The sequence below is a fragment of the Nematolebias whitei genome, chromosome 10 (genome assembly GCF_014905685.2).
Source record: "Nematolebias whitei isolate Nwh7 chromosome 10, NemWhi1, whole genome shotgun sequence".
In the NCBI taxonomy this organism is placed as follows: Eukaryota; Metazoa; Chordata; class Actinopteri; order Cyprinodontiformes; family Rivulidae; genus Nematolebias; species Nematolebias whitei.
In genome coordinates this window covers 13,880,563-13,936,255 of record NC_056507.1, presented here as the reverse complement: position 1 = coordinate 13,936,255, position 55,693 = coordinate 13,880,563, and the positions used below count along the sequence as shown (strand labels likewise).

The following is a 55,693-nucleotide window of genomic DNA, read 5'->3' as shown; positions in this document are numbered from 1 at the left end:
ATGGCGTTAAATTCAAAGCAGTCTGCTCCTCAGATAAATAATGTTAATTACTTATATATATATATATGACTTCTGTTGTGACTTGGCACTGTATAAATAAACTGAATTGAACTGATATCTGGACATGGACATCAGTGACCCTGACCCCGCGACCCGGAAAGGAAGAAGTAGGTAAAGAAAATGAATGGATGGATGAACGTTCCATAGTATTTGACATGAACTAGTAAAACAAGTTAAAAAATTGTATAAATTAAAACCTCAGAGTCATGTATTTGTAATGGACGCAGGGTTTCTCTCTAACATTTCAAACATGAAGAGACGCTGTGAGCTGCAGGTTAAACAAAAATGTAGTAACAAACCAGAACTTTGACTCCGATACAGTTCTCGTCTGAATGACCAGATGTTTTAGGAGCACAATGAAACCAAGCAAAAGACCTGAAATTTTAAAAGAAACATTTAGAGATGGTATCCATGTGTTTTTATTATTAAAACTGTATAAATCAAGACTTGATGTAGTCTCAGTGTTGAAAACTTAAAACAGCCATTGTCTTGCTGAAATAAGCAAAACTTGTCTTGAAAAACACATTTAAAGAGTCACGTTGCTCCAGAATCTTTATAAATTATTCCAGATGTGAAAGTTGCATATAAAACGTGCACTAAAGCCCCATTTACAGTCACAGGTGGAGCCTTTTAACTCACGGATGCATCAACAAACTGATGTCAACATCTGTTTTTATGATATTTATGGTAGTTTTTTGCGTTTGTTGTTGGGTTTATAACGTGTCGGTGTATTTTCTGTTCAGTCATTTTCTCTGTCCTGCTCCCCGTTTCATTTAGCTCAGCTGTCTCTCATCTCCTGATCAGTCCAGTTATTCCCTCTGTCTCCATCCACACATCACTCTGGCCTTGTTATGCCTCCTGGTTATTTATTCATGTAAAAAAAAAAAATTGTTGCCATGTCAGCTTTTCATTTTTGTTCAAATATAAGTTAGGTTGTATTTTGAGGTTCTTAGTGTCTGTTTGCACTCCTGGGTTTGAAAGCTCCTAAAACTGTGACAACTGACCCGTTTTAGAAGAGATACGGAGCTCCAGCAACGACTTCCGTAGAATTATATTTTTAATTTAGTCATTTTTAAAAAGCCTTGAAGAGACATTCATCCATTGTTGGTTTAAATCAGTTTTTATTTGTTTTAGAATAAATTATGAAAATTTGCCCCCAATATGCTAAGAAATTACTATTATTTTATTCTGTAATTGTTAAAATATTTACTCACACAGTAAAAAAAAAAAAAAAAGTTTTTATTTTGCATCTATACGCTCAGCCTTAAAGGAAGACATGTTTTATTACACAACTTTTCTATCCTTAAATAAAGATTTTAGTCAAATATTATTTATTTTACATGCTGTTTTGCACCATTTTAATTCAGATATGCAGTTTAAATAATTGGCAAATCATTTAATCACATTATTTTTATTTTATTTTTGCACCCCTGGTTTTCTACCATTCCTGTAAGGCTGTTTGTACTCACACTTGGACGAGATGTGCCCTTTAAATCCAGGATCTGTTCGTAAGCAGCTGCAGAGGATTAGTGTCCCTCGCTCAGACAGACACAGACGATGCGAACAGGAAGTCAAACGGGCTGTTTTATGGAACCGACCAACATCTGAGCATCATGCATGAGGACATGTATGAACTTCATCACAGCTGACCGGAGCTCGATGGGGTCTGGAGCGAGTCAGAGAGAAGCTTCAGGTAAACCCACTGATGTCTAATCAGCAACTAGAAACTGACAGGAGGCTCTAATTAAAGTGTTCGTGAGATACAACTTGTTGTCATTTCTAACATCACAGTCTTTACATCAAATCTTTAAAATCTTAATGCTCCTGACAAATGAAGACACTGGTTAATTTTTTTTAATTGGCACCAAACAGTTAAACTTAGGTTAAAAATAAAACAAATCAGCCTTTTTTTTTTTTTTTTAATAAATAGCATCCAACAGGAAACAGTTGAAATGTGAATTTACACACAGGATTGGATCATTTAGGACACTTTGTTTATTTTTTCTTCCAGGGCTGTGGGATAAGTTACACTCAGAGCTACTCCTCCGAGGAGTCTAATTATAATTCATTATCAGTCAGTTTAATCATTGCTCTTCCAGGAAGTCCTCATAAGATATAGCTCCAACAGCCTGAACAGCTTTAGGAAACAAGTATAATCCAATTTAACTGGGCACACACACACACACACACACACACACACACTGGTACGTCCAAGTCAGCAGGTACAGTTTAGATCACCTTCAGGTCAAAGCTGACGTTTATGTTTTTTTTTAACAAGCAGCAGGAGGTGAAGAGGAGGCTGATGATGGTCATTTCAACGAGACTATTTAATAAAACAGCCCAAATACTTCCAATCCTGGTCCACAAACTTCTGAACAGCTTCCACCTTGAAGCTTTACCACTGTAATGCCACTTTAACTGGATATTTGACACGTTGTGCTGCTGATTATCCATGCTGCTGATTTCTTACCCATAAGCTGCTGTATTCATACCCATCTGCTCACAACTGACTCATGTTCAGGCTGCTGCTTAATACACCTTATTTATATTATTATTGTTAGTGTATATCTTAGCTCATTGTACAGTATAACGCTTATTTTTATTTATACTTTATATATATAGCTTTTTTGGGTGTAACTGGGACCTTGAGGACACAATTTCATTCCACCTCATGTACCACATGTGATGCGGATGACAATAAAGAACCTTTTGAAAAAAGTCTTCATCTTAGAGTTTATTGTTTAGAATATGTGCAGAAGTATATGTTTAAACAAAAGTTTGAAACAAGACATATCAAAATAAAAATGTGTCAGAGAATTTTTAGTTCAACTGAACTGGATCATCAAACCTAAACGAAAAAGTTCTGCATTTTTATGGCCAAGTATTTGCAAAAACAACAATTTTAATGGGTTATAAAATTAAAAAGAGGTTTTATGGCTTTAATGATGTTTCCAGTGAGCTTGTGGAAGAATTTGGACACTTAAGAGTCAAGGTTTGAATTTCCATCAGGTGTAAAACTTATTGTAGCTCTTATTTAGGTTGTTAAATGGAAATACCCTGCTGCTCCAGAACACCAGTAACCATTTTGATGGTTGAGGGGGTCTTAAAACCATCATGGTTGGTGAAATTTTCTAGATTTGTTTAGTCACTTAACTCTGACCTGTGAATCAAGAGGCTCCTAATCCCACGAGAAGCCTTGTGTCAATATGCAACAGAAAACTTACAAAGAACCCATTTTAAATCAGATATTGAGGCTATTTGTTACAAGCAGTCTGTCACAAAGTTGCAGTCTGTTTCCATTTATTTAGTTAAACGTGAAAAATATGCTAACTGGTCATAAAATGACATTTTAGCTCCAACGAAATGAGTCTTGAATCTGAACACTTGATGAATTGAATGATGCATTTACTGCGTTACTGTTGGATTTATTTCTATTTTCTTAAAAGCATGCCTTTCAGCCACTTTTCAACTGTTGTAGATTGTTGTTTATCAAAGTTAAACATGTTATATTTCCCTATTTTGTCAACCTCTGGGTATTTTTATGTTAAATGGTGCCATTATTTTCTTTCATGTTCTGGTCAAATGTGATTTTATTTGAGAAAATGTCATTTTAATCGCTCAAATATCCAATGTTTAACCCCAATTAATTTTCTACTTCATATAGACCTCAGGAAGGATGAATTGTTTTAATTTTCTTTATTATTACTCTCTCTCAGTTTCAGTGATGCCCCTCTCGCCTCAGCCCAGCACTGAGACAGATTCATCCAGCTCTTCTGATAGTCATCCTGTCATCATCGTCACAGCTCCATCACGAGAGGACATCTACGCCTCGCCGTCCAACATCACCATAGCTGATGCCATAAAGGAGCGGAGGCCTGGTTCTGCTCCATTTATAGTTGGGAAGAAAATAACCGGACAGTAACTGCACCTGCTGCATTATGAGGTAATGTGCATGTTTTAATTAATGATGTGATCATTCCTTAAAACTGCAAAAAGCAGGTGCTTGTTGACTTACACTCAACTTTTCTTCCAGTATTTTACATGTAGATAATAACAGAAGCAAATATAAATTACTGTCAGAATATAAAATCTGTGATATTTTAATTTAGGAGTTGCAGACTAGCCAAAGATGAGTTTACTTACAAAGTGATGAAGTCAGTTTTATTTTTGTCTGTGACTTTCACACTGAGCTGATCTGTTTGCTGTTAAAGAGTTTAGTCGTGCCAAGATCTAAAGAGTAAAGGCTTTAAAGTTCAGAGAAAGCAGGTTGAGATTTCAGTCTCAAGGAAGGCAGGAGTTGCTGATAAAGCTAAAATTTGATTATTGCTATTTTCTAATTCGTGACCAGAATTACATACAGTTTGTTTTATTCTTTTTAATTGCAGGTTTTCAATTCATTATGGACTTTAGCTGCAGAAGCGTGACTGCGGGAAACGGCGTCAAACTCCGGAAAAGCTATTTGTTGTCCACAAGGCGGCTTCAAAACAAACATTAATGGCGGCTAGCTGAAGGCTAGCTGAAGTCTAACAGAAGACCACTTCAACGTTTATTTTCTCTTGTGAACTATTAAACTAGCCGTAAATATACAAAACATGGACAATGTCGGAGAGGACGAACCGGACACCATAAGGCTGAAATCAATTAAAGACAATAAAACTTTCACAGTTCCTCAAAACGACAGGGTAAGTTAAAAAAAAAAAAAAAAGCTCAGGAGATGCTCGCCAAATTCTATTATTAATTTTGGTAGTTTAAGGATTTCGTGTATCTGCCACAATACAGCGCATTCAAAATACAAATTAACTGTATATTAACAAAAACCTATGTAACCAATACAACCCGGCATATGTTTAAAATAGTCAAAATGTAAACTGTAAGGGAAATCATAAAAATGCATGCTAAAGCTGTAACATTTGTTGTGAAGTTAATCTGATGCTTTTTAATAAAATAAAATAAACATACTAAAAAAATGTATGTTTCAAGATAAAGAGGAGGTCATAATGATTTACTTCACATGATGTTCAGCCCAAATAAATCAGAAACATTTTCTATAGTCACTGATTTAGATATATTTTTCTAACCATCCATCCATTATTTACCTGCTTCTTCCTTTTGAGGTCTCCAACATGTGTAATTATCAAATACAGAATATATTAAACAGGAATATGGATCTGAAAGCAAGAATTTCTGACATATTAAAAAAAAAAGTTTAGGTTTTGTTGGACGATTACTTGACTCAAACATAAATGTATACATATGCAATAATGTTTTATACATCTTCCTTTGGACATTTTGATGCTATGATGTTAGACAGATAATAAAAAAATATATATATATTTTTGAACTCCTATCATCCTTAAGACAAGAATGAAGCAAAACTTTAATCTTGCCTGTTTTTCCAGTTTGGAAGCTGCAGAAGCGTCAGAGAGTTTGAGAAACTCAACCGAATAGGGGAAGGAACGTACGGCATTGTGTGTAAGTGTAATTTTGTTGTGCATCAGTTTGATTGTAAAGATGTCCAAGAACTAAACACGTTCTTCTCTTCATTTAGACAGAGCCCGCGACACCAAGTCAGATGAAATTGTAGCACTGAAGAAAGTCCGAATGGACAAAGAGAAAGATGGTGAGACTCCCAGTTTAAGTTTAAAAACAAAAAGATCTTTGTCAAAGTTTGTAATATCAAAGACAAAATAATGTTAAATCAGACACTTTTTAATGTGTTCATTTGGTTAAAAAGTTTCCATTTGTACACTCCTGGCTATTTATCTCATAAAATATTCTTAAAATAGTTTTGTATTTGTATATATATATATATATATAAAAACAAGACAAATTTTATAAACTCTCACCAGACTTTAAAACAGGTTAACATCTTTGTCCATCTCCGGTATGTAAGATGTATGATTAGTTTTGTGTACCCTTCTAGAGGGATGCTTTTAAACCTTTTGTGTCGCTGAGGCGTTAACGTGTCAGATCTTCTCCCTTCCTGTCAGGGATCCCCATCAGCAGCCTCAGAGAGATCACGTTGCTGCTGAGGCTGAGACATCCCAACATCGTGGAGCTGAAAGAGGTTGTTGTTGGCAGCCATTTGGAAAGGTATCACACAGACACTCAGAAACCCAAAGAAAATTAGCAGGATTTGTGATGGAGTGGGAGTTTTTACATTTAGATGAACTACTGTCCACATCTGTAATTGTGTGTAAAGTTGTTAACAAGATTATCACAAAGGTCACGTGGCTCTAAATTTTCCCGACAAAGTCCTTGAGCAGCTTCACAGTTATTTCAATTTGTTTTGATTTTGTTTTTGCAAGATATTCTGCTTTTTTCTAAATAATATACTTTTTTTTTGTTCTTAAACATGTAAATAATCCTATTTACTCCTGCAGTTCACCACATCTGAACATTTTTGTTCCATATTAATAGAAAAATGTGAAAAACCTCTTTATTTGTTGCAGCAAACTTGATGTCCACCACTGTATGCGAGCTGTGTTTCGTGTTTTAGTTCTCTTTTTTTTTTTTTCTGTTTCCTGTTCAGTTTGTTTCTGGTGATGAGTTACTGTGAGCAGGATCTCGCCAGTTTGCTTGAAAACATGCAGACGCCGTTTTCAGAAGCTCAGGTAAGCTCGAGCAGATCTCCTGAAATCTTTTTGACTCGCAGCTTTAACACATGTAAACGTACTGTTTAATACGTTCTTTAGTTCATGTTATTTTTTTCAGGCTCACATCCAACCCCACACACTTATGTTTAACAAAAGTTTTAAAATTTTTTTCAATTTTTTATTAAAAAGGCATCTTTTTATTTTTAATACATGTTTTATGGTAGCTAAAACTGCAATTTAAAAAAGAAAAAAAGCTAAGTTTGGTTGGCTTTCCTCAAAATCCCTAAATAAATAAAACAAATGATAAAGTTAAATATAAAGTATATATGGTTGTCTGTGGTTTGCAACACTTTTACATTATAGACTTTGAATTATTTTGTATTTATTTATGTATTTATTTCCAGGTCAAATGTATTGTCCTTCAGCTGCTCAGAGGCTTGGAGTATCTGCACCACAACTTTATTATCCACAGGTCAGTCCCACATCCTCACAGCTAATAACCAACTTACAATGACTGTTTCATTTAAACTTACAGAAAATGTTCTAAAACTTAACAAGATTCACAGTTTTTATTAAATAAAACTTGTTTATGGAACATAAAATCTCAAAACAACTAGACAAGGTTTGAGATGTGACAGTAGCTAGCTGGTTTAATTGAAATACAAATGAAATTACCAATTCTTTTTCATTTTTATGGCTTTACGTCAAGTTATTTTATAACCAGCAGTATGTTGATTTGGCATCTGATTAAATGCCTGTTTATATATGTGTATACGTGAATACATGCAGTATAAAACAAATAACCAAATCTGAAAACATGGATGTGTGTGTCTGAGTTACTGAGGAGATGCTGAAGAACTTTGTGCACAGGTCAAACTAACGTTGGAGTGAATGAAGTTTGTAGTCGTAGCTTCAGAAATGAGCCTTCGGGTTGGAACGTTTCCCACAAACAACAGTTTGCAAACGCCGCACTTTAACGGGACAGAAGATGTGCAGCTGCTTCATCCTCCTCCTTCTCAATCTCGTTATCAGGGACCTGAAGGTGTCTAATCTGCTGATGACGGACAAAGGCTGCGTGAAGATCGGTGAGTTTGTTCTCCGAAAGCAACCGCCCGCCGCCATCACGGCTTTCATTGTAATCACATTACATCTGCACTGACACGCCCTGAACCCTGCCACCACCCTGACCTCCATCAGCGTTAAAATAACTTCCTTGTTATAAAAGTGACTGTTTTAGTTTTAAAAGTGACTGTTTTAGTTTTAAAACTGCGATCTCTGACGTGTTCGTTATACAGAAGGTGGGACTGATTCAAATCGTAACTGATTTAGTACTTTTTGACACAAGTTACCGTATTTTCCAGCGTACAAGTCACAGTTCTTTTTTGCATAGATTTGTCAGTCCTGCGACTTCTACGCCGAAGTGACATATACCCCCCCCCCCCCCATTCATAATGCAATTTTTGACTGATGCTTTAAATTTCTAAGAACTGCAACAGTGAGTCCTCTCGTGCGCGCTCGCTTCACTCAGCTGGTGCAGGCGGAGGAACACTGGAGAGCTAGAGGCTCTGGCCGCGATGGATAGATGGATGGATGGCGCTGCATTGCCCAGGCGAAATGAAGCTGTTTTGACCATTAAGTAAATGTGACGAGTCAGTGGTGATTCATAATAAATGCGACTTATACGCCGAATGACTTCTATATGTTTTTTCCCTCTTCATGATGCTTTTTTTGACTGATGCGTGACTTATACTCTGGAGCAACTTATACACCGGAAAATATGGCAGTTTGATTTCTCAAACGGCTGCATCAGGTTCTACAGGAGCAGCTTCTGATGTTTTTAGCCTGTTCATACCACTGATAAAATGAAAATAACAGGCATTAGTTTTTATAAAATAGTGTTTACTTTGTGCATGAAGACTGCTGAGCAAGTGCTGGAAGCTAGAAGCAACTTTTTTATTGTTACAAACCATGAAAACTGTCCTTCGAACGTAAAACGAAAGTTTACTTTCATAGTTCAGCTTCCTGTTTGCTGTGTTGGGTTTATGTTTTACAGCAATAAAAAAAGAAAAGTCTTTAATTCACTGACAAATTAAAGATCTAATGTTCCTTGAAGAGGTTCCCAGCGACTCTGGAAATCAGGGAGAACCTTGAAAGTGACGTTCACATTTTCCAGACAGGGAAAACTGAGAATCTGAACACTTATCTACTGATTAAAATTTTTTTTCATTTTCATTTAGCCTTTATTTATCCAGGTTAGTCTCATTGAGCCACGAGAACTCATTTGCAAGAGAGACCTGTTTTTTTTTTTGTTTTTTTTTTAGGGAGCACATGGTGGGGGTTAAGGGCCTTGCTCATGGGCCCAGGGTGGGGCGAATGAGGGTGGGGGGAAGTGTGGGTGTTTCACCTACCCCACCCACAATTTTGATGTTGTCGGGGCCGGGGCGTGAACCGGCGATCTTCGGATCACAAGCCCACCTCTCTAACCTCTGCGCCACCACTCCCCCAAAATATGAAGTTTCTGAGATTTTAACGTGTTCATGTTAGTATTCTGGTATCTGGAGTCCACGTTCTGCTTCTTTAGTCTATGTAGTCCATATATCCTTACTGATTGGGTTTGATGGTGTTTTAGATTACTGGTACTCATTACTGGTAGGAATGATTGCTGTAAGCTACAGTCTACTTCCTGTCATGTCTGAATGCGCGTTTCGTTTGACTGAATAATCTTCTGGAATTTCAGGATTTACTCAGGAAAAGTTCAGGGAAAACTCTGGGAATTATCTTTTTCATGGAACGCTGGGATCCCTGGTTGAAAGAGTGCATATCACCCAGAGTTTCAATCTAAGATCATTTTATAATCCAGAACGGCTCTCAGCAAACACAAAATATTTACTGAGTGTCTGTAAAGCTAAAGACACTTTTGTTTGTTAATGTAAATTAACTGTGTCGGCCCTTTTGAAATGGTTTGACTCTAAATAACTGATCAGTTGAAGATGAGGACTTTCTGGTAATTTCATTAAACTCCCTTGTTCATGAGATATTTTGCTAACAAACAGGTTTGTCTCCCAACAGCTAATGCTGAAGTTGTAAATGATTCAGCTATGACCACATAGTTTAATTAAGTTTAACTTTAATTATTGTGCTTTCTAAGGTCAGCTGGCTGTGGCGGCCATCTTGAATTGGTATAGCACCAAAAGTTAATCAGTCGTCCGACACGCAGGCTGCTGGCCTTTTTCACGTACCGCTGCGATGAGTCGTTTGTTTTTGTTTGTCTTCATGCAGCCGACTTTGGGTTGGCCCGGATGTACGGCATCCCTCAGCCCCCCATGACCCCCCGAGTGGTCACACTGTGGTGAGTGTCTCCTCACACTCACACGCCTCACGAAGTGCAGAGCAGCTGACGTGTTTTAGACGAGACTGGATACAGATTAATTTGGTCAAACGCAACAGTAACAATCCTCAGTTCTCTCCGTTTAATAATAAATAATCTCATCATGTCAAGATAAAGAACGTGTTTTATTAAGGATCAGTTTGATTTACACTTTCTGTGTTTTGTTACTCGTTTGTTTTAGGTCCATCTGTAATCAAAGAAAAATGATGTTTCAGCTCGACTTCAGCTGTTTCTGTATTTGCTTCGTGCACTTTCAGCTCGCTTCGCTGTGCTTGTGCTGCCTCAGTGGAAACTTAATCTCCTGCTGTAATCCACCCTCACTGTCTTTGTTGGCTCTGTCCCTCCTTCGTGCAGGTACCGAGCTCCAGAGCTCCTCCTGGGGACGAAGACTCAAACGACAGCTCTGGACATGTGGTGAGGAGTCGCACATTTACAGTTTACTGGATGTGGTTCGGAGGCTGACGCACATCTGGAACAGTGAGTGACGCAGGATGGGCTGGTTTCTGTCGCAGGGCTGTCGGCTGCATCCTGGCCGAGCTGCTGGCCCATAAACCTCTGCTTCCTGGAACCTCTGAGATCCAGCAGGTGGACCTGATCGTGCAGCTGCTGGGAACGCCCAGCGAGAACATCTGGCCGGTGAGACTCCAGCTGTTGGTCTTTAAAGCTAAACCTCATTGAGACAAACGAAGGGATACAGATAACGTGAAGTTACAAATCCCATCTTCTGACGGGAGCAGACGTTTAAAGTTTATGGGCGTTTATTGTAAAATGAGGAACTCAACAGATTTTCCTGCTTCGTGTTGCTGATTTCATGTTAAACATTAAAGAGAAAGTTACTGCTGCAAGATCTGGAGATGCTCCAGCTGTTTTACTGTTGGATGATGTGATTTACCAATGTAGGATTAAGAAATTGAGCAGTTAATGCAGAATTGATGTGTTCTGATATTATCAGTACTGTGTGTTGTATAATATATGGTAAATGGACTGTTCTTATATCTTTCTATCTGATCAAGATACTCAAAGCTCTTTACAACACAATCTGTGCCCTCATTTACCCGTTCACACAGCACTCTTCTAGAGCTATATAAAGATTAATCAGTGCTTGATCACATTCATACGATGGGACACGCATCAGGGTCATGAGAGGTTCAGTGTCTTGCCCAGGGACACTGTGGCATGTGACTGGTGGTGGAATCAAACCCCCAAATCTTGCGTTGGAGAACGACCGCTCTTAACCACTCAGCCACAGCTGCCCCATAATATATGTTGAGGTATCCTGTGATTCTCAGCGGTAGTGTGGATTTTTCATAATAAACCAAAATTAGACTCGGGGTTTCAAACTTTTCAGTTTCAACCAAGTACCTCTGGAGGGGATTTGACCCCCAAACTTTCACTGAAAACCAGATTAAACAGTCAGCACAAACAAAATAAACGGCTATTACTTCTGTTCTAATCTTGTTACTATTCTGAGGAAAACACAGTATTTCAATTTAATTTTATTTCTCTAAATCATCTCCAGACCTCATCCCCTCTTGCAGTCCCAGGATTCACAGTGGGATCCCCACAAATCTTTCTATTTATTCCAAATTAATCTGCTCTCACACATTTTCTTTTGCGCTGTACAACAAGAACCCAATGACGGTGCTCTTTTGTTTTTCGTTGAACCTGAGAAGCTGTTGTTTGTGTGCGCTGCAGGGTTTCTCTCAGCTCCCCCTCATCGGTCAGTACAGCCTGAGGAAGCAGCCGTACAACAACCTGAAGACTAAGTTCATCTGGCTGTCTGATGCAGGGCACAGACTGCTCAACCTGCTCTTCATGTACAACCCACAGCGCAGGTAGCCCCGTCTCATTTGACTAGTCTCATTTGTTTTAGAGTCTTCTTGACGTTTATCTGCGTTCCTGAACCAGAGCGACTGCCAAGGATTGTTTGGAGAGCTCGTACTTCAAAGAAAAACCTCTGCGTGAGTTTAAAGTTTGAAGACACATTTAAGACCGATCTCTGCTTTCCTGGCGCGTCGTTAAATCTAAACAGTTCTGCTCCTTCCAGCGTGCGAACCGGAGCTGATGCCGACGTTCCCCCACCATCGAAACAAGCGAGCCGCTCCTCCGGCCGAGAGCCACTCCAAGAGGAGCAAAGTCTGACGACGGGGAGCGACACAGACAGCCCTCTGGAGGCGACAGCTCCTGCTCCTCAGGTTTCGGAGCAGAACTTTTGGGAGCAAAACCAAAACCGTCAGATGAGAGTCAACATCTGTGCAGCTGGAGTCAAAAACCGAAGCAACATGTTGGACTTTTTACACAGAAGTAACGTATCATTTAAAAACATTTTAATTATAAATCCTACAGATCTGATTGTGCATATCAAACCATTCCATATTATTAAAAACAAACATAATTTTTAGAAAATCAAACCTCATTTATTAAAGATATAGAAATGTTTTACTGTTCTTATGAACTGAAGTTTTTAGTTATTTAAAGCTGACAGACACTGGAGAGATGGTGCAGTGGGAATTATGACCAGAAGAGGTGAAGATTTTACAACTTTCCTTCAAAAAGATAATTTTTCTCTGATCTTGTTTTGAGAAAGGAAGAAGGATCAGATTTCTCTGCTGGAAATCAAAATAAAGACCGAACAAACTTGGATTATTTTTTTTTTTTACATTTTCTTTAGCATCCAAACTTATTGATATATTACGTTAGCCCACGGTGTTGATATTCATCTGAATTTAATTATTATAACTCTTAAAGTCTTTTTGTTAAATTGAGTTTTTTGGTTTTGCTGCTGAGGTCGTTTTGGGATGTTACACATTTTGGTTCGTTTCTCTGAGAACAGGAATGTTGCGATCTCTTCCATGGATCTGCCCACAGCTGCCCTGGATCCACGTTTTATTAGTTTAGATTATCTGCCTTCAATAATCAGTATTAGATTAAAATCTGACCTGTCAGATTTGATCCTCAGCTCGGCATACGATCAAATCTCAGTTTTTAGTGCTCAGAGTCCTCGTGGCTAAAAGCTGAACTGATTAAAGACTTCCATGAGTGGGGTTATTATTTTTTATAAACATTAAAAAAGTTAAATTAGACAAGTAGATGTAAAACAAATAGAAAACCAGTCGTTTACCCCTAATTAAAAGATTTTAAATTCTTCTAGAGCTTCTAAAACTACCATGTTTGAACTGAAGGCAAAAAGAACAAAAACACTTGGAAATCTTTTTAAACGCATTTCATCTGTTTTTATGTTATAACTTTAGCTTGATGCTAAAACAATCACAACATAAATACTGTGAAGGTTTTAATCTGTTGCTATATTTGTTGTGTCAAAAAGGTTTAATTAGTTTTGTTCTCGTTTTATTATTTCATTTGAACACAAGCATCTGGCGTTTAGGAAATGTTTTAACACACAATAATAAGTTTATGTTTAGACTAAAAGATCAAATAACTCGTTTTTGAGCACAGTATGACAATTAGCAGAATTGTAGCTACAGCTCCACTCAAACTTAAATTGATTTGACTTATACTTTGAAATTGAGCTGATTCTAGTGACGGAATCACAAAGTGCTTCCAGTTTCACAACAAACTTATCATTCTATAAATAACAACCTTTTAGGTTTTAATCTCCCCTTTTAACTGATTAAAATGCAAGAAAAATAAAGTACACACCAAAAATATTAAGCAAAACCTGTTTACTTTTCCATTATTTGAACGATTTGTCTTAAAGAAAATGTTTCTGATGCGTAAATAAAGCTCAGTCTTTGCAAACAAATCTTCAGGCACTAAAAGATCTTACAAACTGCAATTGTCAGTCTTGTTCCAAAATGTTTTAACTTTAATTTTCAAATCAACTTGCATTAAGGGTCTTGGTCTGGTTTTGTTTTCAGGTGCTTCCTTCTGCAGGAGTCGCCACAGCGAGCGAACACTTTACGCCAGATGTTTCTGACAAACTGTGTTCAAACTCACAGCATCAGGATAAGAAAAAAGCCTCAAACATTAAACCCCCACTGGTTTCATTTGAAATGTGAGTTTTTATTACGTCAGGTTAAATTAGTAGTGATAGTTACATGACCAGCAGCAGGTTGGATCCAACACGGACATGAACTAATCTCCAGCTGAACCAACAGCACCTCCACAAACGCACATCTGTACTACTGCAGCACGAAGTCACCACGAGTCTGATCGCTGGTTCAGCCTGTGGTCCAGATGTCAGGGAGTCAGAACAGTTAACATCTGCTTACAATCAGCTGATCAGGAATAAAACTAAACTGTAGCGTCTGAGGGGACGTCCGAGTGAAGACTTGTCTCCCAAAAACAAAAAATCAGGCCTCCTTCAACAGGAAAGGTCAAAGTTCAAGTGTCAAGCTCGACTGGTTGCACGTAAAATGTGACTAAAAGTTATAAATAAAACACTGGAGTCAAGGTGCAAAGAGAAAGAGATGTGCCTGATTGAGTTATAAATAATAAACATCTATTTTCATTCAACATTTGAGAAAATGGAGCAAAGAGCTTTAAAAAAAAAAAAAAAAAAGCAACAAGATTTTTTCCTTTTCAACTTTTGATTAGCCAAATGATTTACTTTGTGGTTTTACAAATAGCAACAGATAAGTTGGTTTTTGTGGCGCTTTCATCCACAAATCGACTTTACTCATAAACGTGGACATCTTGTCTCGTACCTGGAAGCCAAAACAGCCGCTGAACAGTTCCTAGAGTTTGTCAATCAAAAGGAACGATCGAAGTTTCACCTCCAGTTTAGGCGTTTCTTTCACACTCAAACATAATAAACTGGACGTTTTAAAGTTTCCGGACAAAATTAAAAACTTACAAATTGTTTTTCCGATCTGATTTCTGTAAAACAAACTACTAGATGAGAAAACTGGCATATTGTGCCAAACCACCTGAAAAACATTTAAATGCTTGATGAAAAGGCAGTGGTGTGAATTAAAACCGTTTTGTTCCACTGTGAATTATTTTGTATTATTTTCCTTAAAAATATTTAACTTTTATTATTACAAAAAAGCTGGTGATAGTTTCTTGTGACAAAAAAAATCCAACTTCTAATAGTATCAAAGTGTTGCCTTGTTCTTTATTTATTACTGAAATCTGAGCTCTAAATATTTGAAATTTCTTTAGACTGGGTTATTTATTCCTCGGTCAGGCACAACTCTTACATTGAAAATACTTCGGTCAAGAATGTTTCTAACAATCTTGTTGTTCGGAGGTTCAGGCCCGATCCAGACATACTTAATTTACCTCAACATTAAATAACAAAATATCAGGCTTTTACCATTAAACATGAACAATAAGACACACAAGTTGAATAAAAACACTTGGATGCATTCGCACACCTGTGTGCCTGGCGGGGAACTGACTTCCGTCTCTTCATCAAACGTCTCGGTCCTTCGGAGGGATCGAAGCAAAGTGTGCAACAACATGTAGGATCCTTCAGTCAAACGTAATGGGGGGGGGGGGGGGGGAGAACTTTAAAGTATTTCCTCACGTAAAACGCAGCAGAGGTCATATATGAAGATTCTGCGGGCGGTGAAAGACATGAGATCTACTGTCCAACTATAAAAGTCACGCAGATTTTCTAAACAGGCTTTCAGTAAGCATCCCTCGTGATCGAGCGGGTAGAAGTCCGAAACTGAAGACGTTTATTTTTCACATCCATGAGAGGAAGGAGAGTCCAGCTGAGAGATGAGAGCCTACACAGCGATGAATCGGGTGAGGAGGCGGGGGTGTCGTTATTGGAGCCTTAAGGTGGACGACACACAAGGTGGGAGTCGGTGTCTCAGCCCTCCATCCCAAAGTCCTCTGTGAACTTCTTGACCTTCAGCAGGTCTTCTGTGTTGACTGTTGGACGGGTGGTGGACAGAGAGCGCAGCATGTCCGACTGCAGAGGGGGGGGGACAGATCCAAATCATTTATTAAAATTAAAACTTTTACATCCAACATTTCAGTTTCCTCCGTGACGCATCTCCAGGCTTTAAATTCTGCTGATTCAACACTCACATTAGCCATTCGTGTATCGAATCGTTCAGCTCCTTCAGGAGATGGGTGCAGCGATTTTTGTAGCTTTTACACATATAATAAAACTTTATTTACAACATTTTACCTCTCCAAAAAAATGCATTGAGATCTCAAATTCCTTCAAACATCATCTTTAAAAACCTGCTTACTGGCTCTATTTTTGTCTTCTTTTACTTGTTTCATGTTGTCCTGCTACTTTTAGCTAGCCTTTGACATCCCAACACTTGAATGAGTCGTTTACTTTAATACCATAAACGAAGTTCCTTTATCAGTCCCCTGTATTCAAATTGAAGTCTAGCATCACCAGTTGTGGTACTATAGCATCTGACTGTGTTGTCATTGTTGGAGGATAGTTTGTGACTCAAAATTATGAGAAAATGGGCAATGTTTCAGTTGACGTCTGTTTTCAACAGTTACTGAGTGAGTCGTGCAGCCATGTCCTGTGTGGGGAGTTTTTCAAAATGGTAAATGGTTCACAACTTATATAATATACAAGTATTGCTTATATTAAATATTACATATTGCTACATTATAGCAAATCTTTAAACTTCTCCAGGTTCTTCAAAGCTCTTCACAAAGTTTCACCATACACGCACTAATGCCGCGCCTTCCATTTATATATTTTTACGCACTATGTACAACACTTTTTATTTAAATTCTCACTCATGCTGTCCTGGTTGGGATACGGTCTTGCCCAAGGATACTTTGGTACACTACTGGGCCAAGCTGCCCCCACAAATCACAGCTCATTTTAGGTGTCCGGCTTGAAAAACATTCTGCCCACACAATGAAACAAATGACCTAAGAGTTATGATTTATTCTACTGAAGTGCACTTCTGAAATGAAGAAAGGCAGATCTGGACCTGTTTTTCAAAGGTTATAATTTATCATCAGTGTGTTTTTTTAAGACCTGGACATTCAAAGCTGTAGCCTCAGGTGCTTTCTGTCAGAGGGGAGCTCTCGTTCAGGAGTCAAAACACTTCAAGTGCTCCTGAGACGAGTTGTAGACGCCTGCGGAAAAGGCTTCTGTTGCACTAGTTTTCGAACATGTTCAAAATACAAGCACAAGATCGCACAAGAAACACACGCCTCTGTGACTCGCATGAGAAAATTAAGGATCCCCTCCAACGTTTTGGAGTCTCTCACAAACTACTCAGCGACAGTCACAACCTGATGAGATCTGACTTGATCACTCTGAAACTCAGCTCGTGTTGAAAAGGGGAACTCCTGTTCAGTTTTCTTGTTGAAGATTTTACATTAAACTGGAGCATGAAACCTCTGATCTGTTCTTAGTAAAACTCAGTATTTGTACACAGCAGCTGTCGCTGTTTTTCTTTTAGAAGATTAGTTTTACCTTGCAGCTCTTATAAGTACAAACTTGCTAAAAAAAAGAAAGAAAAGAAAAGAAAATGATAAATATTTACTTTTTCTGCATCTCACCATGCAAACTATGGGCTCCAGCAGCTTATCACTTGGCACATCCATCCAGGTCATCTCGATGGCTGCGGGGTCGCCAGGGGAACAGGGAGTCAGGAGGTCATCCACCATCAGCTGGTTGTTGCTTCTGGATGGACCGCAAACCTGCAGGAAAATGCTCCTTTTTAAGCACAGAAAGCCACGAGGAGAATTTGAACTTGAAAGAGAAAAATGTTTATAGCTGCATAAGCGGTTTTGTTTTCCCTCACCTTTTTAAAGTGAGTAGCTGACTGGACCTTCCTAACTGGCTGCATGAGAGCGTCTCGGACGATAATGCTGATGTCAGCACCTGAGTAGCCGTCTGTTTTGCGAGCGAGCTCCCGCAGGTCGGCGTCGCTCAGGCTGTGAGGCGTGTTGCCCAGATGAAGTCGAAACATCTGAGCCCGGGCCGGCTCCTCCGGCAGAGGGATGTAAATCCGTTTCTCAAATCTGACCCAGTGGAGAACAAATCTAATTTTATTTACATTTATTATTAACCTTTATCAGGCAAATCCCATTGTGATCAGATCTCTTTTGCAAGGGAGGCCTGGGCCTGAAGGAAGACTAACATGCATGTTTTTGGTCTGTGGGAGGAAACCGGGGTAAACACACGCAAGCACGAGAAGAGCATGCAAACTCCACACAGAAAGACCTCAGGTCCAACCGGGGATTGAACCAAGGACCTTCTTGCTGTGAGGTAACAGTGCTAACCACTGATCCATCATGCTGCCAACATTTGGTTTCAGCATGAAGACGTGACTGGTTTTTAAAAATCTTAAGACTTTTCCTTGTAATTAGGACCCTGTGGTGACCATATATGCAACTTGGACCATTAGTTTGATTGAAATCACTCATATACCCCGTGAAGGTTTTTTTTTCCTCCTGATTTTACTTAAACTTTTGAATTTTACACCCCCCCCCCCCCCCCCAAAAAAAAAAAAAAAAAAAATAATTGTCATTCCAACAATGCGCACCAGTAAATGAGTCACTCCTCCTGTAATGATATTTAGCTTGTACCACAGGCTCTTAAAGTTGTTTTTATGTTTTGGTTTAGATTTGATAGAGACAAAAATTATAACAATCCATTTCCATTCTGATCTGTCCCATATTCACACAAACCTCATAAAAACAAGTGAATTCAGTGTCAAATAAAGGCTACATGTGCACCGATGTTGGCCAGCAGCACAAACTGGTCACAAAAATAAATTGGACATTGTTAGACCGTCATGTTTAAATGTTCACTGCTATCTGTTCTGCGTTTACATCGTCACACGTGTGTGTTGATGAAAACGCAACTACCAACTTGTGCTCTACAACTGATCTGGGCCTTTTTAAATCTATCATAATCTTAAAACTTTTTTTTATTCAGGCGGGCTGCGGCACTCTTGGCACTTTTGTATTGTTTGTTATTAACTTTTATACTGTGAAGCATTTTGTGCACCTTTTGTCAGTCATAAAGGGCTCTATAAATAAAAGTTGATTGATTGACTGACTCCATAAGGTTGCATGATACCGCCACAAAACTAACAAAAAAAAGGCTGATTACATCACATCTTTAAGGCTGGGTTAGAAAACACCATACAGAGATCAAAGCAAAAGGACAAAAACACATTTAACTTTGGAGGTAAAGTCTGACCTTCTGCGAATGGCGGCATCAAGCACCCAGGGGATGTTGGTGGCTCCAAGCACTAAAACACCATCATTGTTGTTGCCCACACCTTGAAGAGAAAAGATAAATAATTTAAAAAACAACGCTTCAGTCATCATATATACGACTTTTTTTTTTTTCAGATTGTAAAAAAAAAAAAGTCATCCCGTTTATACTCATTTTACTCAAGTAATATGATTTATAACATTTAATATTTACATTAATAACATTCTCTGTTTTTCAGGTTTAAAAACGTTATGGCTTTGTAACTTTGACTTATAAAAGGTACATGTTTTAAATGTAAAAATGAAACATATTTACACAATTTAAACATAACTTGGACAGCACTCGGTGTGTTGTTTTTGTTCGCCTCACCTTGCATTTGGACCAGAAACTCTGTCTTAATGCGGCGGGCCGCCTCGCTCTCGTTCTCATTCCTGGAGCCGCACAGCGAATCCACCTCGTCGATGAAGATGATCGAGGGCTTGTGCTGGCGAGACAGATCGAAGAGGTTTTTCACCAGCCTGGAAGACAAAAAACAGAGAAAATCAGTATTAAAATTACAAACCTCTAGTCATGTCTGAACTTGTTAAAACTGCATTTATGTTTTCTATTGAACGTTCTCATGAACACTGTGTCGAACAGGTACAAACTTACTTCTCACTCTCTCCCAGCCACTTGGACATGAGATCTGAGGAGGACACAGAGAAAAAGGTGGAGTTGTTGGCCTCAGTGGCCACAGCCTTGGCCAGGTATGACTTTCCAGTTCCTGGAGGACCAAACAGCAGGATTCCTCTCCAGGGAGTCCGCTTTCCTGAAGATAAAGAAATGCTCAAATAAGGGCAGTCAAACACAGGAGTTTTTTTAGCGTCGACAAAGTAATTCTGATCTACATTTGTACTTGAAAATAGCTTTAAACTCCACTGGATCTCGACAGAAAACAGTATATAAACACAGTTTGTATGATAAAAGATGTAAACAGAATTAAAGAGCAAAGATTTGAACAGTACCGGTGAATAGATGAGGGAATTTGATGGGGAGGATGACCGCTTCCTTTAAAGCCTCCTTCGCTCCCTCCAGCCCAGCCACATCGTTCCACCTAACATTAGGCTTCTCCATCACAATAGCACCTAGAAACGCACAATACAATGAAGATAAAAACGTATTACACCTTATCTGCTCCGAACAACTGAAAATGAGTGGCTTTTATGTTGAAACTACTTTGATATTTTGATTCAAAAGATAAACTTTTGCATCCTTCTTTCAGTCTTCCAGCGTGCCTTCTCTTTCCTTTTCTTTCATACAAGGAACCTACCCATGAGTTGTTCCTGCAGTTTTTTCTTTTCTGGATTTTCGCCCTCACTGTCACTGTCACTCCTTAAACAAAAAATACATAGAAAACATGAAAACACAATATGGCTGGCTTCCAATTTAACAATGAATGTGTTTGCTGTGGAGTGATGCCATACTTATCATTGCTCTGTGCCTCCTTGACGGGCTTTTTGCCTTGTTTGTCTTTATTCTTCAAGTAGTCCTTAAGTTTCTCCGCTCTGTCCAAGTACTGCATGCATTTGGCTCGTATACTCTCCTTCGCCTTGTCGCTGTGGGCCTCATCTGGAAACCAAGATTCAGTCACCACCAGCACAGAGAATCACTCAACTCCACCTTAGTCACAGTTAGGTGCTACAGTCCAACACTTACATTTGATGGCATGTAGGAAATACTCCACAGCATGCTGGTACAGGCGCAAGGCCTCTTCATAATTCTTCGCCTTGTCCTCCTCTGTGGCTTTGGTGACAAGATCAATGGCTTTCTGTAGGAGATTCACAAATATGAAAAACAGGCGTTGGGTGGAAATAAATAACAAAGAAGGACTTAGAATTGTATCTTTATATTCAGTTTTGCAACACATATTGGGCCCTGTCTTGATTAAAACCTTTTAATGCTATAAAGAATCATCCTGTTATTTGAGCAGAGTCCAGCCACGTTAAGGGTAAGATATCTACTGGATTATCATCTTGCAACAAAGATTTAGCCTTACACATTGATAACCTACAGCTCATCAGTATCACTAGTAGAAAAATCCAGTTGTACAAGGAAAGATGATAAACAAGTTTTGTTAATTTTATTTTTATTTAACCTTTATTTATGCAGGCAGTCTCACTGAGGACTCATTTTCAAGAGAGACCTGCTTGGGAGCAGATGGTGGGTGTTAAGGGCCTTGCTCAAGGGCCCAGAGTGGGGCAAATGAGGGTGGAGGCAGGTGTGGGTGTTTCACCTTTCCCACCCACATTTTGATGTTATCGGTCTCAAGTGGAGCGACTGCAGGGCATGCTAACTAGCATGCTAACATTAGCTGCCTAGGTTAGCCTCTGCTTCAATATTTTTTTTTTCATCAAAACGCAACCAGTTGATGTTATAAAATATTTTCTGTTTCCTAGAATACATAAAAACTTCACTACCGATTCATAAAACGTTTAAATATTTGTTTTCTTTCACTGAAAATGACACAAGCGTATCACTGAGTGACCAACTTACTCCTTTGCTCAAAATGTTTTAATCTAGTTTTACCAATTTTAAAGCCGTTTGCGGATTTACCCGTTTTTACCTCAAATGAGATTTTAAAATGTGCAACTAACGGAATATGCGACCTGTCAAAATCCAGAAGTCCTAAAATAAAGTATAACAAATTGTTGATTTTTCGCCAGATACGTTTTGTTTTTAGACTTTAAATGGATACTGAAGACAAAAATGCCCAAATGCTAGCTCAGCTAACAAAATAAACAAGCACGCTACTAAATGGATGTCAACATCTTATTTTGATTCTAAATCAGAGGCACAACTTCAAATCTCTCATTCGGTAATTAAGGCTAACTTTCATAAAGCTAATACAACTATGGGGACTTTAGAGTCACCTCCAAGATATAAACACATCAACTTAGCTCAAACTCAAAGGTTACCTCTAAAACCGAACAAAAACAAGCTGGTGCTAGTTATGTTAGCCAGCTAACGTTAGCACACCTACCTGTAATGTTGACGTTGTCATTTCATCTCACTTTTCGGCTCTCCGCCCAAGTTATATTTTCTGACCCTCCCCAAAAGTGGATACAGGAAAACAAATAATTAACAGCTCTATTTTTTAAGTTAACGGGTTATTCGGAACATGACAATAGAAAACAGTGGCTAAAGCGCTAGCAACGACGCTGCAGCCGCTTCCATCAAATGAGTACTTCCGGTTAAAACTTTCAAAGCGCTGTAGAAAAAGTCTGACTAAACAAAAGCATATCTGACAGAAGTCTCAGATAAATCACAGCTGAGCTTCTTGCAATTTTTGTTTTATTTTATGTAAAATATAAAACGTTTATGCTCTTAATTTTAAAATAAAAATATGCACCGTATTATCCGATTGAACGGATCCAATGTCAAGCCGAATGTAGCTACTGCCACCTAGCGGCAAAATCTGTTACTGCAACATAAACTTTAAAGCATGATTTACTGAAATTCCATTTTGTAGTTGAAAAATACACATTAGAAGTCCAGTTTTGTCGTTTTTAATTTTATTTACTTACTTACTTTTTACGGGGGGGGGGGGGTGTTAAGGGTTCTGGAAGACTGAGAATCTACACCAGCATAGTTATGATCATAACTATCTGTGAGGCAAACATTCAGTTTAAAACTGACCTAAATGTGTATATTTAATGAAACATTTAAACTGATATGTCAAAAGGTTTACATTTTTAAATAATGCATACACAGACTAATGTGTCTTAAATAAGATGTACTGAAAAAGTAAAACCGATTTGATGCTGTAAGGTACATTATTAAAAACGTGCCATTAAAAAAAAAAATATATAAAAAGACACCACAAAGCTTAATGTAATCAAGAGTTTTATTGGTAGGTATTTACATTTTAGATAACTACATAACTATTACACATTGTATACTGCATCTCGTAAGGAATCTAAAATACTTTGCATTTGACAAGTTGTTGCAGCAGCGCTTTATCCTCTTGTGGATTTTAGTTTTGTGATTGTGTAGGACGCAAGCTGCCACAAATAATACCTTTGGTTAAAACAACAAGTTCTTTGATGCATTAATTTGCATAGACAACAGAGCCATGATTGCAGAAGAGTGAAGGTCTTCATGACAAGTGTACATTCACAGGTTTAAAGGGGTTAGTGCTCTGAAATTGAAATGGGACGGCCTGAAGCTTGAGGTTAACCAGGTTAACAGAATCTGATCAGGTGACGGCAACATGACCAACATAAAATCACAAGCTTCTCAAAAAGCCTCAAATGTAATCGGAACTAAATTTATACTGAGCTGACTATCTGAAACACCACATACATGTGATGTGAAGTCTACTTCTGCTTTAATAAAATTAACCAGCTTGAAAAGGAAACAGGAAATAGGAACTATACAATGCTGTGCTTTCACTTTCATTTAAAAGTTTAAATAATTAGTAAGACATCAACTTTACAACAGAAAAAAGTAACTGAGAAAGGAATGATCTTATCCAAGTACAGAACAGATTTTGTTTGTTTTCTTATGGTGTAAAGTCAGCGGACACAATTGTATATTTTGTATATTGTCTGAGGCCCAAAAGATCAGAGAAAATGTAACTTATGAGAATCAACTTAACCCTCCTGCTGCCCTTGGGTTAACGACTCACGAGGTTTCAATTTTAAACTGAAGCCATGGATCATTTTAACCCAAGGGCACAGGAGGGTTGAATATGAAGCTATTACTAAAATACATTTGAGGCTCTGTCATGTAATGCTGGGGCAAAAATTCCATTTCATTATTGGGGGGACATTATTTAAGAGCAATCCTTGGGGATGGGGGTGGGCATAGATTAATAATACTACTAATAATGACAATAATATGAATGGTCCTGTCTGGGAACCAAACTCCCGAGACGGGGAAGTGACTCACCACTACAGTAACGAGAAGCTGTCACATGTGAGTGCTTACTGGGCATTCTTTATTCATGCTAACTCCCCCATCTGAGCAACTTTCTGCACATTTCTAATGCCTTCAGTGAAGGTGGGGTGGGGTTGGGGGGGGCAAAATACATTTTTAAAGGCATAAAAGCGCTGTTTTGTTTGTAAAATGGTAGATATGCTTTGTGTTTTATATAATGCTCATTAAAAGTATAGTTTCCTGAAATGTTTTTTTTTGGATGGAACAATCTCTGTTTTTCCAGAACTGGGTGTGGTCTGACAACACCCACCCCTGGGTTTTCAGCCTATGGCATGCTGGACAAACCTTCCTGACACGCAACACAGTTGTTGTCGTTAGGGTGGACAAAATAAAAGTAAAAACTGAAGTGAAGTGGAAAGACACACTTAGATGGAAAACGTGGAAATGTAAAGATAAGAGGAAACAAAGAATCATTACATTTCAATGTCAGGAAGTCATGCTGTCAGGAGATATACACTTAAAAAACACAGTAACATGGTTTGAGTAATACTATTGCATGTGTATGTTCGAAGCTTAAAGCCTCCTATTATATGGAATAAAATAGAAAACATTACGGAGTGGTTTTCACTCCATGAAACAAGGCACAGTTGGCAATCCTGATTACAAACAGTAGTTTGGGATAATGTGCAGACACACTATGAAGCCAACACCAAGTGTGTGGTATGGAGAGACACCGTTGCTTCCTCGTTCACATCTCTGCTCAGGAAACTGTACCGTGACTCTACAACAGCATCTTCCTCATTCTGACACAACAAACAAACGCTGTAAAAAACACCTAAAGGATGTTGGAAGGCTGTTACGGAATTATAGGCAGAGAGGAGCATTTAACTCAGTTATTTATCTAAAAACACTTTTCCTTTGTTGGACATGCTTCAACGTGTGCTTGGCGTGCACAGGTTTTTCCATAGCTTGAGCACATCACTGCATCTTACCTTTCCTTACATAAAGTTTAAAACATTATTTTGTGGAATGTTATGAGACTCCTATCATCTGTTTGTTGAAAAAGTCTTCTTACTGCCCTCCGTGTTATCTCAGCTCGCAGTACAGGTGATTGCCGAGGCTGACGGGAAGCTGGAAGGCATACTTTTAAGACAATAAGCAAAATGACCCACGCCTTACACTCCCCCCCCCCCCCCCCGCAGCGCCACCTCAGGTCTACCAGCAGCTGGGATTTAGGAAACTGGACAAAATGTAATAAATTGTAAAAGAAGTCCTTAAGTTTTTGTTGTCGCCGTTACATGCTTCACGTCAGAAGGCCCATACGAGCGAGCTTCGCCGAGAGGAAGGAGTGGAGGACGAACACAACAGGCTTCGGGCCCGAGTGGAGGTCGAACACCTGCAGGACGAAGGAAGGAAGGAAGACGTTAGATAAACACAGGAAGAAAAGATGGAATGAAAAAAACAAAACAAACAAGACACACTTAATTTTAATTATCTATTCCTGACTACATTATCTGACCCGCTGAGTAAATGAAATGTTTATAGTTTTATCTAAAGTTTGTTTATTTATAATTCCTCTAAGCACAATATATATATGTACATTTTCTAAACCTGCATTTTTATGGATATTGAGCTAAAATTTTGTGTGGGAGTGGCTGAGAGTCATCCTCAACACATACTCCGAGCACAAGGCAGTATGCATTTTTTTTGTTTGTTTTTAAGAAATGCTGCTTTCATTTTTGTTATTTAATTTAGTCTGTTGGACGAGATTAAAAAGTTATGCTTATACATCTTTTTGTTTTTTCCTCCAAAACTTACCATTTCTCCCTCAGGACCTCCGAAGTCCAGATAAAGATTCCGTATTCCATCGTCGGCGGACATTTTGAGCTTGTTGTAGGGGTACCTGAAGAGCACGGAGCCCCCGGTTTGGTCCACCAGCTCCCTCGTCACAGTGAAGCCGTTTTCATAGTGAAGCATGAGCCGAACATCCTGTCTGTTCAACGTGCAGCCTGAAAGAGAGGGCAATTAAAAAGGAAATACAAAATCAGATTATGTATTTTATATCACAAATATCTTTTTCTAACCATCCTATCTTTAAAAACAAAACAAAAACAACCGCAGCACGGTGGCGCAACTGGTAGAGCTGCTGCCTCTCAGCGAGCAGGTCCCTGGTTCAAACCCCGGTCCGGGGGCCTTTCTGGGTGGAGTTTGCATGTTCTCTCCGTGCATGCGTGGGTTTTCTCCGGGTACTCCGGTTTCCTCCCACAGACCAAAAACATGCATGTTAGGCTGATTGGTAACTCTAAATTGTCCCTAGGTGTGAGTGAGAGAGTGAATGGTTGTTTGTCTCGTTTGTCTCTATGTGGCCCTGTGATGGACTTGCGACCCGTCCAGGGTGTACCCCGCCCCTCGCACAGTGATTGCTGGACATGGGCACCAGCGACCCCCGTGACCCAAAATGGAATAAACGGGTAAAGAAAATGGATGGATGGATGGACAAAAACAACCAGTTTGCTGGTGATAGCCAAAATCATGTGAACAACTAGTTTTAGCTGTCACCAGCAAACTGGTTGATCCACTATGAGAAGGTGCTATTAATAAGACTGAGTTTATTGCAGCTCCTCAGCCTGACGAAGTCTTCTGGATAAATGACGAAACGTTTCAAGAAGAAGAATCCGTCCAGAGGACCTGACTTAACTTTTTTAGGTTTACAGGTAGAAATAAATGGCTTAAAGTATGAAATAACTTAGGGAAGTAAGAGTGATATATAAATAATAGGTAAAAAGCTAACACATATATATATATATTTTAATTATAAAAATAGCCAAAAATGAGGAATGAGTGACTTAAATATCCACCTCAGGCTTGCTAACATGATCAAATACCGACAGCTCATTTGAAAATAGTAACAAAAATATTTTTAAATATTCAATAAAGTTAAAAGGTACTTGTTGCAAAGTCATAGACTGGACAAAAAAAATTCATAAAGTAAGAAACTAAATCTGAAGACAGATTTTCTCATGTTGATGGTTAATGTGTATTTAAATTAAAAATTTGTAATAAAAATTTGAGATTGGAAGCGAACTAAAACAAGCGTTTGTTTACCCACAGAAACAGCTGCAGTGACTAAAAATGTGTCAAACGCTAAAACTTATCGGCCATATTTGTTAACGTACAATCCACAGCCAGCTGAATGTAGGTTAATCATGTGACTCAAGCCACTGTGGGGTTTTTACCGGGTTAATATGGGTGCTCTGTTTACAATGAGTGCACACCCACATTTCAGAAATGCATTCAATCTAGAAAACTACTGGAAGTAAACTCTTTCAAACGGCACAATTTCATATAGTTCAAGAGAAACTTTTTCAATTTTTATTTCATACGTTCCCATGAGAACAATTACAGTTACGTTACAACACAAAGACGAGCGTTTGTTTTTTTTTAACCATAAAGCTCTGCCAGCCCTCCGCAGAGCAACATTACATCCAAAAGTTCATTACTGTAACATGAGAGGCCCGACTGTTCTTGCACAACTGTGTTTGTGTAGCAGCAGGACAGGGAGGGAGAATTAAAAAAAGACTGAGTCTTTCTGTTTCTACAGCCAACTATTGTTCTGCTGCTGCCTCCTGCCTGTATGCTTCTGACTCAGAGCTGATCTGAGCTGCAGCAGGTTGTTGTAAAGCAGCTGCTGTCAGGAGCTTCCTGTCACCCTCAGAGCACTCTGACAACTACAGATTTGTAGAAAACATTCTTTGATGTGTGCTTGCAGAAATGGGATTAACAAGTAATTTGTTTACTGTCCGGATGCATGCTCAATAATCCAGGTAGATAAATCTAACAAGGTTAAGTCAGGTCCTCTGGACAGATTTTTATTTGTTGAAATATTTAGCATTTACCATCTCCAGAAAACTACATTTCATTCAACATTCCTCTTAAAGCCTTACGTCATACAAAAAGGTGAAGCCACATCCTCTGAGTACAGGTTTGTTTACACCACATGGCGGCTAACGCTCTGACTCTTTCACACACAGAGGGTAAAACCAGCACATGTAGCTGGATGTGAGCACATGGTTCCTGAAATAAAAGCTGTACGGTCAACTCTGTGAATTTTCTGAGGTATATCTCATTGCTGTAGATGCTCTAAAACATTAAAATTGAGAAAAAAAAAAATTACACCAAGAGTTCATAAACATTAATCGTGACACAATCTTCCATTGTCCTTGTTTCAGAACTTCACAAGCATTTGTTTGTTTCTTCTGAGGTGCAGAAAATATAAGATCAGCTTGATTTCAGCTTCAGGTATTATCTCACTGGATTATGATTACTGGCAGAACAGCATTCGCAATAATGTCGCTCGAGTTCAGAACATATGCAAAAAATATGTGAGAAAAGTTTTCTTTCTAAACTGTCACAGAGTCGTGGGTGTTTTTCTCGTCTTCAGAGTGTGCTACAGTTGTATTATGACTCCTGCTAAAGTGCTCTCTCTGACAAACAGCATGTTCAGGGTTAAAAATATGGTCCAAACATGCCTATTTTAATTTTTAAAATGTACTCCAGTAGATTATTTTAATTGTTCCCTAAGTTGGAGCTGAGAACTCTCTCAAAATTGATCTAAAAATGACACAAAATAGATTTTTTTTTTTGTTGTTGAGGAAAAAAACAAACAAAACAGCAGTCACAAATGAATACAAATTGTGTAATGGTTGTTAAAACTGTTTGTGTATCATTATGCCCTTGTTAATTTGGTTTAGACATGTTTATGCTTCGATCAGCAATAATTAGAATCACAAGTTTCCTTCACAGGTTTTTTGTGGGTTGGTAGCTGAAATGTTCAGGAACCTTTGAACAGATAATATCATAAATGTGAGGGCAGGTGTCGAGGTGGGTACAAATATGGTGCAAGGCCTAAAATACAGTCTTGCACGTTGATGAGTTGTTATTTTCAAATGCTGGCCGCTCAAAACGTGGCTGCACGGTCCGCTGGTTGCCAAAAATGTAAAACTCATAGAGACTGCAACAAAACAATTGTCAGTTTTTTCTTTAATCTTCTCAGAACTTTAAGTCAACTTGTCTCCAACAGTCCCAGTCCAGTGAGATACTATCTTATGGTTTAAATTCTGTGGTGGCTTAATTTTTTTTAAACAGAGATTCTGTTGCTTTTATAATAATTTACATAAAAATCGATTTTCTTATGGAACCAGTTAAAAAAATACAAAGTCACCAAAATTCTTCTATATATTTGTTTTTGCACCATCACTCACCAATGGAAACTTCTTTGATGAGCTCAGCAGCAGCGTGCACCCCCTGCACAAGAGCGCGAGTCCACGTGGACAGGTCCCAGTGAGTCTCCACTCTGAAGATGTGGGACTCTACGCCCCGCCCGGTGCCGGTCCGGGTGGCGAACACCAGGTCAGAACCCTGGGATGGAGAACCCTGCGCACTTCCAGAGTGGACCAGTCTGCAGCGAGACAGAGGAGGGATTTTAGGGATGTTTTTCAAGTGATGTGCTGTCAGTTCTTTGACATTATGAACTGAATGTTGTCATTTTCTCTGCTCTTCTTTTGGTTTTAAACTGATTCATAAATATTCACTGGTACCATTTCTCCTCTTCGTCTCTAAATGGGTCACTTCACCATAACCTGCCATTTCTTTTCTTCACAGCGTTTAAAGTCCGTGCTCAACTTTCCAGCAGCTGTCCGAGTTTTATGCTTATTTTATTTTTTGTGGTCATTTTGTTGAAATTATCAAATTGTCTGCAGCTGTTCAGATTCAAACTTGTATGTTTTTTGTAACTGAGAAAAGAAAATAGAGGAAAAACACAGATGTTTGTATTTTTTTGCAACATGTGGAGCTCTATGGTGCACTCAAGTCAAAACTCATTCCACAAATGGCTCACAAGTGTCCTTAGAAATAAAGATTTCATTTTATTGTTTGTACACACAACAAAACAGAACAAATATGAATGATGGTTGTGTTTGTCCTGGATGTTTAGTTTTATAGACTTATAAAAATGAATTCTGCTTTGGTTTTACAAGGTTCTGAGGAAAAATGAACCTGAACAACAGAAATTTGAAACAATATATTTAACAATAAAGATATAGCTGCTCAATGACATGTAACTGAGAAAAAAGATTTAGTTGAAGAGTAAAGTTTCTTACTCTGATTATGTGTCACAGATGAGTCAGTTCTGTTTTTATCTATGACTGTGAAGCATAAAGATTTTAGTCTAGAGGTGAAAATTATTCAGCGCCAGAGTTTTACTGTGAGGAGTTTTCTTAGAATAGCAGAAGTCTCTACTTTAACGAGAGCAGCTGAAAACTTCCAGGCAGTTACCTCACAAACTATTTATTTCAGAGGCGTTTTTGATCAAGCATAGATATCTGTACATTAAAAAAAGTTGTGCCAATAATATGAGCAGATTTAAATTCAAGATGACGATCTAACATCAGAGTCTGATCCTTTTTACCATTAGGACTTAAAAAACACTGGAGTGATGGCAAGATGGCACAAGGTTGGTTTTTTTAACAAGCTGCAATTTTTTACACTAAAGATTTTTCTCTGAGCATTAAAAAAAAGTTCTAATAAAAATAAACTCCTAAAGCTTCAGGAACTAATAGAGGTCTTTAGTTTGTTTCCGAGACAAATTGAAATAAATGAGGGCGGCACGGTGGCACAGTTGGTAGAGATGCCACCTCTCAGCGAGTTCGCCGGATTGATTCCCAGCCAGGGGGCCTTTCTGGGTGGAGCTTGCACGTTCTCTCTGTGCATGTGTGGGTTTCCTCCCACAGACCAAAACATGCACGTTAGACTGATTGGTGACTAAATTGTCCCTAGGTGTGTGAAAGAGAGTGAATGGTTGTTTGTCTCGTTTGTCTCCATGTGTCCCTGTGATGGACTGGAGACCTGTCCAGGGTGTCCCACGCCTCTCGCACAGTGACTGCTGGACATGGACACCAGTGACCCCCCATGACCCGAAAAGGAAAAAGCAGGTATAGATAATGGATGGATGGATGAAATAAATGAAACAAAAACTATCTATTTCTATTTTTGTCCCGTTTCATTTAACAGAAAAATACAACTAAAAAACCTGCAGATTTTATTTTTGGGGTATGAATCTTTTAAAGCGCAGTGAACTGTTTGTGGGATGCGTGTTTACCTGGTGGCGAGCACCGGGTGTGTGATGAGAGGCATGGACCAGGACTCTCTGCTCCACGGCACCGACTCAAACAGAAGGATGTCTTTTTCTGTCAGCGCCATGACAACGGGCCGGTACTGCTGCCGTCCGCCTTCCAGCTGGATCTGAACAGGAACGTCGGGAGAAAAAAAAAAAGCAGTCCTGATTAACATAAAACACGAAACACTTCTAAAGGAAAAAAGGATTTACTTTGAATATTTTCCAAATGTATGCACACAAACAACCAGATACTGATTTGTAGTGAAGATGTACAACTTTTCACACACACAGTTATGGTTGGCTTTTCCTTTAAAACACATTTATGGGACTAAATCAAACTCCTATGCCTTCATTTTACTAAATGAGCCCCTCTGTGAGCCACAGCTGCCAAACTTTAAAATGATAATGTTTGGGACCTTTTGACACATGAAAGATCTCAAATATTCCTGCTTCTCAAAAAAGGAAAAATTAAATTATGCATGAATATTGTATCTGTCGCCTGCTGCGTCAAGGCAAAAGGGTGATAATACCTGTGTTTGCCATGTTAAAGTATGTCAACAACCACTGAACTCAAAAGAATCAACGGATTGACATTTATGATTCAAGCTAATTTAAGATGGCTGCCGCAGCTAATCAACCATAGCCTAAACATAAATGACTACATCTCAGTGAATTTTAGAGATACTGAGCTGAAATTTGATGTGATAGTAGCTGAATCATTCACAACACACACTCCTAGCACTAACAGATCACTCAAGATATTGCTATATCCCATGAGATGAGAGATTTAGACCAAGATCATCTTATGACGACAATGATGTTGTTTTGTTCAAAATGTAAAAATTATGAACAAAACAGCAACAATATCATTGTCGTCGTAAGATGATCTTGATCTAAATCTCTGTCATGAAAGGCAGCAGGTGATAAACATTTTTCAAGGAATGGTGGCTTTTCATTCTACAAACCGGATTCCAAAAAAGTTGGGACACTAAACAAATTGTGAATAAAAACTGAATGCAATGATGTGGAGGTGCCAACATCTAATATTTTATTCAGAATAGAACACAAATCACAGATCAAAAGTTTAAACTGAGAGAATGTATCATTTTAAGGGAAAAATCTGTTGTTTCCAAATTTCATGGCGTCAACAAATCCCAAAAAAGTTGTGACAAGTCCATTTTTACCACTGTGTGACATCCCCTCTTCTTCTTACAACACTCAACAGACGTCTGGGGAAAGAGGAGGCCAGTTTCTCAAGTTTAGAAATAGGAATGCTCTCCCATTCATGTCTAATACAGACCTCTAACTGTTCAATCATCTTGGGACTTCTTTGTCGCATCTTCCTCTTTATGATGCGCCAAATGTTCTCTATAGGTGAAAGATCTGGACTGCAGGCTGGCCATTTCAGTACCCGGATCCTTCTCCATGATGTTGTGATTGCTGCAGAATGTGGTCTGGCATTATCGTGTTGAAAAATGCAGGGTCTTCCCTGAAAGAGATGACGTCTAGATGGGAGCATATGTTGTTCTAGAACCTGAACATAGTTCTCTGCATTAATGGTGCCTTTCCAGACATGCAAGCTGCCCATGCCACAAGTGCTCATGCAACCCCATACCATCAGTGATGCAGGCTTCTGAACGGAGCGTTGATAACAACTTGGGCTATCCTTGTCCTCTCTCCAGACATATGATCTCGCCAGATGATATGGCGTCCCAGTGTTCCATAAAGAACTTCAAATCGTGACTCATCTGACCACAGAACAGTCTTCCATTTTGCCACACTCCATTTTAAATGACCCCTGGCCCAGTGCAAACGTCTGAGCTTGTGGAGCTTGCTTAGAAATGGCTTCCTCTTTGCACTGTAGAGTTTCAGCTGGCAAAGGCGGATGGCAAGGTGGATTGTGTTCACTGACAATGCTTTCTGGAAGTATTCCTGAGCCCATTCTGACAGTGGCATTCCTGTTTGAGGTGCAGTGACGTTTAAGGGCCCGGAGATCACGAGCATCCAGTAGAGTTTTACGGCCTTGACCCTTACGCACAGCGATTGTTCCAGATTCTCTGAATCTTTTGATGATGTTATGCACGGTTGATGAAGATAACTTAAAAGTCTTTGCTGTTTTACGCTGGGTAACACCATTCTGGTATTGCTGCACTATCTTTCTGCGCAACAATGGTGGAATTGGTGATCCTCTTACCATCTTGGCTTCTGAGAGACACGGACACTCTGAGAAGCTCTTTTTATACCCAATCATGTTGTCAATTGACCTAATTAGTGTTAATTGGTCTTCCAGCTGTTCGTTATATACTCAATTTCCTTTTTCCAGCCACTTATTGCTAATTGTCCAAACTTTTTTGGGATTTGTTGACACTGAAATTTTGAATCAACATATTTTTCCTTTAAAATGTTACATTTACTCAGATTAAACTTTTGATCTGACATCTATGTTATATTACGAATAAAATATTGACATTTGCCATCTCCACATCATTGCATTAAGTTTTTATTCAATTTTTTTAGTGTCCCAACTTTTTTGGAATCTGGTTTGTAAAATGTATTTATTTGGGACTAAAATCGTTTGTCCCTTTTCTCCAGATAAACACTTTTGATAGCTGGTAGTGATCAGTCATCAGTTGGTAGCTGAAGGTTGTGGCACACATATGTAACACTCCACTTATAGGGATTAATTACGATTAAATAAAATGTCTGAACTTTTGTCTTTATAGTTCAAGTTTTAGTCTGAATCAAACAGCGCATGTCAGCCTTTGGTTTCAGCTGCAGATAAAAAAAAAAAAAAGATGCCATCACTTCCACAGTAGCGGAAAGCCTCCAGTTTGTGAGAATACTATTTGCAGCAGGACTGAACTACAAAAGAAACATGTCAGGCTGTATCTGAGGAGATAAACTGCATGTGTTTAACTGTTAACACTGTGCTGACTTTGTCGAGTGAGGTGGCAGAGGAGTTAAAACAGCCCACACACTCACAATTTGACCTAAAAGTTGTGGTTTGGGATCTTGTGAGTATTTCATGATGGGAAAAGTGAAATGTCAGAGTAAAAAATCACATCAAAGCAGACAGCATGATGATGGATGTGCCTGCTGTGAGCAGGTGGGCTGTCAAAGGAAACAACGTAACAGCGGAAGCTTCCATCTGCGTTTCCTGTTTGGGTGCAGCCAAAGTCAACAGAGCCACACACATCCAGACGTTCAACACTGGTCTGAATGAAAAGATATGAATGAGAGCCTGAATCAAGACCAGTTCTGATTTAGTGGGAATGTTTAAACTTAAGACTGACGCTAATCTAAAAAAAAATAAAAAATCACGCTCTTCCTTTGTGCTACTGGTGCTTTTATGTTGGAGAGGAAATGTCAGTCTGTAGGTTTGAGGTCAGGTTATGTTCGCTGACGTACAAATACAACACTGTGATGGGGCTTTTTGCAATTTTATATTTACAACAACAAAAACATATCTGTCAACTTTCTAATACTGGAAAAAAAAACAATTCAGTTTGCTGCTGGAAAACTTTAAAAGAAATTTGCACATAAAAAAAGAAAATAATAATTTTCAGATGTAGTCAGATACAGTTAGAAATTTTTAACACTGGGCAATATATTTACAAACGCTTGACATTTGAAGATGAGCAAATAGCAGTAAGAAAAATAAAAAGATTTAGGGCAGGATATTCCCAAACCTGTTCAGCCAGCCAGCCGATGTGTTTGAGATGGGGGTGTGTGGAGGCTGCAGATGAAGCCCCCAGGTAGGCGTTGACGTGTGCGAGGGTTTGAGGCAGCAGGGCGGCGATGTTGGTGTGTACGGCGGTGAACCAGGAGTTGGCGGTCGGTCCGTCTTTACAGCGCAGAACCACCGTGTGCTGGCCGTCCGGAGAATGCAGCTCCAGCAGTCTACACGAAGCAGAAGATAGATAATTATTAGACCACACGAGTGAAAACTGGGATAAATTTAGCAGAAAGAAGTAGTAACAAATAAATATAGATATTTATTTCATAATTAGTTCAATTTTTACCAAGTTACATGGAAATGCTACAAAGATTTGATCAAAAATAGATGTAAATTACAGTTTTACATTTCACAGAAATTATTAATGCTTGCCAACCGATCCGATGAGTCACAAATGCCCAAAATCCACACAATAAATGTCTCCCCCTCAGTAATGTAGAACAGGTTTTAACATGATTCCCACTGACAGGATTTACTGATCAGCAACTTGAATTTAGATTTTTTTTTTCTTCTATCTTTCTTCAAGTCTGACAGGTCAAATGTATGTTGTGAAATATTTTATACTGTAATCTTTTTTTTCTTTAAAAACCTAAATAAGTATAAATAAATACATTAAAGTCTTTGGTCAATTTAAAGTAAATACCATTTAAATTTCTAGAAATTTTGGAGGAAAAAACCACACAAAACAACTTATAAGTGTGCATCATTTCTTAAAGGGAGACTCATCACCCGCAGCATTTCATGCCAGAGTTTTAGACTCAGATCATTACATGTTGGAAAAAGAAGGAGTTGTGGTGGTTTTGATCAATCCTAGAAAATAGCTTTTCATAAGATTGTGTGGTACTGCAAAATGTCATGCTTAAAGCTTGTTATAATTTTAGATCATTATCTGTAAAAAGGACTAAAATATGGCCATTTTTGTCTTTTACGGTCAGTTAGCTGCAGCAATTTAAATTGGGTTGCCTCCAAAAGTCAGTTTTAGATCTTCTGCTAGTTTCAATAAAATTTGTCAAGTGGTTCATAAGATATTTTGCTAACAGGCAGACACAAGCACACACGGCCAAAACATTATGGCTCTGACTGACGAGTGATGATGACCTAAAAGTGACCTTCAGGGAGAGAAAAGATGCCCAACAGAATGGCTTGAAGTGGGCTCGTCCTCAGAGAGTTTAATCTTGCCGTTTAATATCAACATCCACACAAGAGGCTTTTACTCCCACTCCTAATCTCTCACAAAACAAACATTCCAACCTAATGAACAGGAGAGAGACACAGGAAGTAATCCCACACCCAACCACACCTAAACTCCCACATACTCAGGTATTTCACACACAGCCCAGCATCAGACCTGTTCTCCAGATCTGGCATGGTGAGGTTCCTGCTGATGAAGCACATCTTCAGGCTGATGACCTTCCTGTCTTTGGTGGAGCCGCTGTGTTTGGGCGAGCCCGAGTCGTCGCTGCCGCTGTAGCTGGGCGATTGCGGGCGAACGCCGTCCCAAGGCAGGTCGGCAACCAGGGAGGGCTTCTTGAAGAGCGGAGACACCTCACGGATGTACTTCACTGAGGACACACAGTGGAACAGAGATCAGAGGAAAGAAGATCTCAGTCATGAAGGTGCTCAGGTTGGGGAAGGCATGTGTATCAATAATGTTTTAGAAGCTTTTCACCAAACAAATCATAAATGAAAACCTAATAATTAGAATTGTTTTGTTTGTGACTCATGATGCCCATCTGTTTAGCAACATTCTGTTTTGTAGCTTGGGAACAAAAATCTACATTTTTGTGTAGTGCTTTGCTTCTACAGTGCTTAATATAAAGCTAATACTCTGTGCAAACTCAGCACCTTTCAGCTTTGAAATAAGAAAACGCTTCAGAATACAAGTCAAACATCTTCAGAACACAAAAAGAAGTCCGGCTACCCTCCGTTTCATTTGTTAGGCTCATAATGAACTGAAGACTATGTAGTGTTTAAATGTCTTAAAAGCCTTAAACACACCTGAAGGCCTCAGAACATTTTTCAATAAAATAATATGGGACTTGATATATTTTAGGTCATTCTTCAAAATGAAAACTCAGAAAAACTAACTGGGTTGTGCAGAGGTGAGCTCAGCCAGTTGGCTGTTAGTAAAAGAAAACAGGGCCTGTTGCTCTGATGAGATGAATTCACGGTCCAAATTTGGTTCTGCTGCCCCTCGTCCCTACAGTGGCCTCACGTTTTTTCTTCACTATTTTTCCTCCCGCACATGAACATTTTATCTCCTCATTGTGTCCGTCTGCTCGCAGTCTTATGTTCAGCTCATGAGGACAGTGAAAAGAGGGAGAAAAAGGAGTTTCTGTGTATGTGTTTGAGTTGGACAATGAGCCCGTCTGCTCTGTATGAAACCTGACACAAGACTCTCAGGAGATGAGGTCATTCTTGAATGTAGACTGAGACGCTTGTTCTGTGAAAATATGCATACATGGGAGAAAGAGCAGGGGTACCTTTTGCAAAAATAACTTTTCATTCACATATTTATTATCTAAACCACAAGAGCTTATTTATTAAAATACAGCAGGCCCTCGTTTATCACGGGGGATCCGTACCCTGAAGCCCTGCGATAAAAGTGAAAAACCGCAAAGTAGGAGTAGTAGTAATATATAAAGGAGCTGGGTGATATGGACCAAAATTAATATCTCAATATTTTATGATAAATTGCGATATACGATATATATCTCAATATTTTTTCATTCCATAAAGTCATAATAAAAAATGTTTCTGAGTCAAAGTTTTGTCCCAACTGTCACATCAGGCACATTTATTAACAGTTGTAACTCTACAAAATAAAGGTCTAAAAAATAAACTATTTACATATATTTGTTTACTTTTTAGACATTTATTTACAAATATTAAGTAATAATCCTCATCTGAGAAATCTGCAGGAACACGGTGGTGAAATCATGTCAATATGGATCCCTAAGGATGGTTTTCATCACGTTGATTAATTCAATTCAATTCAAAAATACTTTATTAATCCCAAAGGGAAATTATTTTGTTGTTGTAACTCGTTATCCTCATTTCATTAAGAGATGTTATAGATGCTGGTGGCTGTAGGCAGGAAGGATCTCTTGTAAAGGTCCATCCCACAGTGTATCCTAAGAAACTGGCTGCAGACGCCGTCCGATCCGTCCACCCAGACTCGGCTGTCCTCTCAGTTCCCCTGGACTGTAGGACTGCTTGAATGCTGGGCAGAACTCCTCCCAGAGCGATGGCCGCTCCTCCCAGCAGTCTGCCGAGCTCCTCATAGCTGTGCACAGCCGATTGTAGGTGCTGAGGGACGATCCTATCCTTCCGCTGTCGTGAGCCGTGTTTCCTGCTAGTTCCAGGATCTCAGTGGTCAGGCACTCGAGCACAGCTGGCAGGTAGATGAGAATGCGTCCACAGAACATCCTTTTTAACTCATTTGAGAGTTGGGGCCATAGTTGAGATATTATTTGAGCTTTTGAGATGCTAATCAGCTGCTGTTGTTGTAGAAAACAGCCTTGTTGCCATGGTTACGCATCATAACAAATGTCCAAAACTTAAAAAGTTTCAGTAAAAATCCTTCCAGCTGCACAGCATCTGATACCAGAGGAAACAATCATCCAAAAAATATGATTTACATCCAGAAAACCAGGAATTAAAGTTTCCAAAAGCAAAATCTCAGAATGAAAGTAACAGAGCTGCTCCAACATGCAGCCACCTTGAGCGGCGCAATTCTAGAACTCAATCAATTAATTAATCTCAATTAATCTATGCTATGAAGAATGAAGGCGGTTCTGAAGGCAATACGGTGTCCAAACCGGTATTAGCAAGGTGTAGCTAATAAAGAAGCCGGTGAGTGTCTGTTATCTGTAGGGGAACAGCAGAGTAAAGCATTTGGCAACAACGGTAACGTGTTTGTTTATGACTCTGCAGGAGACAGACACAAAAGATCAATCACTGCTCTGAAGATGCAGAGGAGGCTGCACTGTGCACGAGTTTCTGTGTACATTACTTTATACATGACTCAGTCAAAGTACTTGGCGGCAAATTCTGCTGAGGAAACCAGCCAAGGTCGGTCTTCTTAACCACATCGCCCACACCAACAAGAACTGGGACCGTTTCTGCAAACGCAAGTGGTTTGGAGAAAGTGAGTGAGTGAGAGAGCATTCCTGACTGACTGTGTTTATGTGTGAGGGTCATAAGGGGATGTCTCTACAGCAAAGCCCTGCTCTCAGACCAATAATCAGATCTGATACAAAGATGTTCTGCTAGGGCACTTGCTGTTTGCCGACACGGGCCCCTTCATGGTTCTACAAGATTTTCACATGCAGAAAACCACAATCTCACTCCACTCTGGTTACTGAGCTGCAGAATGTTGTTTTAGCAGAAATTGACTGAACTGCTTTGATCACACATACACAAAAAATAATAATTCTGACGAAGGAAAAAAATAAAACACCACATAATAAATTTACTGCTGAATGCTGATGCAATGATTAAAACTTAAAGTTGATGCATAAAGAGGTAAACAAAAGTTAAGAAGATAAATGTTTTTAAAAATGAGCCAAGATCCAGCAGAGCTGGATAATGGACTGGGGACCTGATCAGGGTTTATCCCACCGCACCTCTTATTAAAAACTGGAGGAAACTGGTATGAAAATGGGTGGATGGTTAAATATTTTCTAAAAAATATATATTTTTCTAGGTGTATTTTAATTTAGTTATCAATTTCTATCATTTAGAACATGTGTGAAAGGTTTTTACTTTTATGAAACAACTGTAACGCTTGAGGACAGGAGGTATGGCACGGTGGCACAGTTGGTAGGGCTGCCGCCTTTCAGCAAGCAGGCTGCTGGCTCAAATCCCTGCCGGGAGCCTTTCTGGACGGAGTTTGCATGTTCTCTCCATGCATGTGTGGATTTTCTTTGGGTACTCCGTTTCCTCCCACATACAAAAACATGCAAGTTAGGCTGATTAGTAACTAAATTGTCCCTAGGTGAGAGATTGAATGTTTTTTTGTCTCGTTTGTCTCCATGTGTCCCTGTGATGGACTAGAGATCTGTCCAGGGTGTTCCCTGCCTCTTGCACAGTGATGGTTGAATGTGGGCACCAGTGACCCCGTGACCTGAGAAGGAAGAAGCGGGTAAAGACAATGGGTGGGTGGGTGGATGGATGGGTGGATGGATGGATCTCTCGAGGAAAGCACAGCCCATGTACTGTAATGCATTTGTTTAAGTGGCAATAAACTCTTATTCTTTTAGTGAAAAAAAATTACAAAATTTGTCCAAAAGTTACGAGTCATTCTACATTTGGTATTAAGTTATCTCAGATTAAAGCATATTAATATAAACCTTTTGATTTTTTTTAATATGGTGCTGGATTAAATATTATTTGAAGAATGAAGTTTTATTTTATACCTGCTATAAAACATTTAACTAATTATTATAAGTTTCTGCTTTGTTAATATGTTTTACTGTAAAATTGTTGCTGACTTAAGTATTCTTAGAACTGCTTATTTGATCACTTTTGTTCTACTAATGTATTTTTAATATAAAGTTTAAAAACATCCAGCTGAAACGAACATCTTGTAAAGAATGTGAACTGATAGAAGTAAGGATTTCGCCAACAAAAACCAGGGCAGAAATAGTTACATTTCCTTTTAAATAACAGTACCACTGCAGCTTGTGATACTAAGAGACAACGAAAAGAATAAGTAGAATGAAAAACAGTGAAGTGGACTTGAAACCCTGTTCTCCTAGTGTAAACTGTAATTATGTTCCTGCCTTGATGCAGTGAAGTTTGTGAAAGTTCTGCTGTGTAATTTGTTGGCAGAGTAAGGACCATCTGCTTTTATTCAGTTTCCTTTCTTTTGTTTGGTTCAGATGAAAAGCCTGAAAGCAGATCCAGACTTTGAAGTATTCAGAGAAGTTGAATTCATCATCATCATCATCATGGGAACTTGTCTCCTCTAAATGCTGAAATGCTGCTACCATCTTTAAACTTGGGGTGCACCGATTGCAGTTTTCTGGCCGATCACAGATTTCTAAAAGTCTGACCTGCTCATTCCGATTTTGGCCGATACAGATTTTGTTTTATAAGCGACACTGTCAGGTATAAGGTCACAATTTCCAATCTTATTTTGAACAATATCCTAGAAACAATAACTGGCCATGAGGTAGTGCTCTGAAATATAAAATTAAGCTTAGACAATTGTTAAAACTACAAAAAATTGGTAAAAATCTATTTCTCATGCAAGTATCAGCAGATCTCCGATCTCCCAAAATTAAGGAAATAGGGGCCGATAAAGCCGATTTATCAGTGCACCCCTACTTTAAACCTCATGTCGTTTTAACCTGCTGTGCTGTTATCGTGTTATCGTGACTTTACGTTGAGGCCAAATTCAAGACCGACCAGTTTCGCATCAGGTATAAAGTCAAGACCAGTAAGCCCTAAATTAAGTTGCAGTTCAAGACTGGAAAGTCCCATATTACCGGTAAGTCTCAAATCAGAACTAAAAAGTCCGGACAAGCACCACTGAGTGTGGGAAAAGATCGGATCTTTTCGAAGATAATCGTATCATGAATTTGGACAGTTTTTCCATGTGCTCTGTGTTGATGGTCCAAGGACTTCTGGTCTACAGATTTATTTCCTATGTTCTTGATTTTCCCAGTTGTTGCTGCCAGAAATAATAACTCCTAACTGCCTGCATCTCTCAGATGAACTGATTTATTTATGTCCCACTATTACAGACGGAACCAGAGCTTTCGTGTTGCATCGCAGATTGTCTCTCTCAGATGAACTCATTAGCTCTTCATAGCCTGTTGCTCAGCTCCACTTCTATTTCTAATTAGGCCTGTCCACAAAGGACTTGCCCTCTGTATTTGTGTGTCTGTGTGTTCCTATATTAGTGCACTTGGAAGGAGATTCCCCAGTGATACCAACCTACATCCCATAAGGCTAGCTCATCTGCTTTCCTTCATACCTCAGCTGCCTGCAGGCTGAAAGGATGGACAGAAAAACAAAATTTGGAGGTAGAAACAGAGTGGGACAGTCTGACTCGACACATATTTGGTTGTGGTGATAGCTGTGGTTAAAGCCACCCGTAAAACTACTCTTCTTCACCACAGACCGTGAAGTAATCATTTTATGGTATGACTGAAATAATAGCTCACAGAGCAGAGCCGTTCAGTTAGACCTCGTCCTCTACCCAAACTACCCAGAAATCCCCCTGTGGTTTGGTCCGCCGTTCTCCTCTCACATGCTTTGTTTTTCCTCAGTCGTCTCTCATTCTTTATAGTTCTTCTCTAAATCATGTCTCTTTGTCCCACTGTTCCTTTTAATTTTCAGTCTGTTTCCCTGTTTCCTCACAGCTCCTATTAAATTACATCTTTATCTCACTTTAGCTTTTTCTTTCTCCTCCCCCCCCTCCAAGTCTGTCGTCCAAAAAATATAATGAGAACAATGTGTGTGAATGTAGGTCCAACTGAGATGGAACATGTGTGGAACAGGTTATCCTGATCCCTCCTTCAAAACGATCCGTACAATACGGTAACCATAATGTCCACCAATGTTTCTGTTGGTCATTTCATTGTGGGAGTTTAATACAACGCTATTGTTCAATGGATAGTAGAATAAATCAACAAGTCAAGACCAACAATTTCAAGTGTTGATCAGCAAGTTCCAAATAATGAGTAAAAAGACCCGAATTGTATGTATTTGTTTTTGTAAGTCATATAAGTCTTAACAAATAAAAGCAAACGTACCAAAAGAAACTAGAGAAATTGCATATTCTGCAAAAATGCAGCGTAAATGCTTATTGGCGAATGATTTTTGCTCAAAGCTGAAACCAGGTTGAAAAGGTTTCATCGCTGAATTGTTAATGCGAGTTGAATTTGAACAGCTGACATTTGCTGAAAGTGGACAAAATAAAAGCAGAAAGCGTTAGAAAAATGGCAGAATTGTGTAGAAAAAGATAAATAGAGCAGAAGCAGAAATAGCTGAAAGGAGCTGAAGGAAGGTGAAATTAGCACAAAGAAGCTGAAATAAGCTGAACCAGAACAAAAGCTGAAATGAACAGTAAAAAGTTTTAAACAGCACAAAGCGTTTAAAGGCGGTGAAGACCACTTCATTCCTTTTCAATAAGAAAAACATTGTCAAAAAAGCTAAATATTAATTTTTTTTTTAATTGCACAAATCCCAAAAGCCATAGTAGAAATGTCCTGAATGATCTGAACGTTTTGATATATGAATTGTTAAAAGTAGAGCAAAAATTGTGCAACAAGCTACATGCCAAAAATGTACAAAGAAAAATGGATCAATAGTGTGGTTTACAGTATAAGCATTCACACATGAACACATAAATAAAATCTTCAGTTTTAAATCCAAACTAGTATCTATACTGGGACAGATAAATAGTGTTTATTGAATTGTTAATAAAAAAAAAAATAAATAAAAAAAAAACTCTGGACCACAGCTGCAGCCATTAGTTGATTAATTGTTCAGTTAATTATTTAACTAAACACTGAAAGAGAGGAGACACGTGTTTTTGTTCATCTGAGTAAAACACTGAGTAGTCCAATCTTTTTCAAACTGTTTCTCCACAGACCTTTACAGATCAATGGCTTGTAAACCTTCCAGTCCAGAAACTACAAAATAACAGCAGTAGAGACTTGGGAACGCGATAACTGCAGGTTGAAGTATACAAACCAAATAAACAAGGACATAATGACATCAAAAGAGTACAAACAACCATTAGACTGTTATTATTCAATTTACGATTACTGATTTTATCTAATTTTGGGGGGATTTTTAATATTGATTACATTTCTAGAGATGCCTCAAGACCCACCAATTCAATTTATTAATGTTTTAACAACGTTGGGAATCACTGTATAATTCTGTGCTTGTTTTACTTGGTAACAACAGGTGGTATGGAAATTATCTCATTACAAGGAAGGAAGCACAACAATGCAGCTGTAAATACGAAAGAGTCGAGTCCAAACTCCTCTGAGCTGCAACACAAAAACCCATTTGGGGTTACCAGCTGATTTTCAGCTGTGCAACAAGGACCCTTCCCGACAAAATCCCACCAGCAGGTTTAACATTCAAAGCAAACCACAGCACCAGACGCAGTAAATGCTAAATGCTGCTTTTACAATCTCCAGCTATTTCTCATCCAGTATAGATGGCATTGAATTGTTTTTATACTTATTATATATTTGTTATGCAAGCATTCAAGTCCAACTTTTGAAATGTCATTTAAGCAGCTGAACAACCGAGACCTGTTTTGAGTTTGTATGAAGGCAGCGATGCAAACTGGTGTCGCTCTACTTGAGTTTGTGCCGACTCATCCTCTGCTGTAATTCTTTCCTCATGAGGACGACCGACACGGTGAACGAACAGTTAGATCAAAAGAAACGGTGTTCCTCTGCAGGGCTGTCCTCGTTTTATCAATGCCCTCTGTGTCTGGTATGCACTTTTTTTACTCCTCTAATTACTCGTACAAAAAACTGACTGGGTTTCTTTACAGAAAGCAGTGATAAACTATTGTCTCAGGCACACAGGCTGCTGAGGCCAGCTTCATCTGACCAGAGAAAAGGCATTTTCTGTGGAAAAGTAGTGTGAACGCTGAGCACCGAATGACTTCTAGTTACTACTGCAGAAGCTGAAACGAAGTTGGTAAAGCTCAAAACAGCAGTAGCTAATAGATAAAAGCAATAAAACCACAGCTAAAGCTAAAAACACAATATGACACTAAGCTAAAATATGATAAATGCTACCTAAAATTTAAAATAGCAAAAGGTTAGTTCAAACACTAAAAGTAGCAAAATCTTGCTAAAAGCAGCAAAGGGCTAACTGAAAAAGTAAAGTAGAAAAAGGCCAACAAAGTATCAAAATGCTCACTAACAGCTAAAAGTAACAGCGCATTATCTAAAATTTTAAAAAGAGCTCACAAAATGCAGCCAAATGCTAGCTTAAAGAAGCAAAGGGTTAGCTAAATAATTTAAGTGGCAAAAGGCTCACTAAAAGTACCAAAAGGTTAGCTTAAAGCTAAATATTGCAAAAAAAAAAAAAATAGTGAAAACAAAAGCAGCCAAATGCTAGCTAAAAGCAGCAAAATGCTTGCTAAAAGCTAAAAATAACAGAACATTAATAGCTAAAAAAAGAGCAAATGCTAAGAGAAGCAAAGAGTTAGCGAAAATATCAAAATATCCTGAGCATGCATCAGGATATCAAAAGGTTAGCTAAAATCAATAAAACTAAACATTATCTAAATACTACAAGTAGCAGAACGGTAGCAAAAACTAAAAGTAGCAAAAGTAGACATAAAAGCAGACATGCAAAAAGAACAATGTTTGTATAAGTTTAAAGTTAAATATTTTGGAAAATATGTTAGAAAAAACAGGTGTCAACGCCCATCTCCTGAATAAGCTGAACGTTTTGATATATGAACGACTAAAATATCAAAGTATACAGAAGTACTTAAACTGCAAAAATCGTATTGGAAATAAACAAAACAAATCGAAAAACAAGTGTGCAGCCTTAACACAGCTCTGGACGTTGTATCTTTGAGTCAGGTAGCAGTAATGTGTCAGGTACATACATGTTGGGATATAAAAATTCTGTTTTCTTAAGTCAAGCAAAATTTATTTAGAACTTAAACTTTTGGCTTTAAAGGGAAAATACTCATTAAATGAACCAAAATGACAGGATTCATGTTAACAATGCAGCATATTTTTTGCACTAGTCTTAGAATATTGAACTTAAGTTAAATACCTCAGATTCACACCTCTAACAAATTTAAGTCAAAATGTGGAAACAGTAAAATCCAAACCTCCTGATACAAAAGAATTTGGGTAAACATTTAGGAGTGATGACTGCCTCCTGTATGACCAGCACTCTCTCCCATAATTTAGGAGGAATTTGGGTCAACTCATCTTTACAACTTTGTTTCAGCTAATTGAAGTTTGCTGGAAGTGCACAGCTCAGCTCTGCTTTAGCTTTTCAGCCACCGCAAACATCTTGATTCTTTTGTTTCAGTCATTTTGTTTATGATTGGTTTGACCAGAATCATCGTTCTGTTGATACCAATTCAACCAAACTGGCTTCAGATGGACTTACATTTGACCCAAGAAAACTTTGGTACACAAAGGTGGTAATGAACTACTGACCCTTATGCACTGTAAGGACCGGCTTGGACTAGCCCGCCCCAGGTTCTATCCCAAGTTTTGAGTGTTGGCATTGGGCAATCTGGCCCAGTTCCAGCTCAATTTTTGGAACCCAGAGACCTGGTATTCTATTCGGGCCAGGCTGGTGCTGAAGATACGACGTCAGCAGACTGCTGGCCATTGATAAGTTTGCTGGCCCGGGGTGGTCACGTCACAGATGAGTTATACTTCCAGCGACTGCTCATTACCGCAATTTCCTTCAGCTACTTGCTTCTGGACAGTTGTGTGATAGAGCTTTTCTTTTTATGTAGAAAAAAAAGCAACGTAAAGTGTCCTGGACACACGGCGTGGTGCAATTACTGGCGATCTGAGATTCACGCTGCCTTACTATGAAAATCCCGCCTATATCGAAGTGGAACTCTGCTGAAAGCAAAAAAAAAAAAAAACAGAGCCGAGGAAGACTGGGACTGGGCCAGTCCAGGCCATACTGGACTTTACATGCACAAGAATAATTAGTGAATGAAAAGTCTTGGGGCTGCAAAACAAGCCCAAATAAAACTTTTAGGTTACAGAGCAATAATGTACTTCATCTACTTAAAGAACAAAAAAAGGGTAAAATAATTGTTAGTAAGGCATATCAAACGGGATCGGACATGAGAACAGTCAGAACTGAGCTGAGGGTAGGGACAGCAAAACAAGAGTCTTCCTTGGAGGAAAGTTGTGGTAAAGAAAGATCTTAAGATCATATGACCGAGTTTAAATATTTGGCAGAGGACACTAAAGACACTATGTAGACAGTGTGACTTGGATTTAGTTAATTATCTCGAAAGACATCACGAAAACAACATATGTTTCGAACGTCTAACTTTTTTTGCAATAATTTTTGACCTAAAAAAATTAAAACAAAGTGGATTTCTGAACATCTAAAGAAAATCATTTCAGCTTCTTAAACATGAACATTTTCCAAGTTTGCAGTGTTGGATAACATGATTGTAATAATACAACTTGTTTTTTAATAAGACGGAAGAATACAAACACATTAACTGGCCTTTAAAGACTTTTTGATTTAAATTTCTTCCAAATGTCCTTGAATGCATCATTAGTATGCTGCACTGAAAACTGCCAATGCTAAATAAACTTTTAAGATATTGTCCCACAGGGTTACTGAGCCAATATGTGGCAAGTTCAGATCTATTACCCTTGAGTTAGTTGTTGCATGATGTGCAGTGCAAGATTTTACCATAACGGTCCAGTTCAACACGTCCCACAACAACAATGTGCTCAAAAAGGATCAGTCCCAGCTGTCCCTGATTGAACACAGATGAGAAAATTGGTCCGAAGATCCAGATAGAACTGCTGCAGTTAGTGAAAAATAGGTATCTAATCTAAGTTTTCTTGATTCATTCTCTGCAGAACCAAAAGCAGAAATTACTGACAATTTGCGGTTTCATACAACATCCGAGTCAGAGCCGGCACCGTTGACCTTTGACCTAAATAAGCACATGTGAGCAGAGGTCAGGAATGTAGGGCTCCTGAGCTAATTGTATGAATATTTGAGAGTTTGTGTATTGTGTACACGCACAGTGTTCTGGAAACTCAAGCCTCATTCCGACTGACCGAAATCCCCTTCTCAAAGCGGTGAAGATCCACAAACAGTCCAGTGACAGATTCCTGCAAACAGACGCCTGACCTGCAGACGGTCCATCATCCTGACTGCGCCTGAAGGTCACCAGGAACGTTTTCAGAAGGAGGAAAAATGTAAAACTGGGGTTTTAACATGGGAGCATTCTATTTTTGCATTCACTGTCGAAAAGTTGAATATTCCAGATGTTTTTAAATTAAACAGGGCTAATGTTTGAATTTCATCAGCTCAGACTGTTCATCGCACCGACCTGGGTCGTACTAAACAGGCCTCGTTTTAGACGTCAGTGGAAACGTGTCACACATTGATCAGTATTCACTACACGGTTATTCCAAACCATTAAACACAGCTTTTAGCTTTTACCAAACTGAAGTTTCCAAACCCTGAGGGTTCTTTCGCCCCTCTGCCTACAATTCAGTCTTTTCAAACTTTTCTAAAGATTGAACTGGAATCAGCACAATTGAGGACCTCGTGGAAGTCGTTTGCAGCAGAGTAACAGCTATTTACTGGTCAGCCTCTAGTTTTTAGCTCGTGTCCACTTAGATATATTTAAAGAAAACCTCAATACTCACATTTAAGCAGTTATTTTCCAAACGTTTGCCCCATCCTTATATAGAATATTTAATATCCGCAGGCTACTTTTAAAGACGATAACTGCTGTATAAATTTCAGAAGACATGTCTACACATCTCAACCTTCAGTGGACCTTCTTGTGTCTCATGGAGACAAAATCTCATGAATCTGCCTTCATTAGTTGTTTTCTTTTAGAATAATCACCAGCTGCCAAAAGGCAACTTTGATATAAGTATTTGCTGAGGTTTGTTTGTTTGTCAGCCTATTAGCAAAATATCTCATAAAACAATGGACGTTTTGGCTCTCAGAGGACAGCACCAGTAGATGAACATAACTGATCTCTTCCGTTCATGATTACTGTAGCACCTTATCTTAACCAAGCCAGACATTCAAATCTGCAAACTGCAATGTAACTAGCTCTGACCATATCTGTGGTCATGGTCCTGTTTACACTAATCAAAGGCTTTGTGTTCGGTTGATTTGATTTAAGCTCTCTTGGTCTTAGACCAACACAGGACTGTGTTTGTTCAGGTCCGAGCCTTATAACGTGTTCAGTAAACAGTTGTGGTACCAACACACTGAACGTGATGGGAGTTGTAGCCTTTTGGACGAACACTGAAATGAACGCCATGCGAACATGCGATATCGCAAGATGTCACGCTCAGAGTATGTGCTCTGAATTACTCTCAGCTACTACCAGACCAGATTTTAGCTCAATAACTGTCAAATTGACCAAGTTTGGACAATCAAATCTCTTATGCTTGCTTAATGCTTGAATGCAGTGCTGTGAATCAGCTTTAGCCACACAAAATGTTAACATATCTGTAAAATTGGAATTTTTTTTTTTTTTTTTTTTTTAAGGTAATCTGTTGGCTTACTTCCTTCTTTAGATAGATTACTTTACTAATTGGCATTTATAAATGATTAAATATAATAATATAAATTATTTATGAAATTTCCCCTTGGGGATCAATAAATGTATGTATGTGAAATCAGACGGAAATAGGTGATGGCAAAGTTTTAAGAAAAGCTGCGCAATTAGAACTCAGAATATGTGTTGGGGGTCAGCCTCAACTACTACGAGGCCAAATTTGAACTCAATACTTGTAAAACTGACTTGAGCTGTAGTCATTTTTGTGCTATTTGAGGTCAGTTGGCCGTGGCAGTCATTTTGAATCCGGTTGTGTCCAAAAGTTAATCAAATGTAGGCGTGCGTCCTGTCATTTATTTCTACAAGTTTCATGGTATTCCTCCAGTTAACGAGATATTTTGGTAACAAACATGTTATATCTGTCCATCACAGACAATTACATCTCCAGATGCAGGAAGAGGGCCACCAGCATCATGAAGGACCCCACTCACCCAGCACACACACTTTTTGCCCCACTCCCCTCAGGAAGGAGGTTAAGGAGCATTAAGTGTAGAACCACTAGACTGAGGAACAGCTTCTACCCTGAGGCTGTTACACTCATGAATCTCTAACCAGGATAATCACTGTGAAAAATAACATGTTGCTGCTGATCTGTTTCATGTTGCTGCTGATCTGCTTCATGTTGCTGCTGATCTGTTTCATGTTGCTGTGTTCGTACTCATCTGCTCACACAGACTCATGTTCGTGCTGCTGTTCAGCGTATTGTTTTTATGCTACTAGTGCATTTTTATTAATGCTTTTCTTAGTTCATATCTTAGATCTTATTACTGTTTTTCTTTTGCATTTTAATATTTTTGGTGGATGTAACTAGGACCCTGTGTACAAAATTTCATTCCACCACATGTACCACATGTCATGTACCACATGTGGTGGAATGCCAAAGAACCTTGAACGTTCATGCTGTTTTTGTTCGGTGTATTGTTTTTGTACCATTAGTGCTTAGCGTATTTTGAGTTTAACGTTTTCCTTAGTTCCTATCTAAGATCTTGCTGTTTTTCTTTACAATTTATACTTTTGTTGGATGTAACTGGGACCCTGTGTACACACTATCGCCCGCCTTTGTCTTTCTGAAAAGGGCGATGCAAAAACGTATAGAGAACATGACCAACCCATCTCCAGAAAAATCAGCTAACCTAAATTAAATTTCTTAACGGCAACCTGTGGAGTTTGGTTTGAAACTTTATATTTTGGTTCGTATCAAAGTTTATTTAAAATGTGCAACACTAAGACAAATAAAATGTTTTTCGGTGCTGAAGTGTAAGCACTTGGAAAAATACAAGAAAGTTCTGTTCGCATAGGTGTGTGGTCGGACAAGACTTCGGGAGTCTAATCTCGGCCTTTCAAATCCCCGCGCTCGCGTTGGCCAACTCACCCTCCAGCGTCACTTCTTTCCCGGCCTTCTTCAGCGCCTGGACCGCCATGTCGTGCGTTGCCTCCCGGAGGTCGTTCCCGTTCACCGATAGGATCGCGTCACCCACCCGGAGAGCCCGGCTCTGATCTGCGGCGAGCCCGGGAAAGATCTTGGAGATGAGGATGGGCATCCGGTTCTCGCGACCCCCCTTGATACTGATCCCGAGCCCGCCAGATTCTTGTTTGACTACTCGGACTTTTCGCACAGCTTCGGAGGAGCCGTCCAGGTTGACCGGGATGTCGCCTTGTTTCGACCCGAAGCTTGACCCCGGACTGCCGTAGCTGGAACCCGGGCTTCCGAAGTCAGAGTTCGTGCCGTTAATCGGGTACTTCCCAGCGCTGTTTACACCGTGGTTTCCATCGTACTGACCCCGACTGACGCCTCCTCGACCCGGACTGCCATTTCGCCCGCGAACCCCATGGTTCTGAAGTTGGTCTTGACCCAGTGACGGACTGCGGCCAGGGCTCCCCAGACCCACTCCCGGGTCGTTTCCGTTCGACATGCCATTTCGCAAGCCAGCGGAAGAGTAGTCCCAGTGGTCGCCCCCCTGTCCGGTTACCTCTGCTTCGGCCGTTAAAGTCAGCGTTTCTCGCGTGAGTTCGGCGGCCACTCGGATCCAGCGGTCCCGGAGCAGAAGGTCCAGTTGACCGTTTTTATCCGCTCTGGTCCAAACTGCCATTCTTGGACTGTTAGCCTGCTCCGAGGCGGGCGGCTCTTCACTCTAAACTCATCACCAACTTTTTTTCCTCTTTTTCAGAGTGCGCACGAGCACCAACTACGCTGCCTCGCATCGACACACCCACTCCCGCCGTGACTGCTGAGAGACCCGGGGGGTGGGAGCGGGACAGAAGGACTCCCAGAAAACAGGCGGAAGAGAGAACAAGCGGCTGCGACAGGGCAGCCTTGAAAGGCTTGTTGTGGAGTTCGAGCCGTAAAACTGTCCAACTTCCACCGGAAAGTTAGCACGAGCACAGTAAAGCAACATCCGTTTAAACCTGTCAAAATAAAACACTTTAAAGTAAATTGAATATTCAAAACGAGCAGAATGAAAATTGAAAGATTCACAACAAACATTCAGAATAAAAGAAGACAAGCCCAATAGATTAGATCCGGGAAAAGCCAAACAAGAAGTAAAGTAGCTAAAGCTAAAACCAGCTTAAAGCTAAAATGATCAAAATTGTAGCTAAAGACTAAAATTAGCAAAACAGTATTGAAAGACTAAAATGAGCACACTAAGAGGTAAAAAAAAAATACAGTAGCCTAAAGCTGAAACTAAAAACACTAAAAAATATATATTTAAGCTCAATCAATCAATCAATCAATGTAAGCTTTTGTTTTCAACAAAACCAAGCTAAAAGTTAATATTAACAAAACTGAAGCTAAATGCTAAAACTAGCTAAACAGTAGCTAAAAAAAAACTAAAGCCTAAAGTAAGCATAAGAAGGGAAAAATAGAGCAAATTTGTCAAACAATAATAATAATCATCCATCCAATATCTTTACCTACTTCTTCCTTTCTGAGTTGTGGGGGTCACTAGTTCCCATATCTAACAATCACAGTGTGAGACGGATATGCCCTGGACAGGTCTCCAGTCCATCACTGGGACACATAGAGACAAATAACCATTCTCTCTCTCACTCACACCTAGGGACAATTTAGAGTTACCAGTCAGCCTAACATGCATGTTTTTGTTCTGTGGGAGGAAACCGGAGTACCTGAAGAAAACCCACGCATGCACGGAGAGAACATGCAAACTCCACCCAAAGGTATTTGGCAACCTTCTCACTGAGAGGCAGCAGCTGTACCAGCTGTGCCCTTTAGTGAAATTCAGATCTTGTTGCAGCTTTGAGAAGTTATCCACCTTTTACTTGCTTTACTTTGCGAATAATTACTATTGGAATGTATTTTGCTGAAGTCCTGAGAGTTTGTGGATCAAACTAATGCTCAAAAAGTAATAAACCTTGTCTTACTTTGGGAATCTTGTTAGATTATCAGAAGAAAAGAATAACAACTTTTTGCCAAAGACACGGGTGTTGTGTCAATTGGAAAGCCTGACAACCAATTTACAGATAAGTACTGTGTAACTTCAGGTCTAATCAGGTCTCTCTTGTAAATGAGTCCTCGAGGCTCAATGGGATTAACCTGTCTAAATAAAGGATGAATGAATGAAAAAAAAAAATTATCTTTTTTTTTCTTCCAAAAAAGGAATACAAATCTTATATGTACAACTTTAGTTAGGATTTCAAATTTATTACTTCTTATCTATTAAATTTTGATGGCCAAGTTTTGACAAAAACTGAAACAAAGTTAACTTTCTAAGAAGTATAACAGCTAATATAAAATAATACACATTAAGAAACAATAGTTGTTGAGTTAAAATGTTTTTTTTACATTCATACTTTGTTTCAATATTGAATTAATAAGGAAGTTCTAATGATCAGTGCATCAATCTGCCTGATATCAAATCATTACCCAAAATGTAATGCAAAGCTAATTTAAATAATCAAATTTGGTAGCAGCACATATCTAATTTATCTTGTTGATGCTAAGATGGGGTGGACTAAAACCTGCAGGAAGTATCACAAATTGATGTCATTTTTACACCTGGGCCCTAAAACATCAGTTGTTTGACAGAAAATTATACATACGTGCTATGTTTTTATTATGAAAGTGTAACACCCTGTTTCCTGTTTCTGTCTCCACCAGGCACCTTGACTGCAGTCGGATTAAAGGAGGTAGCCAATGGGCGTGCAGAGATCGTTAATTATTTATGAAAGGAGGCGGGGCTTCTCTCCAGGCTTCACGGTTCCACTGCCTGAAGGTAAAGCCTTTTTAACGCAACATTGTAGTCTCTATTAATGGACTCAGCTGCACTTTCCCGTCAGTCAGTTTGGCCTTAAAGAGTCACTTAGCAGCTGTTCAACAAAACTCTAAATTATATTTCAGCTTAAAATGTTTATTTTCCTCTTTGATTTTTCATGCAGTGAGGTGCATGTTTAAAGCAAACAACTTTTATCAGTTTTTTGCAAATCAAGGTCTGTTTAATAAACATTACCACATTTAAACATGATGTCTGTAGAATATTCCAGATGTCCTCACTGAAAAATGTTGGATTTTATACCTGGATTATTGAGCATGGACTTTGTTGTTTTCAACCAGTTTGACAAGACTGTCAACAAGGAAGAGGGCCGGCAATGGAGGAGGTGAGCGTACCAAAGAGACCATCTAATCACAAGCAAAACTGGTTTGTTCCACTTTGGAGTAAACTGTTGGGGGAAGAATCAGTTTTGTTGTGTGTTTCCTTTGATGAAGCCTTCCGGATCGAAGGCGAAACGTTTCAGCACAAAAAAAGAAACTGTTCAGATGACCCGACTGAAAAATGTTGGATTTTATACCTGGATTATTAATTATGGACTTTGTTGTCTGTAGAATATTGTTGACTGCTACTGAAATGCATAACTTCCTGCTTGTCTTTGAGAGTTTGTCATTAAAACGTAGCCTGCAAATTATCAGAACCCTGGAAAAATCATATTTTCTGATCCACAGCTTAAACTTAAACTGGCTTACAAACATAACTTTTTAGATTTATTCGAGTTCAGTGGGATTCAAGCTTGGAAACCATTTTTGTAGAAGGTCATCGTTCCACAAATACTGCAGAGATGTTTAATAACCGACTATTTTGTTTGAGTGGTTCCTAGAGAAACAGATTTTGCTATTTATGGAGTGAATGAAAATCAATATCTCTATTTGAAAGTGTTTTTTTTTTTTTCTTCTCAGTTTTGGGAGCATTTAAAGCAACGCTTGTTCACTGATTTAGCTGCTGTGAGATCCTCTCAGTGATTTTTATCCAGATCCACTCTTCGGCCCTCCAACAGAGACACAACATGACTTTTCCATCCAGGTGACTTTGTTCTTCTGCTCCAGCTGAGTCACACCTGTGAACATTTCAGCAGGCCGTCAACTCACCTTCATGAATTTTCCATGACAGAAGCTGCAGCAGCCGGCGTGTCCCATCCAACCGCACGCAGAAAGATGGACTCTTACAGTTCTGCTTTTATTGTTCTTTTAGTCTGCTTTAGATTTAATTTGTAAATAAATTAATGTTTCTTGAAATAATAATCTTAAATTTAATTCAAATAGAAATCAGTGGGATTTTTTGTTTTCTTGCTTTAATAAATGTAGAAAATGACAGAACCTATAAAAGCAGAGAAACATCCAACAGACTGAATTTGTCTAAATGTGTTCAATGCTGATTCTGTATTTACACTTTAATTCTGCACACTGAGTGCTATTTTATTCATTTATATTGTAAAACATTCAGCTCATTCAGGAGACGGATGCTGTGACTTTTGAGTTTTGTAACTTTTAGACTTTTCAAAATATCGATTTTGTTATGTCCAACAAAGTTAAGTCAGGTCATTCAATTGGACGGTTTCTATTTTTGTTGAGACGTTTCGTCCTTCATCCAAAGAACTTCATCAGTCTGAGGAACCACAACAAACTCAGTCCAACACACATAGTGGGCCAACCAGTTTGATGGTTATAAGATGGTTTGTTGAGCCCACCCTCTACCCCTTTATAAACTTTATAAATATTTCTCCCAAAGAAATAGAAATGCATTAAAGTCTCCTCAATTCCTTTTTTGAAATCTGCTTCAGACCTCTTTTTTTTTTTAGCTTTTTAGCATTCTGCAACTTTAGTTGTCAGCTAGCCTTTTTCTACTTTTAGCTTGCAGGTACTGTATTGACACTTTTGGTTTTGAGCTAACATTTTACTGATTTTAGTTTCCATCTAGCCTTATCCTTAGTTTAGCTTCTAGCTAACATTTGGCCACTTTTAGCGTCTATCATTTTGCTACTTTAGGTTTTAACTAGCCTTTTAGATAATACTTTGCTGTTTTTTGCTAAACGTTTGCTGATTATAACTAGCATTTTGCTACTTTTAGCTTTTACCTAGACATTTGC

General features: G+C 38.9%; 3 protein-coding genes across 3 annotated transcripts; 1 reads left to right on the top strand and 2 right to left on the bottom strand.

Annotated features, from left to right (window-relative positions):
• Window positions 1-3,850: 3,850 nt before the first annotated feature.
• Window positions 3,851-12,672, top strand: cdk10 (cyclin-dependent kinase 10). Its single transcript, XM_037683382.1, has 14 exons — window positions 3,851-4,003; window positions 4,446-4,742; window positions 5,460-5,532; window positions 5,609-5,680; window positions 6,051-6,153; window positions 6,593-6,674; window positions 7,061-7,128; window positions 7,689-7,741; window positions 9,936-10,005; window positions 10,399-10,458; window positions 10,557-10,680; window positions 11,740-11,879; window positions 11,953-12,005; window positions 12,092-12,672. The coding sequence occupies exons 2-14, from the start codon at window positions 4,653-4,655 to the stop codon at window positions 12,184-12,186; spliced, it is 1,083 nt and encodes a 360-aa protein (XP_037539310.1). The 5' UTR covers window positions 3,851-4,003; window positions 4,446-4,652; the 3' UTR covers window positions 12,187-12,672.
• A 1,376-nt stretch (window positions 12,673-14,048) lies between these two features.
• On the bottom strand, window positions 14,049-22,396 carry vps4a (vacuolar protein sorting 4 homolog A). The gene is made up of 11 exons (XM_037683381.1): window positions 22,194-22,396; window positions 20,870-20,981; window positions 20,638-20,782; window positions 20,484-20,545; window positions 20,179-20,298; window positions 19,826-19,982; window positions 19,544-19,692; window positions 19,157-19,238; window positions 17,751-17,970; window positions 17,506-17,646; window positions 14,049-15,928 (listed from the first exon to the last, which is right to left on the bottom strand). Exons 1-11 carry the CDS (start codon window positions 22,212-22,214, stop codon window positions 15,827-15,829), a joined length of 1,311 nt encoding a protein of 436 aa, XP_037539309.1. The 5' UTR covers window positions 22,215-22,396; the 3' UTR covers window positions 14,049-15,826.
• A 2,460-nt stretch (window positions 22,397-24,856) lies between these two features.
• On the bottom strand, window positions 24,857-51,637 carry sntb2 (syntrophin, beta 2). Its single transcript, XM_037682672.1, has 7 exons — window positions 50,691-51,637; window positions 36,350-36,563; window positions 34,955-35,165; window positions 31,248-31,390; window positions 29,353-29,549; window positions 25,910-26,100; window positions 24,857-25,487 (listed from the first exon to the last, which is right to left on the bottom strand). Exons 1-7 carry the CDS (start codon window positions 51,406-51,408, stop codon window positions 25,395-25,397), a joined length of 1,767 nt encoding a protein of 588 aa, XP_037538600.1. The 5' UTR covers window positions 51,409-51,637; the 3' UTR covers window positions 24,857-25,394.
• Window positions 51,638-55,693: the final 4,056 nt, after the last annotated feature.

What these genes read in the sequence shown, in the direction of transcription:
- cdk10 (XM_037683382.1), top strand. Translation starts at nt 4,653, where the DNA reads ATGGACAATGTCGGAGAGGACGAACCGGACACCATAAGGCTGAAATCA. An exon ending in CAGTTCCTCAAAACGACAGG is followed by an intron (nt 4,743 to 5,459) that starts GTAAGTTAAAAA and finishes CTGTTTTTCCAG; the next exon opens with TTTGGAAGCTGCAGAAGCGT. An exon ending in GTTGGCAGCCATTTGGAAAG is followed by an intron (nt 6,154 to 6,592) that starts GTATCACACAGA and finishes TTTCCTGTTCAG; the next exon opens with TTTGTTTCTGGTGATGAGTT.
- vps4a (XM_037683381.1), bottom strand. Translation starts at nt 22,214, where the DNA reads ATGACAACGTCAACATTACAG. An exon ending in TTTCCTACATGCCATCAAAT is followed by an intron (nt 20,783 to 20,869) that starts GTAAGTGTTGGA and finishes CTTGGTTTCCAG; the next exon opens with ATGAGGCCCACAGCGACAAG. An exon ending in TGGCTGGGAGAGAGTGAGAA is followed by an intron (nt 19,693 to 19,825) that starts GTAAGTTTGTAC and finishes TTTGTCTTCCAG; the next exon opens with GCTGGTGAAAAACCTCTTCG.
- sntb2 (XM_037682672.1), bottom strand. Translation starts at nt 51,408, where the DNA reads ATGGCAGTTTGGACCAGAGCGGATAAAAACGGTCAACTGGACCTTCTG. An exon ending in TCGGCTGGCTGGCTGAACAG is followed by an intron (nt 31,391 to 34,954) that starts GTTTGGGAATAT and finishes GTTCCTGTTCAG; the next exon opens with ATCCAGCTGGAAGGCGGACG. An exon ending in CATCAAAGAAGTTTCCATTG is followed by an intron (nt 26,101 to 29,352) that starts GTGAGTGATGGT and finishes CCTCTCTTTCAG; the next exon opens with GCTGCACGTTGAACAGACAG.